General features: G+C 41.2%; 2 protein-coding genes and 1 pseudogene across 2 annotated transcripts; 2 read left to right on the forward strand and 1 right to left on the reverse strand.

Moving 5' to 3' along the window:
• Window positions 1-234: 234 nt before the first annotated feature.
• THAP6 (THAP domain containing 6) lies at window positions 235-16,107 on the reverse strand. Its single transcript, XM_056111310.1, has 5 exons — window positions 15,969-16,107; window positions 15,101-15,203; window positions 13,648-13,855; window positions 8,727-8,843; window positions 235-3,168 (listed from the first exon to the last, which is right to left on the reverse strand). The coding sequence occupies exons 2-5, from the start codon at window positions 15,178-15,180 to the stop codon at window positions 2,914-2,916; spliced, it is 660 nt and encodes a 219-aa protein (XP_055967285.1). The 5' UTR covers window positions 15,181-15,203; window positions 15,969-16,107; the 3' UTR covers window positions 235-2,913.
• Window positions 16,108-16,113: 6 nt separating this feature from the next.
• Window positions 16,114-36,024, forward strand: RCHY1 (ring finger and CHY zinc finger domain containing 1). The gene is made up of 9 exons (XM_056111309.1): window positions 16,114-16,296; window positions 23,607-23,726; window positions 23,922-24,037; window positions 25,668-25,746; window positions 27,589-27,633; window positions 27,716-27,774; window positions 27,873-27,899; window positions 28,759-28,879; window positions 31,568-36,024. Exons 1-9 carry the CDS (start codon window positions 16,222-16,224, stop codon window positions 31,694-31,696), a joined length of 771 nt encoding a protein of 256 aa, XP_055967284.1. The 5' UTR covers window positions 16,114-16,221; the 3' UTR covers window positions 31,697-36,024.
• A 10,564-nt stretch (window positions 36,025-46,588) lies between these two features.
• Window positions 46,589-46,907, forward strand: LOC130020566 (BET1 homolog; annotated as a pseudogene).
• The last annotated feature ends 25,182 nt before the right edge of the window (window positions 46,908-72,089 follow it).

Below are 72,089 nucleotides of genomic sequence, written 5' to 3' on the forward strand. Positions count from 1 at the left end.
AGCAGACCCTGTAAGTCCATAGAAGCACTGGAAGACTAGGAACACTGGTGATGGAAAATGTGCATTGGTAAAGGGATGGCTGTTGGAACATTGTATAACTGAGACTCAATCATGAACAACTTGTAACTGTGTATCTCAAGGTGATTCAATTAAAAACAGGAACAACAACAAAAGAGTAGAGTTATAGTGGAGGGAAACAATGTCAAAGAAATCAGACAAAACTACTGTATACACTCCATTTTTCTTTGCTCACTTTATTGAGTAACCGAATGTATCAAAACCACAAAAAGCACATTACTGGAAAAAGTTTTCATTGGTCAAATATATATATGAAGGATTCTTCATCTCTTATTTTTGTACTAATTTTCCTGTTTAAACTACTTTCATACATTTTAGTTCATTTCATCTTTTCTCAAATTAAAGACTAAAGTATACATCTGATTATCTTTAGCAACCAAAGTCAATTTCCAAAGATTTAAAACTGTTCTAGAGAAAACACCATGTCAAATCCTTCGTACCTAAAGAGTGCTGGGGCCCAGTATCTCAGGGACACTCAGCTTTCAGTAAAGAGAAACCTTTAGATGAGCATTAGTTGCTTGAGGGCCCTCTGTGGATGGGGGCATGATTGTTTTTTTGTGTGTGAATCTCTGGGAACAAAGGTATGAGGTAAACGCTGTGTTCAGGCAGTTGTTAGGGAGGACCTAATTTACTTCACATTTCTATTCAAAATCTTCTTAAGAATTCTTAAGAATGAAGAACAAATCTGTAGAACCAGGTTCTTGACAACACCAGTATTTTGCCTGCAATTATAGATCTTTATGTGACATCAGGTCCAATGAAAAGGACAAGAACTGAGTTCATGAAAACCAATAATAAAAGTAACTGTAGCAGTTCTGCCAGTGGCAGAAATTGAGACCTGACTCCAGGAAAGATCTCCTGGCTTTGATTTATTCTACAAAGTTAGTATTTAGATAGAATTTGGACATTCGGTGTTGAGATCCATGCTCTTATTTTTGTCCACTGCTGACTAAGTTTTATGCTCAAAAACAGAGAAAACCAGAAAACCAGGTGGTTTTCTGTTTAGAGAACCTAATATTATATCCAAATTTCCTATTCAGAGCCTCACTACGAGTTAAAAATTAAATAAGTAAAATAAATAATGCTAACTAATCAATTATTTCTTTAAGGTAATGAAAAGATATGATCGCAATGATTTCTTCTCAGTATAATGTTGTTCACTCAAATGTGGTATCCCACTTAAAAAAATGTTTGGAATATTACATGAAAATATAACATGCATAAAATAGAAAATTCTTAAATATCCAAAAAAAATTCAAGTAACCATATCCTAACTGATATTAAAACAAAATTACAATAAATATTTTAAGCACAAAATTCATTTCTAGTTAAAACACTGAAACCCAAATAATTGGTAAACAAGTTAAAACTACTATAGCATAGAAGTCTGACTGAGGTTTGTAAATGCACAGGTATTCCAAAGCAGAATTTGGCTTTGAGATAGTAATTTGGGGCAGGTGTTGGGGCACAAATCCAGGGACTCATCCATGCGATGCACGAGCACTACCACTCTGCTACACCTCTCACCTGGGCCTGTAAGTTGTATTTCAATCCACAATATTTATGAATTAATTTCAGTTGTTTTTGCTAGGAAATTATAGAAAAGCTAAATATCTGAAACTTGGAACAGTAAAAAAAATAACTCATTCTTTTATATTCAGCAAGAAGCTATGTTAAAGCTTTTTTACTTACCTATTTAAATAAAAACCCCTGTACACTCCTAATTAAAGTAACTCTTGTTTACTCCTAAAAAAGAAAGTTATAATCCTTTCTCCAATTCTGATTTCAACTGGAAGAGCTACATCATTGCTTTTTAATGGTTTCTTCTATATTTTTTATTTAAAAAAGTCATCAATATTACTTTCTGTAAAATAAAGAACAGCTTTAGTAGTATTCATCTAATACTGACATTTACATTTTAAAAACATAATAAATTAACAGTCATGAAGCAAAATTTTCAGAAGAATTGTCAGAGCAAATAACCAATTAGATATCAAATTTACGGGCAGGAGTGATAGTACAGGGGTTTGGGGTGCTTGCCTTGCATGTGGCTGACCCAGGTTCGATTCCCGGAATCCTACATGGTCCCTCAGGCAAGGAGTAATTCCCGAGTGGAGAGCTAGGAGTAACCGGAGTATTGCCGGGTGTGGCTCCCCAAACAAAGAAAAAAAAATCAAATTTATGCCCTGCAAAATGTTAATGCTATGTGGGCCTAGTGAAAAGGAAGGATGTGCGCTATCCTGGAAAATTACTACCTCATCAAGAATCTTTTCAGTCAACAGATCTGTATCATACGCTGTTCTCAGGATTGGTACTATGGCGTGCCTCATAAAAAGGCCTTTTGGTATTTTTGGTAAAAAAGCCTCCTGGCTTGGATGCAAAACAGATATGCACTACAAATGAATTCTACTTTACAGTAAAACGCAATTAAGGTACAATCCAGCATACTTACCGTGACGCCTACATAAGAAAAGGTACTCCTTAGAAGTGAAAAATATCATGCTGCAGGTTTCTAGTTCTTACTAGCAGAGCTTATGTGGCTGATTTGATACCATTTTCTTACTCCTATGGAGTTTTCTTGAGTTTTTAACACTTTAAAAGAGTGACCTGGCACTAGTTAGGTCTTAAAAAACATAATTGTTACAAGTCATACGAGAACATGATAACTAGCACAAGTATTTGTATGTTTCAGAAGTCTTTGGATAACAATCTATAATGCACAATACTGCAGAGAATCCAAAGAAGCTCTCTAAATGGTGGGTATTATTTAATAACGGTGAAGTATTTTCTAAAAAGCTGTGCCAATGTCAATTTTAAGTAGAACATGAAATTATTTCATGAAATATAGTCTCGTTCTACGCTCTCCTGACAACATTCCCAACAGAAAGCTTCCAGTCTATTTGCTGTTTCTTGGCTGATGAGACATTCATCCTTTAATTCCCTGATTGTCTTCCTCAACGATTTTTGGAAACGTTTTTCTCGGTCTAAGACATTCCGCAGACTTTGCTTGGTATCCTCTAGCTCGCTGATCACATGATCTAATTTATGCTTAAGTTTCTTTGGACTGTCCATTACACTGTAGCTATGTTCCTAAAAACATAAACATGAAGATATTAAGTGAGACAAGAAGACTCAGAAAATAGCTTATAAATAGGCCTCAGCTGTCCTTCATTTATGATGCATAGGAAAGTCCAAAAAGTTGGTAATATGGGATTTAAACAAAGAACATAGGAAACGAGGGGTTAAAAACAGTTCTCTTGTGGGACTGGAGAGATAGTAGAGCGTGTAAGGTGTTGCCTTGCACACAGCCAACCTGGGCTGCATCTCCAGCATCACATATGGTCTCTCATGCACCTCCACCAGGAGTAATTCCTTAGTGCAGAGCCAGGAGTAGCCCCTGAGCATCACTGGGTGTAGGTCCAAGAGAGAAAAGCAAAAAAAAGAACAACAGTTCTCTTGCCTAAGGCTACATAAATACTGTGAAATCCTATGACTGGGAACACTTATGGTGGGGGGGGGTAGGTTTCTATGACTGCCAGGAGCACTGTGATTACCATTCAGCTTTCCTTCCCCAAGTCTGGGCTGCTACATCTTAACTATCATGTTAAAATTTTAACTATGTTATTTTAATGTTAACAAATGTTTCCCTTTATAAGGGATGACAGGAAAAGAAGTACTGGAGGGGAAGATCAGACTGGGTGTTGATTTAGAGAGAACTCTGGCCTTGGAATTTAAGAGATAATTTAAGTTTTTTCAGTATTTCTAATGGCTCTGCTCAAGTTCTCTGGGTGGACATTTTTCATTTGAAGATAGGGGAAATAAAAGTGGCATGTAAATCTACCTTAAGATATTTTTTAAAACATCAATAATAAAATTAGTGAACAGAACTTTTGCTTCCAGTCCAGAGGAGTAAGAGACTGGATTGACTCCGATCTAAAAAACCCAAGACATGGCCAAGTGACAAAAAAAGAACTTTGAAGATAACAAATAGAAGGCAAGGGTGGCACATAAGATTAAAGTTGTTCTGTACTCATAGAACACAGGCAACGACCCCATTAGTCTGACTAAAAAACTCTAAGAATCATGAGTAAACCTGTGGGCCTTTTCTCAGTAGCTCTTGACTGAGCACTATCTAGCCCTAACTACCAAAGCAAAACCTAAGAGAATCAAGCTATTTTCAGACAAGAAAATTCCAGAACAAAGTTCCAGAACCTAAGACATAAAACTATACAGCATTAAGAAAGTATAATTTTAGGGGCTGGAGCGATAGCACAGTGGGTAGGGCGTTTGCCTTGCACGCGGCCAACCCAGGTTCGATTCCAGCATCCCATATGGTCCCCTGAGCACTGCCAGGAGTAACTCCTGAGTGCAGAGCCAGGAGTGACCCCTGTGCATCGCTGGGTGTGACCCAAAAAAGCAATAAAAAAAAAAAAGAAAGTATTCGATATGCCAGACACAGTAACAACAAAGTCTCCAATGGAGACCTTACTGGGCCCGCTCGAGCAGTAACAACAACAACAACAATTTTATTGCAAACCACAATGCCTGCAAAGTGGGGGGGTGTGGTGGAGGGAGAGGAAGAAGAAAAGCGCCTGCCATAGAGGCAAGTTGAGGGTGGGGTAGGGGCTTGATGAGAGGGAAACTGGGGGTACCGGTTCTGGGAAATGTCCACTGGTGGAGGGATGGGTTCTGGAACACTGTATGACTGAAAGCTAATCATGAACAGCTTTGTAAGTGTCTATCTCATAGAGACTCAATAAAAATAGTTTAAAAAAAGAAGTACAGTGCATGGAACATGGTGCACAAAATTTACTGCGCAAAGAAGCATGAAAGCAATCAGGAAAAAAAAGTCATGAGAGAAATCAGTGGATATCAACCTGGAACTGATGTAACTGTTAGAATTAACCTCTCCTTCCTCCCCCCCCAAAAATTAAGTTATTTAAGCTTTACTCCGTATGTGTAAGAATATAAGTAGGGACTGGAAATGTACAAAAAAGAAACAAATAGAACATCTAGAGATAAAACTAGAAAATGGGAGAGTTGGAGAGAAAACACAGCGGTTAAAGTGTTTGCCTCGTGCGCAACAGGCTGGGTTTTGATCCCTGGTATCCTGTGTGGTCACTGGAGCCTGCCTAGAGCGATTTCTGAGTGCAGAGTCAGGAATGACCCCTGGGCATGTGGCCCCAAACCAACCAACCAAACAAAACCCTGGCAAAATGGGAGGAGAAAACTAAATTTTAAGAAATAATAGGATATCGGACATTTCAAAAAGAAAAAACAGGGAAGGTGAAGACACAATAATATAAACTACTCCAACTAGACAACAAAGAGAAAAGAGAATTAAAAAAAAAAAAACCCAGATAAAACAAACGGAAAACAACAAAGTGAGGCGTGGTGGGGGAAGGGGAGATAAAGCGGCAGAGTACAATGGCAAAACTTCCGAGTAGAGAACACACGCAATTATAATCTTGAAAAAAAGAAAAGCTGAGATGGAAAAATATATTTAAAGACACCATGGCCAAATTTTTCTCAAGTCTGACAAAAAATATAAACCTACAGATGAAGCAGCTTAACAAATCCCAAGAACAAGAAACATGAAGGAAACACTAAAGGCATATCATAATTGAATGTTTACAGTAAAATAGAAATGTTGTAAATAACTCAAGAAATGGGAGTATAGGAGGTATATAAAAAGATATATAGATTAAAAATAAAAGAGGAAAAGAAATACTGATATAATACTAATTTAAAAAGAGATAAACTGGGTATACTGCAATCAAAATAGATTTCAGAGAAAACCAGGCAGGGATGTAAGCCTTTCCTTAATAATAAAATAGTTAATTTATCAAGACATAATAATCCTAAATATTTAGTAGCTTACATTGTTATAAAATGTAGCGGTGAGGAGACTGAATGATAGTACTGAGTCTAGGGTGTTTGCCTTGTACATGAACGACCCGTGTTTGAGTCCCAGAATCTCATATTGTACCCTGAGCACTACCAGGAGTAATTCTTGAGTACAGAGTGAGGACTAATCCCTGAGCATTAGAGACGTGGCCCCCAAACGAAACAAACAAAACTGTAAAACAAACAACAAAAAAAGAGTTTATACATCATGAAGAAGTAGGGTTTATTCAAGGAGTACAAGACAGCTTCACATTTAAAAATCACTATTAACATAGCTGAATAGATAGCATAAGGGTAGGGCGCTTGTCGTGCATGTAGTTGACCTAAGTTCGACTCCCCAGCATCTTATACGGACCCCCAAGTACCAGGAAAGACTGCCAGGAAAGACTCCTGAGTGCAGATGCAGGAGTAATCCCCAAGCACTGCCAGGTGAGGCCCTAAAACCAAAAGCCAACAAAAAAAATATCCTATCATCAAACTGAAAATGGACTAAAAAAGTATGCTTTCTGAGTAAGTACAAAAAATAATTTTTTTCCTTTGTTTTTGGGCCACACCTGGTGCCCAGCAGTGCTTATGACTCTTGATTCTACTCAGGGGTCACTCCTGGAGGGCTTAGGGGACCATATATAGGGCTGGGGATCGAACCTGGGTCTACCCATATGTAATGCAAGTACCCTAAACTGCTATACTATCACTACTGCCTGGTACAGAAAAGCGAACAACGGAACACTCATTTCTGATTAAAATTCTTGACAAACTAGGAACTAGGCCATCAATACAAGGACTTCATAAAAAACTTTTATGGTTAGCATCCTCTGTTGTGGTGACTCAATGCCTTTCATCTACATCAGGAATAAGGAATGGTCATCAGCTTTTATTACTTCTATTAAGTTTAGATTTAGAGATTCAAAGCAGTGCAGTAAGGGAAGAAAAAGAAACAGAAGAGAAAAGCATCAGTACTGCAAAGAATATTGTGATATGACTGCCTATGCAGAAAATGTCACTGCTTCTACAAAATTGTTTATAATATATGCATTTAGCAGTTTGCCAGATACAAGATCAAAACACAAAAATCAACTGGATTTCCAAACACTAGCAAAAAACAAAACAATACTTGAATACCTGCATCTAAACATACAGAATACTTGGGCGGAAATCTAACAAATTAAGAACAATCTGTATATTGAAAACTATAAAACCCTTATTTTTAAAATAAGTAAAAAATTTTAAAGTAAAAATCCTTAATAAAGACATATAATGAGTTCATTGTTAACAAGGACTTAAATGAGCGCCAAGCAGAGTCCCTGGCAGCCACTTGCTTCCACAATCCAAAACTGCTGCCATGCCCCTTAATGGACTTCACTGCCTTAAGGACGGACTTCACCGAGACATAATCAGCTGAAAATTCGGGTATGCAGGTTTGGTGACTGAAATCTCCAAGCTTTCTCAGGGTCAGGATGGGCTACCTCCGCCCTGTACTTTCAGAAGCTTTGGCAGTCACATCCACATTCCAAAACTGCCACCCAGTTAAAAAGCTACTCCAGCCTTACCATCCAGATAAAAATACTGAATGTCCTGAACAAACACCATGACCTCTTAGTACCTGTATTGCAAACCATAATGCACAAAAGGAGAAAGAGAAAGAACAGTGCCTGCCATAGAGGCAGGTGGCTGGGGGTTGTGTTGGGGGGGCGGCTGTTGATGGATGGTGGGAGGGAAACGGTGGACATTGGTGGTGGGAAATGTACACTGGTGGAGGGATGGGAGTTGGATCATTTATGACGGAAACCCAATCATAAATGGCTTTGTAATAGTTTATCATGGATATTCAATAAATAATGAAAAAAAAACTTAGTCTTTTTATTTCTAAATTTTGGGCCACACCCAGAAGTGCTCAAGGCTTTTCTCCTGGCTTTGCACTAAGGAATCACTTCAGGTGGGGTTGGAGGACCATTGGGGTCTCAGAGATCAAACCCAGGTCAGCTGTGTACAAGGCAAGTACTCAACCCACTGTACTATCTCTCTAGTCTATAAAGACAAAATAGTCTTAATAAATGTCAATTCTTCCCATGTGGTTCTACAGATTCAATGTAATTCCAGCTAAAATTCTAGCAGTTTTTATGTTATAAACTGATTCTCAAAAGACCTATAATACTCAAAACAACTTTGAAAAAAAAAAAGTTGAAAGACGAATGCTGTCTAATTTAATAACTATTATAAAATTTCTAATAATCAAAACATTGAAACAGATCCAGCCTCACTTTAGTATGAAAATGTGATAAATATACAAATGCAAGCTGAATATCCTATGTATGAATGTTCTTCAAGAAAACCTAAAGAGGAAGGAATTAATCACTGCATTTTTGGGGTAGAAATATCCCTGCCAAAGCATTCTTTAGCAAAATACATAAGAAATAATTAACTACCTCTATATTAAATTATTATGGACCCAGAAAAAAATGTTCAAATTAAATATAAAAGAAATAATAGGGCTGGGGACAGTACAGTGGGTAGGGTGTTTGTCTTGTGTGTGGCTGACCCGGAATCAATCCTCGGCATCCCAGGTGATCTCCCAAGCACTGCCAGGAGTAATTCCTTAGTGCAGAGGTAGGCACAAGTCCTGAGCATCACAGGGTGTGGCCCCCAAACAAAACAGAACAAAACAAAACTACCTATCAAATACTTAAGGCCCTAATTTAGTACTAAGGAAAATGACACATTCAACATAAAATTTTACTTACAAAAATGAACTGAGACTGGAATTCTTCACTACAAGTGGAAGCGACAAGCGGGTGGTTTGTCACTGGGATGGTTTTGAGGGTGAAGTTTTTTCTACAATGAAGCTTTTCTCTTTTTTCCTGTTAAAAATAGTTAATAACACTCATTACGGATCTGTTTTTCATAAATTTTTGTTCCTTCTAATCTTTGTAGGGAAATGCAATTTTTTTTTATATGGAAACTGCCTTTAAGAATCAGTAAACTTTAAATTTCACTGAGATTGAAGTTTAATGACAATGAAAACTCAATGGGCTGAGGCAGGCGGCTTTGGTTTGATGGTCTGATCATCACAGTAAGCGAGGTGTGGACCCAAACTGGGGGGAAAAAAGGAAATTTATCCCTAAATCCTTTTGGAAACATAAATTTCCCTAAAAAAGAAAAGCAATAGTGAGAGATGATATACTTGCCAACTATTAAAAATATTACACAGAAACAATAGTTGAATATGCCACTCTGATCAGACAGGAAAATCTATTAACAGATCAAGTAAAAGAACTTAGTCCTATACAAGTTCTTTTTCCTTTTTCTTTCTCTTCTACTTTCCAATAAACTTTTCTACTTTCAAAGAATACACATATCGGGACTGGGGCAATAGCACAGTGGGTAGGGCGTTTGCCTTGCACATAGCTGACCGGGGTTCGATTCCCAGCATCCCATATGGTCCCCGGAGCACCGCCAGGAGTAATTCCTGAGTGCCGAGCCAGGAGTAACCCCTGAGCATCACCGGGTGTGACCCCAAAACAAAACAAAACAAAAAAATACATATCAAGTAGAAGAAGTAGAAGAATGGTTTTGTAATTTTTTTTTTCTTTTCGGGTCACACCTGGCTCTGCACTCAGAAATTACTTCTGGCAGTGCTTAGGGAACCTTATGGGATGCTGGGAATCGAACCCAGGTCGGCAGGGTGTAAGGCAAATGCCCTACCCACGGTGCTATCACTCCAGCCCCTGGTTTTGTAATTTTTAAAAAAGCATTCTAAATAAATGAAGAAAGACTATAAATATTGCTATAGCCTTTTAGAAACACAATGGAACTCTGCATGCTAAATTTTTATTTTTAATTTGGGGGGCCTGGGGTCATAACTTTATTTTTAATTTGGGGAGTTCTTGGAGCACCTAGTGGTGCTCAGGCTTAGTTCTAGCTTTCTGCTCAGGGGGTCATATGTGGTGACGGGGATCAAATCTGGGTCACTGCATACAAATCAAGCACCTTACCCACTGCACTATCTCTTTGGTTCTGTTCTACAAATTAATAATGAATTAGGGAAAAAATAGGAATGACTAACATAAACTTAAGGGAGAGAAAGTTAACATCAATTCAGATGAAAATATAAAATTGACAACTTAAAAAAAAACCTGAATTTCCAAAGCAAAAAAAGAACCCCGACTCTCTAATTAAACTAAAAACAAAGTAATTACAACATAGATGCAGTTAAATAATTCATAGTTCAATATGAAATTATTTAAAAAATAATTTAGAAAAAATATAAAAATAGAGGATCAAATTAATAGACATGGAATATGCAGAAACTCACTAATAATCACAAATTAAAATAGAAATTAGAATTTAAGAAAATTAAGATGCAATTTTGCCTATCAGTTTTAACAAAGTTAAAAACACAATTTAGGGCCAGAGAGACTGTAAGTAATCGAATTAAGACATTTGCTTTGTAAACAGCTGACCCTGCCTCGATCCTTAGTACTGCATACAGTTTCTTGACCACTGCCTAGAGTGATCCCTGAGCACTGTTGGGTGTGGCCCCAAAGCCAAAAGCCAAAAATGGCTGATTGGCACATTTATGCTTAATGGGAGAAGAGACTGTCATGAGCTTTTTTTTTTTTGCTTTTTGGGTGACACCGGGCGATGCACAGGGGTCACTCCTGGCTCTGTACTCAGGAATTATCCCTGGCGGTGCTCAGGGGACCATATGGGTTGCTGGGAATCGAACCTGGGTCGGCCACGTGCAAGGCAAATGCCCTACCTGCCGTGCTATCACTCCAGCCCCTGTCATGAGCTTTCTGATGCGGCTTTAGCAGATCTGTATCAAAGGCAAAAGTTGAAAAGGAAATAATTTTTGTGGTGCTGGAGACTAAATCCAAGGGTGTATAATTTTGGTCCAACTATTTACAGGAATTTAAAGAAAATAAAAGATTGCATGACTAGTCCGCTAGAATGATCTTTATCACTGTGCTGTTTAAAGTAGTCGAAGAGGACAGGAAGATAGGTCAAGTGGCAGAGCACATGCTTAGCACACCAAGGGCCCGAGTTTAATCTCAGTACCTCATGGCTCCTCAAGCACCCCTGGGAGTGGCCCTGGTGACATGAAAAACCACAGGTCTGAGCTCTAACCTGTAAGATTTGTACCATTGAACTAAGAATCTCTGGGTGTGACCCGTAAGCGCCTGGCCCCAACACTACTAGGTGTGGCCCCTATAAAAATGAAAACCGATATGGTTGGTTATAAAACTGACACCATCAAATACCTGAAGGATGAGGAACCAGAGGAGCTTTTTAATACTGATGATCTGAATATATATTGGTGAAGCTGCTTTGAAAAACTATGGCACCATCTATGCAAACTGAAAAACATATCTTTAGGACCCTGCAATTTCATTTTTAACAGTGGAGATAGTTTACAGAGATGTGTACAAATGTACACCAAAAAAACATTCTGGTGAAAAAATATTCATAGTTGCACCATTCATGACGACTCCAAAGTGAAATAACTCAAATGTTCACCAACAGAAAGGAGAAATCAGATTGTACACAAGAATACTATATTGCACACACACAAAAAAAACCAAATGGACTACTATCACACTTTCGTGTCAGTGAAGCACTTAAAATGAGCTAAGAAAGCCAGACAGCATGCTGTGTAATTCCACTTAAATACGAGTGATGCCTGAAATCAGGAGAGCAGTTACCTTTCATGGTGTCGTGATGGGGAGAGCATGAAGGAGGCTGCTGGGGAACTAGAAATAATTAAAATGGGGAATTACATGAATTAAATCACTTTGAGATTATTTGTTGCTTTGTACACTTATGATGTATAATTTTTCCATATGTGTTGAACTTCAATATAAAATTTAGTTTAAAAAAATTGATGGTGATGGGGGCTGGAGCGATAGCACAGCGGGTAGGGCGTTTGCCTTGCAAGCAGCCAAACCCCGGTTCGATTCCCAGCATCCCATATGGTCCCCTGAGCACTGCCAGGAGTAACTCCTGAGTGCAGAACCAGGAGGAGGAACCCCTGTGAATCGCCGTGTGTGACCCAAAAAGAAAAAAAAAAACAGAAAAAAATTGATGGTTATGGCCAGGGATATAGCTCAAGTAAGAGCACATGCAAGGCCCTGGGTTGACTCCTCTATACCTCATGGCTGTAGTCCTGGTGAACCTTGAGCAATACTGGGTGTGGCCTTTCTGGAACTCCAGCACCACTGTTATTGCCAGTTTAGGTTAGTAGTGGTTCTTACCAAAAAAAAAAAAAAAAAAAAAAAGAATATTTTTTTAAAGTTTTTTTTTTTTTTTATAGATTTCTCTTAAAAACGTGTTCCAAACATTGTTTGGGGGGGCATTTGTAACAAAGTGCAGATTCCTTAATGCCTGCCCCAATTATGGAATGCATATGGGATCAAATTCTCTGGGAGTGGGACAGAGGACTCTGCATTTATTACTTTTTTCCCCTTCAATGTTAGGGGTTGGACTTAGGGTCTCACACATGCCAGGTGATACTCTACAGCTGAACGACATCCCTTGTGCAAGAGCCAAAATGTCCGAGTTCAAGTCTCGTCTCTGCCAACTAAAAAGTTTGGGGAAGGTATTCCAGTTCTCTGGACCTAAGTTGCCTTAAATTCTCATTAACAATGTGACTGATAAATTGTTTATTTCATATGGTTATTATGAGAACTACATGAACTGTTATTTCATGAGCTCAGAATAGTGTCTGGCACCTACTAAGACCATAGAGGTGATTTGTTTTAAGAGCAAAAAAGATACAGTATAAAAAAAAAGATACAGTATATTTTTCTAAGAATGTAACATGAACATGCTATACGGAAAACATGGATTAAAGCATTACACTACACTACTGGGCCCGCAATGGCTCGAGGGGCTGGACTCATGCTTAGCCTGCAGGAATCCAGGGCTCAATCCCTGGTACTATTTGACCCCCTAAGCACTGCGAGGTGTGGCACTAAAACAAAATGAAACAAACAACCCCCCCCCTCAAAAATAACAGAATTAAAGTGTCAACAGTATTAGCTCTGGTTACTGTTATTTCTCTTCTTTTTTTGCAGCGCCATATAATTTTGAATAATGAAAAATTTTTGTAAGAAGGACATATTAGTTTTTCAAAGTAATTTTATTGTGATTGAGTTATTATGTTCATATTTCATTGCGTCCTCAACATAATAGTCTTGCTGGTAGTGGGAGTGGGGGAGGAAACCTAATGTACATTTGTTATTGCCAGGCCAGCTTTGGTTAGTAGTGGTTGAGAACTGTGGGAGAATTGTGAGGTGGTGTCTACTTAAACTCTCAGAAGTGCACAAGGTGACCAAGACAGCATGGGACAAGTTTGCTTCTGAACTCCTCCCCTTGTTTCCAGCTATCAGGGAGGACAGAAAATTTTCAACTGAAACTCATTACTAATGCTGTGGAAAACCCCTAAGCAATCCCTGAATTTTCCATATTGGACTCCGTTAGTCTCTAGTTTGGAAACTTTGGGCCCTGCCTGGTGGTGCTCTGGGGCTATTCTGGCTCTGTGCTCAGGAATCATTCCTGGGGGCCCCATATGCAATGCTGGGGACTGAACCAGGGTCGGTAACTTTGTGCTTCAATCCCTGTATTACTTCTTCAGTCCAGGTAAACAGTACTCTATATACAGACCTGTAAGTGAGATGGGACATCAAAGACAGAAGGTACGACTCCAGGTTTTAATTTAATATTTGGAGTACTTCTGTCAAAGTCTGTCTTCTTAAAGTGCCTTGAACATAATACATCTCCTTTTTTAGGCTCCCAGATGCCTGCAGCATTCACATCAAGTCTTTTCATTGCTAATACCCATTTTCTTTTGACATTTTCATCTGTGGGGAATCTAGAAGAAGATTTTAAAAAAACACACTATATCAATATATACAAGAAAAATGCTTTGACCTTTTGGTTTATTATTATCGAAAACTGGAATATTTTGGAAACCACCATGACTCATGATGCTACAGATCTATAGTCCTCATTTCACTTATCCTTATAAAGAAGAAACGTTTCAATGGATATTTAGCAACTTAGGAGAGAAAGATTCACAATGGAGGTTTTATAAGACAATCACTTGAGCTTTTTTCTATCTGAACCGATTTCCAGAACTTTTCCCAGATGAACAGCTCCCCTTATATTTTGTTCTTCTCTTCTTTCGTTCAGCATCAAAAAACTGTTTATTATATTTAATAAACACAGATCTATAATGCTTAGCATATGAAGAAAAATGATGCTGAGTTTGGAGTTCTGGACATTAGAGTCATTCTGAAAGATAAAGATAACCACACTTGCCCTAGTTTCTAAGACGGTTCATATTTTTTCCTTGAGATGAGAGAGGGTACACATACTAGTTTTTTATTTTATCATACCTAGCTAAGTAGTTACATCTTTCTTGAGTACACAGCACAATCCTTGGCACAAAAAGCAGCAAAACAAACAGCTGGTAAACAAATAATTCTTGTCTTTTCCTTTCTATGCTTGTCAGAGGACTGGCTAAATCATTAAATAAGAGTCATCCTGCTGTATCTACAATACAGGGGAACAGAACCCTTGGCTAGAACTTGTACTTACACATTTATCTCTACAATCTAAGCTTGATCTACTTCCGAACAGAACAGAATCTATTCAGGCAACAATTCTTCCTTCACACTGTTCACTATATGTAAAGATGACTTTCTTTGGAGGTATGTTACAATTTAAAGAGATTAGCAAACATGGGTCTGATGAAATTTTTCTTAAACCAGTCTCTGATGTCTTAAAAAGGTCTCTTAAACTTTTAATTTGCTCAAGTGTCGGGTGCAAGCCAATTCAAACTAAGAAAGTTACTGAAAAAGCACTTGGGAGAGGAGCTAGCTCAGAGGGCCAAGGAGAGGCTGGTCCCCTGCTCTACCCACTGCAGTTGTTGGAGCATCCCTCAGGCCAGCCCAGCCCACTACCTGGGTGGTCCTCCACTTTGCCCCCGCCCCCTCCAAAAAAAAAAAGTACTGGGGAAAACTCTAGTCCAGACAAGGGAGGCTTAAGCCCAACTGTCTTTCTTTCACTTTTTCCATCCGAAAGTCCTAGGCTTATAACCACAGTGGAGTCTTACACGTGAAATGTCAATCCCTTTAGCTTGGAATTGGGCAAACAGCGAGAGGCACATCCAATGGCCGAGCAACATTTCACCATGATTTTAGCGCTTCATCACCGAACTGGAAAGAAAAGGGAAAAAAAAAAAAAAAGAAAGAAACCGGTCAGGGCTGAAAAGCAGGTCTGCGAGGGGAGGGAGGAGGCACAGGAGACCACCCTGGGTCTCAAGAGTTTCGGGGCGTGGGAAATGTGCGCGTCGGGGGAAGGGGAGCTAGAAGGCGGCGGCGGGACGGATCGCCTTCGGGGGTCCCCGTCGGGGCACGGCTCAGCTCTGGGGGGGGGGGAAGGGGGGCGCGGTGCAGCTAACGGCGGCAACTCCCCCTGCGTTTCTGCGCCCCGCGTCTCCCCGACGCCCCGCCCCCCACGTCCAGCCGCTCCACCAAGAAGACGCGGCGGCGACCCCCTTCGGTGACGGGCGCCGCGTGTGTGCAGGGACAGAGCAGAGAGGACCCCGGCGCCAGGCCCGGGAGAGGCGGCGAGGACGACGCGGATAGCGGCGCCGACGGCAGCGGGACCCTCCCGGCTTCGCGCCCGGCCCCCCCCCACGCCCCCACGCAGGGCCCGGAAGCCGGGAAGCTCCGCCCCCTCCTCGCGGCTCCCGACGCCCGGGAGCGAGGGAGGGAGGGGCCGCCCAGTCACCGGTGCCGAGGCGACCGCGGCGCGTCCCTCGCCTCGGGGGCCGCCGGACACCTCGGCGCCACCACTGCGATTCTCGTCGCGGCGAGGCGCACGCGCACACACACACACACACACACACACGGGCTGGGCGGGTCGGCCATGGCGGGGGGAGGTGGGGGTAAAGGAAGAGGCCACCTAAGAGTCATTACCGTTAGGAGCGAAGGGACCGACTAACATCGACGACAGATTGCGTCTCCCTGCGCTTCCGCCCCGTCGGCCCAGGAACCGGAAGTGTGGCTGCCCCGGGTCACGTGCGCGGCCGCCATCTTGGCTGTGGCGGCGGCGGCGGCTGTGGGCGAGCGAGCGAGGGAGCGAGCGTGCGGGAGCGGCGCTGCTCTTCTGGGCGTGGCTTTCCTTCCCGACGGGGCCGGGGTCCGAGGAGCCGGTGGGCCGGTGCTGGACATGGCGGCCTCGGTCGTGGCAGATGGCGCCGGGCGGCGGGGCTGCGAGCACTATGAGAGAGGATGTATCCTGAAGGTGACGACTTCGGAGGCGGCCGCTCTGGAGGCGTTTCCGCCGGGGCGCGGCGCGCGGGGCGTGGGGTTAGACTCCGCGGTGTGGTTGGAAACTGTGTCTGTCAAGGGATGTTCTCCCTCGCGGGGGCTCGCCCTGTTCTCCCGAGAGTTTTAAAGTACACGAGCATGGGCTGGCACAGTGCCACCCTTCCGCCCCCTCTTTTTTTGTGGGGGGTGGAGAGGGGGTCACGCCCGGCGATGCCCTGGGGTTACTCCTGGCTCAGTGCTCAAGGATCTCTCGGGGAGATGCTCGGGGTGGGGGTGGGGGAAACACCTTCCGCGGCGCCGGGGATCGAACCCGGGTGTCGCGCGTGCCCGGCAGGTCCAGCCCGCCCGGGATGCTGTGGCTCCGGGCCTGCGTGTCGTGTCCCCGACCTGCCCCGTGGGTTTCTGGAATGTAGCGCTCGCCAAGGGAGGTGGGGGCTGCCCTCGCCCCGACCTGGTGCATGATGAAATAATAGCCGAGGGATCCACTCGGGGAAGAGTCGTGAGCCTTGTTCAGGTTCTGCAGGAAGTCGCTCCTGCATTTACCTGCCAAGGAGAAAATACATGGAGCAGGGCAAGTGAGGCCCCGCTGGCGGCTGCCACCCAGTTGGGAACCATGCCTGGGAAAGGGTTCCTGCCTGTGCTTACGTTGTGTTTACGTGGTGATGGAAAAGAAAAAATCCTCCATCCAGGTCCATCTGGAAGTGGCATCCATCCAGTTCGAGTTGGCAGATTTTCTTTTCTTTTCTTTTTTTTTTCCCGAGCCAGAAGTTGGAAAATTGGCTAGGAAAGCTTTGAAATTTGCAGTCCCGCAGCCTTTACCTCTTTAACTTTGCCCCTTCATCAATTATTGATTTCAGGGATGCTCTGTAAGTGCCCTCTGTAGAATAGAACAGAGCGAAGTCCCACCTTGATGAAGAGGATGAGGCATACGAGGACAGCTTAAAACAGAACACACACACACACACACACACACACATCTGTTAGTGAACTTCCCACCTCTTGGATGAAGCTCTCGTCTAGAATTGTGTAGGGAATGGAACCTGTTTTTAATTATTCCATTTCCACAAAAAAGTTCTTTTAAACTTGAGGTCTAAAATTGAATTCAACATTTTGCCCCAGCCTTTGAACGTCCACTCTTTGACTTCATACCACACAAGTGCTTGCGTTGTAGAGGTGGTCACTGGTGATTTGACAAGGATTTTCAATGGAGAAATTGGGGCAAGGCCTGCTTGGGTTAGGTTCAAGATGGAATGATGGAATGGGCTTAGTGAAAGTGAAATAGCAGTTGTAGGCAATTTGGGGGACTTGTGGAAACTCTGGTTTTAAATGGGAGATAAAGGATTCTTCTCTCCCTCCCCCCCTCCTTAAGATCAGAGGTATTGCGACATGTTTGTATAATCTTGGAAATGACCCTGTAAAATGATAATATTTTATAGTTCAGGAAGGAGAGGGAAAACTGTAGGAGTACTCTTACTAAATAGATGAAGAGAAGATGGGGCTAATGACAAGTGGAGGAATTGGTCTTGGATCAAAATATAGACTGTAGACTCTAGCAGAAGGAAGACAGTATTGAGGTTCTTTCATCAATACTTTCACCAAATGTTGATCGAATTTGTGGGAGGATTGTCTCAGTTGTATTTGCAGTGAAATAAGAAACAGGGTCATCAACAGAGTATTAGGTTCCAAAAGAAGATGCAAAGTTAATCATCTAGATCCTAGGTTCTGTGCTCTTTGGAACAGTGGGTGATGTGGAACATGGTAGAAAGGTACACTCTCCATTAGTTTTTAGGACTTGGAAGTGGTACCAGTTAGTACGGTGGCTCTCTAGCTGTATTCACAATTCCTTATAAGGTTAACTAGGTGAGAAATGCTTTTAATAGAAGTTGAGATTTTGGAATGGAGAGTGTGTGGAACATCAGAGAAGAGGAGCTGGAGTTATAGTACTGTGAACAGGGTGCTTGCCGTGCATGTGGCCAACCCCATCCTAGGCACCACATGTGGTTCCCCCCCAGCACTGGCAGGAGTAAGTCCTGAGCAGTGCTTGGTTATTCCCAGAAACAAAAGAGAAGAAATGTAGGGTGTGTGTAAGGCAAGAATTGGAATGAGTGGGAAGAAGAGGTAGTGATTGAGAGTTTCATGTTTGCAATTAAGTTAGAAACAGGATTCAGTTCTTGTTCTAAGATAATGGTTTTCAAAGTGAATGGATGTCTTGGGGATTCCTGGAGGAGGCCCTTTTAGGAGCCTTTTGGAGATCAGAATGGCTTTCTAAGATACTATCAGAAAAGCAGTAAGGAAAACGGCTGGCAAACTAGGACAAAGTAGTGACGACTGAATGTATTATACAAACACGACAGTATTTAAATATTTGCTATTGCATTGTTCATGCAGTATTGTGTAAGTGGGACATTTACGTCAAGCCCTTTGTCAGACTAAAATAGGTGGTTGTCTGGGGCTGGAGAAAGTGCAGCAGATAGGGTGATCTTTGGCATCCCATATAGTCCCCTGAGCACTGCTTGACGTGATTTCTGAGTACATAGTCAGGAGTAACCCCTGAGCATTGGCAGGTATGCCCCCCACCTCCCCAAAATAAAACTTAGGTGGTTGTCCTGAGGAACAGTTTTGACAATTGGATTGCAAACTAGTTGTTACTTTCATTGTGCAACATTTTTTACTTGAAGTATAATTATTCAGACAGGTATTTAGTGAGTATCATCTTGAAAAGGAAGGAAATGAAACCATGATATGTAGGAAAAATAGTGATTAAAGATTTATGATTTTAAGTGAAAATTAGAATTTTTGAAAACTTGGCTTAAGAGTGGCTTAAAAGTTCTAGTACCTAAAGCTGCTTTCTGATGAAATGAATTATGATATTAGTGAGTGTGATTTTTCCTTACATTACATGTCCAGTGTGTGAACATTTGTAAGATCTACATGAAGTAATCTTTTCCAGTGACCATTGCATATTGATTGAAAGGTTCTGTTCAAAGTCCAGATCAGTGGAATTTTATGTAACAGGAGAATAATCTATATTGCAACTAACAACTTACCAATAAGTTGTTGAATTTTGGTATAATATGAAGAGAAGATCCTTAATTTTATGAAGAGCCAGCTCCGTATTTCTTTCAGGCTAAAGTTGTTTTATGCACTTCAACCAAAATTGATTGGTTATGGAAGCAGAAATGAGTCATTGGCTCTTTTAGGGGAAAACAGTTATTTTTCATCAAAGCATTTATTCTAACACTGGCTTTTAACTATTTTTTTTAAAGGAACTAATTAGAAAAACATAAGTTTTAGTTTAGGGTTTAGTACCAGCTTTTTTGTTTTGTACACTGGGGAAGGAAGCAGAAGTCTGGTAATGGGTGTAGTGTTTGAATAATGAATGATGAAAAGTATAATCAACAGTATTGAAATTTTTGATACCTCAATAAAAATGGTAAATGATAATCCCAATTTATAACACATATCCAATGATTTAAAAAAAAAAGAGTAAAAGGTTGTTTCTTCTCTCCTATCAATACAAGATGAGTAGTTAGGTTACATGATCAGGGGATGCATTACACCAGGACAAGATTTCTTCTTTGTATTTTTCCCCATGTTGTAGCTCCTGTAGCCTTCAGCAAATTTGTTGCCATGCTCAGTTTTTATCTGATGTAAAGGGAGCTTGGAGAAGAAGGCTTATTTTATAATCCAAGCCAAGAGTGGCCTTGATTTCTTATCATGGTTTGTTGGTATGAACTTTGGTATGATCGGTATGATCACTTGAAAACTAATAGCCAGAGTGTCTGAGGACCATGCTACATATAGATGGGTGGTCATGTGCCCAGGAAGGGGAGAATTAGTTTAGGTGGGCAACTTGCCTTTGCTAATCATGAAAACAAAGAGTGTGACTTATATTTGTTCCATCCTAAATTATCAGGTGTACTGATGAATAGTGCAAATGAGCTCAATTGTAATCTTTATTTTATTTACTATTAAGGGGATACATTGTCTGAAGATGTCTGAGAAGTTTCCTGGTTGCCAGTGAGACTGGGAATGAGTTAAGTGTGTTGTGGTGTAAGATTTTTAGTCCAAGGATTTTCTTTTAGCAAAATTTAAATTTTATTTGAGGTATTTTAGCTAATGGCTAAGTAATAACATTTTCTTTTTTAAATTTTATTGAATCACTGTGAGATAGTTACAAGCTTTCATGTTTGGGTTACAGTCACACAATGATCAAACACCCATCCCTCTAACCAGTGCACATTCCCAACCACCAGTGTACCCGGTATACCCCCCCCTTTCCCACCCTCCCCCTGCCTCCATGGCAGACATGATTCTCCATACTATCTCTCTACTTTTGTTTTTTGTTTTTTGTTTTTTTTTTAATTTATTTATTTATTTATTTATTGAATCACCATGGGAAAGGTTACAAAGCTTTCAGGTTTAGGTCTCAGTCATGCAAATATCAAGCACATTTCCCTTTACCAAAACTTATTTTTTACCATGAAGAACCCCAATAAAACCCCACCCCCCACCCCTCCCAGTCCCTGTGAGGCAGATGAATTCTAGTTAACACTCTATCTGCTTTGATTAGATTCACTGTTTCAATAAAAGATTCACCACTATTATTTAGAGTTTACCCCCCTCCCCCCCGAATCAGACATGCTGACAAAGCATTGTGAAGTGATTTGCTTTCTACAGCTGGGTTCAAGAATTATATGTTGGTTTTGGATTTCTGCTATTTTACTTATTGACCCTGGAAGTATTTCTACTGAAAGTCAGATAGTTAAGAAATTGGTTTCTGTGCTCTGGAGTCGTGGCCGTGCTGGAGAGCCGCTCGCGGGGGGCAACTGGTGGCCTTGGTAGGGCGTGAAGGGCGGACCGAAACGCCCCCCTTCCCATGAGGTTTTAGTCGCCCCCAGTCCCCCGGCTCATACCTGCTGTCCACAAGGCTCCCATGCGGCCGCCATCTTTCTTTCCAGAGAGGAGAAGGCGACTGGGGCAACACCCTTTCCCCTCCGGACAGACCTGATGGCCTGGATTAACGCATAGTCCGTTCACTTTTCTGCTCCAAGCTGCCGGGTTCTGCATTAAGTCCTTGTGCTTCTGGGGCCGTGGCCGTGCTGGAGAGCCGCTTGCGGGGGGCAACTGGTGACCTCGGTAGGGCGTGAAGGATGGACCAGAACGCCCCCCTTCCCATGAGGTTTTAGTCGCCCCCACACCCCCGGCTCATACCTGCTGTCCACAAGGCTCCCATGTGGCCGCCATCTTTCTTTCCAGAGGGAGGAGGGCGGAAGGGACCAACACCCTTTCCCCTCCGGGCAGACCTGATGGCCTGGATTAACGCATAGTCCGTTCACTTTTCTGCTCCAAGCTGCCGGGTTCTGCATTAAGTCCTTGTGCTTCTGGGGCCGTGGCCGTGCTGGAGAGCCGCTCGCGGGGGGCGACTGGTGACCTCGGTAGGGCGTGAAGGACGGACCAGAACGCCCCCCTTCCCATGAGGTTTTAGTCGCCCCCACATCCCCGGCTCATACCTGCTGTCCACAAGGCTCCCATGCAGCCGCCATCTTTCTTTCCAGAGAGGAGAAGGCGACTGGGGCAACACCCTTTCCCCTCCGGACAGACCTGATGGCCTGGATTAACGCATAGTCCATTCACTTTTCTGCTCCAAGCTGCCGGGTTCTGCATTAAGTCCTTGGTGCTTCTGGGGCCGTGGCCGTGCTGGAGAGCCACTTGCGGGGGGCAACTGGTGACCTCGGTAGGGCGTGAAGGACGGACTGGAACGCCCCCCTTCCCATGAGGTTTTAGTCGCCCCCACACCCCCGGCTCATACCTGCTGTCCACAAGGCTCCCATGTGGCCGCCATCTTTCTTTCCAGAGGGAGGAGGGCGGAAGGGACCAACACCCTTTCCCCTCCGGGCAGACATGATGGCCTGGATTAACGCATAGTCCTTTCACTTTTCTGCTCCAAGCTGCTGGGTTCTGCATTAAGTCCTTGTGCTTCTGGGGCTGTGGCCGTGCTGGAGAGCCGCTCGTGGGGGGCAACTGGTGACCTCGGTAGGGCGTGAAGGACGGACTGGAACGCCCCCCTTCCCTTGAGGTTTTAGTCGCCCCCACTCCCCCGGCTCATATCTGCTGTCCACAAGGCTCCCATGTGGCCGCCATCTTTCTTTCCAGAGAGGAGAAGGTGACTGGGGCAACACTCTTTCCCCTCCGGACAGACCTGATGGCCTGGATTAACGCATAGTCCGTTCACTTTTCTGCTCCAAGCTGTCGGGTTCTGCATTAAGTCCTTGTGCTTCTGGGGCCGTGGCCGTGCTGGAGAGCCGCTTGCGGGGGGCAACTGGTGACCTCGGTAGGGCGTGAAGGACGGACCGGAACGCCCCCCTTCCCATGAGGTTTTAGTCGCCCCCACTCCCCCAGCTCATACCTGCTGTCCACAAGGCTCCCATGCAGCCGCCATCCTTCTTTCCAGAGAAGAGAGGGCGAATGGGGCAACACCCTTTCTCCTCCGGCAGACTTGATGGCCTGGATTAACACATGGTCCGTTCACTTTTCTGCTCCAAGCTTCCGGGTTCTGCATTAAGTCCTTGTGTTTCTGGGGCTGTGGCCGTGCTCCAAACTTAACTATGATTTTGAGAGAGAAACGTTGGGTCATTTACTTCCCATGGATCACTTTGTATATAGAGAGATGTCGCGCGGCCACGTGAGCGGCCGCGCGGTTTTGAGGAAAAGTCCTAGTTCCCGCATACTCGAGCTGTGGTTGTAGAGGCTTCTGGTCACTGGGGTTCCATCTGGGGGGGAGGCGGGATGCGGTACCTACCCCATCTGGGGCTTCCCAATGATCTCGGCTCTTTTTAGAACCTGTTTTTTTTTTTTTTCCCTTCAGGATCTGTGGATCCCACCCTCCATGTTGTTCTTCTCTTCAGCTGAATCTATCTCTCTACTTTTGGACATTATGGTTTGCAATACAGACACTGAGAAGTTATCATGTTTGGTCCTTTATCTACTTTCTGCACCCATCTCCCATCCTGACCTGTTCCTAAGGATTTTCATCTATTGTAAATCTTTGTTTTTAAGAACTAGGAGGTTGCATTAAACTTCAGACATATAACAGTGCCGAAGAAAATAATTAAAACATGCCAAGAAATGGTGAGCTGTAGTCTGTTTAGGAGATGCTTAACAACTGATTCGTTGCTTCTAGTCTTTGGCCTATTCCAGGAGAGGAAGGAAAAAAATATCAATTCTTTTTGCATTTAAAATTGTCTTATTTTGATTCTTATAACTTTTTCTCCCTGGGTTTAGGCACCTTGCTGTGAAAAACTTTATACTTGCCGGTTGTGTCATGATAGCCAAGAGGATCATCAGCTAGATCGCTTTAAAGTAAAGGAAGTGCAGTGCATAAACTGTGAAAAAATTCAACATGTAAGATTTTATGATACATTTCTAATTGAGAATGTTGCAACTGTGATAACTTTTAACTTTTAGAATAAATAATATCTTTGCTTTGATTAAGAATTTATAAAAGCAGAGCTATATACTTTAAACAAATTGTGGATATTCAAATAGTAGTAATTTTTGTAAAGTTATTTCACTTCCTAATTGCATATGTCATTTTAGGCCCAACAGACTTGTGAAGAATGCAGCACGTTATTTGGAGAATATTACTGTAGTATATGCCACCTCTTTGACAAAGACAAGAAGCAGTATCATTGTGAAAAATGTGGAATTTGTAGGTACTGTATGTAAAATACCTTTTTTCCTAATGTATCAGGACAATAATGGATTTTTGAAAAATCAGTTTTATTGAAATACAATTACATGTATAAACTCAGGTCACTTGAATACTCAGGTTACCATATGGGATGCTGGGAATTGAACCCGGTGCTATACTATCTTTCTGGTCCCAATCATTCTTTCTCTTTTATTGACTCACTGTGAAACATTATCGCTTTTTGAAAAGCAAGGGCCAGAGAGATATTATTGTGGGCAAGATGTTTGCCTTGAATGCAGCTGACCAGAGTTCCATCCCTAGCACTCCATATGGTCCCCTGAGCCCCTCCTGGAGTGATCCCTTAGCATAGAGCCAAGAGTAAACCCTGAGAACTCCTGGGGGTGCCTTAATTAAAAATCCCAAACAAGCAAACAAAATCTTCACAGCAAAGTAGTCAGGTAATCAGGTATTCTGGCCTAGATTTCTCTTACTGTTGGCACTTCAAACATTCTAGCCTATATATATATATATTTTTTTTTCCCTTCTTTTGGGGAGGAGTCCTACACCTGGCAGTGCTCAGGGCTTACTCCTGGCTCTGTGCTTAGGGTTCACTTATGGTCAGGCTCAGTGTACCAAATGGGAGGCCAGGTGAGGTAGAACCTGGGTCAGGTAAGCAGGTAAGTGCCCTGCCTCCTGTAATATTGCTCTGGGTCTTATTTACTTTTTCATATTTTTAGTGAAGATATTTTATTGAAAGAAATTTACTTAGAAAGATGTGAGGGGAGAGAGAAATAAGTGTTCAAAAGAGAACATGAGGGTTTGTAGTGATTGCACAGTAGGTAGGGTGCTTGCCTCACATATGACCCACCTAGGTTCAATCCCTGACACCCCATATGGTCCCCTGAGCCTAGAGGAGTGATCCCTGAGCGTAGAGTCTGGAGTAAGCCCTGAGTACAGCTGGGTGTGGCATAAAAACCCTTCCCAAAAACCAGAACAGGAGCTTCTCCAGAGTGGAGAAATGTCTGCCACAAATATTGGCTGGGTTTGGTCTGGGAGGGAAACTGGGAACATTGGTGGTAGGAAATTTACACTGGTGAAGGATTGCTTCATACAAGGTTGGAACATTGTAAGACTGAAACCCAATTGTGAACAGCTTTGTACTATGATTAAAATATATAGGTTAAAAAATATTAAAAAATGAAAATGAAAATCTTTCACTGTATACTCGTATACTGTTTGCAGTGAGAAATCTGTATTTCTTTGTTCTTCTGTATCTTTTTCTTTTTCTTCATTTTGGACAATTGGAGTGTGGTGTTCCATGGTTTAGTTTTCTTCATGTTGCTTATGTTTTGGGATTGTTGGTTTCTTGACTCCTTGAGTTTATGCTCTCGGCTTTTTCTGTCTTCACCTTTCTGATCTCCAGTTTCATGTATAAGTTGCTCAAAGTTACCAGCTCACGTTCATTATTTAAAAATTTTTTTTAGATTTTGACCCATCTTTTCATCAATGTCTCTAGACTGCTATTGTAGTTATTTTTTCCTATAATTGATGTGAGTCTCATGTGAGTCTTTTATAGTGCATGTAAGTTTATGTATAATAAATTATTACTATGGTGCAGTCAGTCTAATTGTTGACTTTTATGTATTTTTTAGGATTGGTCCAAAGGAAGATTTTTTCCACTGTTTGAAATGTAACTTATGCCTAGCTATAAATCTTCAAGGGAAGCACAAGGTATATATTTAATTTGCATAATTTTAGAAGTTTTATAAAGTTCTTAAACCTGCTTAAATTCTGATATATTTAGAAGAATGATTTTCAGATACTGTCACATAACTCACTTATTTTTATCAGTTTTAAGTAGTAGATGCTCTAAAATACATGCCTCAGTATTCCTATAATTTCTTTTCTTCTCTATAGTATGTAAGAATATTTGTATCAGTCTTAGCATACTGTTGACAGTGTAATGTGGACAGATGTTTTTGTTTCTGTGGCCACAGCTGGTGGTACTCAGGGTGTACCTGAGTACCTGGCTTTTTCCTGGCTTCATGCTTGGGGTCACTCCTAGTGGTGTTCTGGGTACAGAACTGCTGGGGATTGAATCCAGGCCTCCTGCATGGAAAGCAAATGGTCCTAGTATTACTCAGGAATTAGTAATCTTTCATAAACAGTACTTCTGTGGTGCTTTGGGATTTTCAAACCATGTGTCGTGTCTCTGCACGCACATGCACACATGCATATTCATGCACACAACCAAAATTCATTCAGGTCACCAGATTAGTGACCCCAAGCATGGAGCCAGGGAAAAGTCAGGTACTCAGGTACACCCTGAGTACCACCAGGTGTGGCTACAGATACAAAAATATCTGTCCACATCAGTCAAATAATACCCTTAGAAGATTGTGATTCCAGAGATGATAAGATGTGTGTATAGGAACTGCATCTTAAATTTAAAAAAATATGTATGTTCTATCATGAAAAAAGAAGGCTAAAAGAAGTGATGCCTTGACTGAGTAATAGCACAGGGCTAGGGTGCTTGCCATGCATGTGTCCAACCCCACTGACCTCCTGTAAGCATATTAGCCCCCGAACTACTACCAGGTGCTTTCTGAGCAGAGCCAGGAGTAAGCCCTCAGCATAGCTGGGTGTGGCCGCAAAACAACAAAAACAATTAAAAAGTTAAAGCTTACTGAGATCTTTTTTTTTTTTTTCCTTTTTTGGCTCTGGGGCCATACTTAGTGGTCTCACAGGTGACCTCTGGCGTTGTGCTCAGTGGTATTTGGGGCACCATGCAATACTGGGATCGAACCAGAGCCTCCTGCATACAAAGCATGTGCTCAGCTGGTTGAGCTCTCTCTCCAGTTCCTTGTCCAAGATCTTAAGGGAAAGTAATTGGTGGGGCTGTGATTGTAATTTAGATTCATTTCAAGGGATTCCCTCCCTACTGCATTGTCTTTTAAACTATATATTTTTGTCTTTTGTTTTTCTGTTTTCTTTTTTGTTTTTTGGGGGCCACACCCAGTAAGCCCACACCTAAGGGCTTACTCCTGGCTTTGTACTCAAGGATCTGGTGGTACTCAGGGGACCATCTGGAATGCCAGGGGTTAAACCCAGATTGGCTGTGTGCCAAACAAGTGCTATCTCTCCAGCCCCAACTTTGAAGTTATTTTGCTTTGCTAGGCTTCAGATAACCTCATTTATGAAATGGTTTAATAATTGTATATGTATTTTGTAGAGTTGTGAGAATGAAACACCTCTATATGGAATGTCAATATTTTAAAGTAACTTAGCCATGACCTAAAACACTTACAGGGAAGGTATTCAAGCATCCATTTTCTTTGCATCTTTGGTAAATTTTGAATCACTGAATTAACTTACCTGTAAATTGGAAATGCTTTGTATGATTAAGATGTATTGAACAATTTATTGTTTCAGGTAATGTGAAAAACCTGAAGTAGTTATAGTTAGTGATTGGTCTTATTGTTTTCATTTTAAGCTTTTTATTATTAATAATATTGTTATATCTGACATTTTCAGCTGGTTACGCTTTTGGTAATTTGACTTTTTATTTAACAGTGTATTGAAAATGTCTCCCGACAGAATTGCCCAATATGTTTGGAGGTAAGCTTAAATACCCTTTATCTCTGGAAACGTGCACTTGAATTATATTGTCTTCATATAAATAGTAATGTTTTCTTGACAGGACATTCATACATCCCGTGTTGTTGCTCATGTCTTGCCATGTGGGCATCTTTTACATAGGTAAGGTAATTGATTTTTTTCTCTCAAAAATGTTTTAAAATATTGGAGTTAAGTTTTGCTGTACTAAAAATAATGTTGTGGATTTTTTTCCCCCCCAGAACATGTTATGAAGAAATGTTGAAAGAGTGAGTATTTGGATGGGATTTAAATTGTAACTGAGGATTCCAGAGCCATAATACAGCAGGTAGAATGCTTGCCTTGTCTGTAGCCTATCCGGGTGTTCAATTCTGCGCATCCCATATGGTCTCCCAAGCCTCCAGGAGTAATTACTGAGCGCTGACCCAGGAGAAAGCCCTGAGTACCGCTGTAGTCTCCCCTCCCCCCCCCAAAAAAAAAATCTACTTGTAAGATGTTTTTTTGAGGCAGGCAAATAGTGCTGCTACTGATTGAGCATTGATATATATCTTGAGTAGTCTGGCAAAGCATCTTGAGGTATGTAGGTGCTTTATCTCCAGGTTTCTGGAGCTCTGTCTCTTCCCACAACCTGAGATAGATCCTGTGTTCAGTTTTTGGTCATGTTTACAATGGAGCAGAGTTTCTGCTGAGTCATGTTACTCACACTCCTAAGTAATTATGTTTGTCTAGTATGATGATGACCTTCAGAGAAAGCTAAGGAGATTAGGTTATCTGAAGCTGAGACTTGACTTGACAGTGGTGAATCGGTGCTGAAACATTGTATGTCTGAAGCCCACTTATGAATAACTTTGTAATTTTATGGTGACTAAAAATGAATATTGAATAGTAAAGCTGAGACTTGATTGGGAGGGAAGGCTGTTAAAATGAGATAGGAATAGTTTGATTAGTCTCCACAAATGTATTGTGTCTGACCAATTGATGTGCAGGTATTCTAATGATTCAGAGTTGAAATTTTTCAGTGTTTAGAAAGAAAATAGGGTGGTTTATTTACCAGTTAGCATGCATCTTGTGCACCTCAGTTTAAGGGTTGGAAAACAACCTTTTTTTTTTCTTTTCTATCTCCTCCAGAGGCTACAGATGTCCGTTATGTATGCATTCTGCTTTAGATATGTCTAGGTACTGGAGACAGCTCGACGATGAAGTAGCACAGACTCCCATGCCTTCAGAATATCAGAACATGACTGTGGACGTGAGTATCAACACTGTTTAAAACTTTGCAGCTTTCTTTTTGATACTCTTGTTAATTTTGTCCTTTTGATGAAATCTTTCTTAAAAATACTGCCTTGGCAAAAGTGACAGTAATGATTATTTGGGAAGGTTAAAGTAATCTCTAAATTTTAGTTACAGTGAACTGAAAAAAGCCCCCCCCAAAAGGAAAGTGTTAAGAAGTATTTTTGTGCAGGTTTTCCAACACTAGGTGGCAGGCAGAAACTTTATTCTGAATTATCTTCACTTGCCAGAGCCGGTCCAATAACCAACTAGAGGTGAATTATTTGCCTGTTGTCTTACTTGACTTGTTTTGTTTAATTGTTTTGTTTCAGTTATTTAAAATGTTATGGCCAGAGAGGGCTGGCCACTTGCCTTGCCCGAGGCTGCCCTCAGCATGCCATGCGAGGGGGAATGGGCCACCGAGCTGGGGGAATTCCTAAGCGCAGAGCAGGAGTAATCCCTGAGTGTTGCCACGTATGGCCCAAAAGCCTAGAAAAAAAATTTTAACATTGAACATGCTAGTTAATTTTTTTTTTTCTTTTTGGGTTACACCTAGCGATGCACAGGAGTTCCTCCTGGTTCATGCACTCAGGAATTACTCCTGGCAGTGCTCGGGGGACCATATGGGATGCTGGGAATCGAACCTAGGTCCGCTGCGTGCAAGGCAAATGCTCTACCTGCTGTGCTATATTGCTCCAGCCCCCATGCTAGTTGATTTTTAAAGCTGAATTTTTTTGTTTTTAAGGCTTTTAATGCCCTTCTAATTCTATTGCAGATTTTTAAATTTGAAATCTTTGGATCATTACGTTGTTACTAATTAAAATATTTTAGCACAGCGGTAGGGTGTTTGCCCTGCACGCAGCCAACATGGCCGACCCGAGTTCGATTCCTCCGCCCCTCTCGGAGAGCCCGGCAAGCTACCGAGAGTATCTCGCCCGCACGGCAGAGCCTGGCAAGCTCCCCGTGACGTATTCGATGTGCCAGACACAGAAACAACAAAGTCTCCAATGGAGATGTTACTGGGCCCGCTCGAGCAAATCGATGATCAACGGGAGGGCCTTTACTTACTTACTTACCCGATAATCATTATGTCTATTTCTAGAGGTTGTATTGTGTTTATGTATATTTTGTTATTATTCACAGAGACTTTGACAATCCCCTAAATAGAACAAGTTTTGCCTATTTATACAGACAAAACATATTTTTGTTATCTTTTGGTGTAATACACTAAATTTCTGAATCCTCATGCCTCAAAATGCATGAAAGTCCAAAAGAGTAGTTCCTAAATTAGTCTACAGAGCTTACCAAGGGTGGGGTACAGGGAAGGGACCAACCCAGTAACGATGAAGGGAAGCGGACACTCTGGTGGAGGGAATGCTATTCAAGTCCTGTCTTTAACCGTATTTTAAATTATGTCGACTCAAGTTTCTGGAAAGAATTCATGAAATACAGGAAATTCAAATAAAGCCAAAGAATAAAGTAGTTCCTAAGAATGAATAAGAAACTTTAGTTTATTGCAGTGAGACGCATCTCAATAAGCTTTAGCTTATCTCAATAATGACAATAAGATTCAACAGAAGAATTACTCTCTTTCAGAGCGCTCTTAAAAATGAAAAAGGAGTAATAACTTGAAAATAGAGTAATTAATTGGTAACCATGTGAGAGAAAGCAGGTGTTAGATTGAGAATAGTCACTCTATAATAAGTAGAAAACTCCAAGTTCTGAATGAAACTTGGTAAATTCAATAAGAATATGTGCTAAACACACAAAGTAAGTTGCCTAATTAGAGCTAGGAGATTAGAAAATAACTGATGGGTATAGGGTTTCTTTAGGGGTGGTAAAAATGGTCTAAAATTGATGGTGGTAACATTTGTATAGCCCCAAGGATATACTATAAAGAACTGGACACTTTCAATGGACAAGCTATGTCACATATTATGTCTTAAGAACTTTTTAAAAACAATCTAAAATGTATGCTATTTTGAATTGTAAGTATAGTTATTGATCTATGTCTGTTAACTATTTTTGGCATAGTACTTTTTATACACTTTGGAAGCTATTGTAAAATAACTCAAATCCACATTTTCATTTTCTAAAATAAAAGCAATCTTGGGGCCAAAGTGATAGTACAGCAGGTAGGGAGCTTGCTTTGCACGCATTCGACCTGGTTCAATCCTTGGCAACCCGTATGGCCCACCAAGCCTGCTAGGAGTTGTCTCTGAGTGCAGAGCCAGGAATCAGCCCTGAGTACCACTAGCTATGACTCAAAAACAGACAAAAATAAATAAATTAAAGGTGTTTGAATGACTTCTCAAAGTCCTCAGAATCAATACATTTCTACTTGGGGACTGGCGCAATAGCACAGCAGGTATGGCATTTGCCTTGCACGCGGCTAACCCAGGTTCGATTCCCAGCATCCTATATGGTTCCCTGAGCACCGCCATGGATAATTCTTGAGTGCAGAGCCAGGAATAACCCCAGTGCATTGCCGTGTGTGACCCCAAAAAAAACAAACAAAAAAAAAATACATTTCTACTTAATGAAAATACATATATTTGCATATATGTTTTTATATATTTATGTGGTCTTAATGAGTTATTTTCAGCAGGCCATGCCATTTTGTAATTTTAATGTTTAATCTGTTTGATTTTTCTTCGTCTCTTTTCAGATTCTCTGCAATGATTGCAATGGAAGATCAACAGTTCAGTTTCATATATTAGGCATGAAGTGTAATATTTGTGAATCCTACAATACCGCTCAAACTGGAGGATGTAGAATTTCACTAGACCAGCAATGACCAGCCTATACTTACTGCACTGGAAAGCAGCATTTTTGCTCTCTTTATTACCCTGTTCTCATAATGTGTCAGAATCTATGCATTATAATTGATGTGGTTTTGTAATAGTTTCACAGCATAAAATCATATTATCAGAACTCTGTAGGATTATCATCGCTCTGTCTTGAATGATAACCTCTGCACTTGTGTTTTGATGGAAAATTCCGTGTCAGTTATTTGAAACCAATGACATTTTGTGCTGAAATTCGTATCTATAGATGTATATTATACCTTTTTTTTTTGTTTTGGGGCCATACCCAGTGGATAATATTTAGGGCCTACTCCTGTACTCAAAGATCACTCCTACTGGGAGTCCAGGGAACATAGGGGTTACCAGGAGTAAACTTGTGTTGGCCGCATGCAAGACAAGTACCTTACCCTTTGTACTATCGCTATATTATACTTTTTATGGACCCTTGCTTTAAGTGACACTATGTTCACAGAATTCATTTCTGGTTCTTCATAGAACTACGTTTGAGTCTCTCTTTTTTGGGGTTTATGGGACCATGCCTGATGGTGCTCAGTGCTTACTTCTGGCTCTGTGCTCAGGGATCATTCCTGGTGGGACATGAGACATGTGCCACAGATTGAACCCAGGTTGGCCATGTGTAAAGCAAGCACCTTACCCTCTATACAATTGCCCTGGCCCCAAATTCTTAATGTTCTTGATTTGTGCTGTAATGAAAATATGTTCTATCCTTAAAGTCTACATATGCTTTAGGTTTTCTAAGACAGTCCTTTGGATCCTATAAATGAATTTTGATCTAATAACTGCTAATAAAATTATATTGCAATAGTGTTTTATAGAACTTCCCCTCCCCCCCAAGGTTACTTAGTTTGGCCCATTAGGGACAATAGATTCGGTCTTGTGAGAAAATTCCTTTTCCTCTTGAGGTTTTCTTTTTATAAGAGTGGTTGGGAAAAATGTAAAATAATAGAGCTTTATAAGCCTTAAGTAAAACCATCAGCACTGAAAATAATTTTAAGTTGCCTAAAATTATTTCTCCAAAGACTAATTCAAGTCAGGTATTTAATGAGCTACTCTTTAAATTCTAGGTGGTGTTGTTTTAGGGCCACACCTGGCAGTGTTTGTGGGTTACTTCTGGCTCTGGGCTTGCGTTTGTTACTGGCTGTGCTCAGGGATCAACCCAGTCCCCCTGGATGCAATGCATATGCTTAGCGGTCAGTCCAGGGCCTCATTCCTGAGCCACGTTCCTCGCCCCAGACCTTTATTCTATCTGCCTGCTAATCTTCGTGCTCTGTTCCTTTCTTTCTCCCTGTGTCTGTTTCCCTGGCTTGGGCATAGCAGTGCTGCTAATCTTAGTTTGGGGAAGGAAGGTGATGTGTTGCCATTCATACCAGGTACTATATAGATAACGTATAACTAGTTGTTAAAAAAATCATAATTTCTGCTATCTTGAGAAACTCAGTCATACTCCTGCCCCTAGTTAGCCTATCTTTAGTTTTAATTTTTATGAATTTTAATTCTTTAATTTATTTGTTTTTTGAGCACACCTGGCAGTGCTCAAAGGCTGCTTCTAATTCTGCCTAGGAGTTGTTCCTGGTGGAGTCAGGGGACCCATGTGGTACCAGAGGTCAGACTCAGATGTCCAGTATGTAAAACATACTCTTGGACTGTTGAGCACACTCTGATTTTAATCAGAATCATTGCATCTTTGAATAGGAGACAGAATATATGGTAATAAAACTTTGTCTTTTGAGGGCTGTGTATTGGTGCTAGTCATTGTAATGATTCTTTGGGGTAGGTATTGTCTTTGTTTTATAAATGAAGGCATTAAGATTCAGAGGTTTGATAACAGGACCAAGTAAGTTATTCCAGTCTCAGCCTGTTGATTGTATTGTTGTTGACCAGAGATCTCTGGGCGTATTCACTTGGGCCATGGTGAGTGTACTTCCTGCCTTCTCCCCTTTCCAGATCACTGTTAAAACTGGACTAGTTCTTGTGGTTTTATTGTAATGACATGACGGTATGCTCTTCATATTGTAAAAGTGAAATAAACATGGAAAGCTTTAAAAAAGTAAAGGATCTGCAAATTACATAGCACACCCTGGGCCATAACAGTGAAATTATAGCATACACAATGCCTGACAGTTCTGTTTTACTGGGGTTGGAGGTGTGAGTGGGCTAGGGAGTCCTAGGCTCCTTTGGTGAATTCTAAACTTCAAGTAGAATTTAAAGTTTCTGAAGATGAAAAACAAGTGGTCCAAATAGTTATCAAAGAACAAAGGATTCTCATGAGGGGTGGTGACCGGCCTCTTTTATTATGACTGATGTGTACTCAAGCCTTTGAAGTGGATACCTCAGTACTCAAAAGCTTGAGTTCAGTGTTTGCATTACAAACAAGGCAAAATCTAACTTTCTGGGCTTATATACAGAATGTGCGTAAAGGTTGTAGTTGCTGATCCAAATCTAATCAATAACTCCAAACTCTGGTGGATCCTTACCTTAGTAGCCAAGTCATCTGCTGTGGAGGAGCACATGACTTGTTAGACCTTCCGTTTTTACAATTGTAAAATCTTTAAAATTAGATTATATGTTCAACTTCAAATTTGTCCAAAATAATACAGAATATATAATATATATTAATTTGCTTATAATAATTATATGCTGGAAAAGGTTTTTAGAAAATTTGAAGTTTCTTCAGGATTTCTACCCACGATTTTCAAGGGTTTCTCTACATGGCTGTCCAGTACTTAAAATTGTTCATCAGTTCTCATCCACAATAAGAAGTTTCTTCGTATTCAGTATGTGGCAGTTAAAATGGGTAGAGTGATCCCTCTTTGCCTGTGGTTCTGCTTTTTATAGTTTCAGTTACTCACAACCAACCAAAGCCCGAAACTATTAAATGAAAAAATTTCAGAATTTTCGTGTGCCATTTTGAGTAGTAAAATAAAATCTTTTGTAGCCTGTTCTATTCCATCCCATATCCAGTGAATCATCCCTCTATCCAGTGAATCCACTCTGTGTGTAGAAGGTTATATATATTGCAATACCATTGTTACTTTGTCTTCTCATGCAAACATTTCACCACATTCCAGAAGGTTGAGTACAGTAGAATAAGATTTTGAGAGACTTCGTACATAAAAATTTAGTAGTTGAATAGTTCATTTTTATTTTCCTTATTGCTCATCTTTTACTAATTTAAAATTAAACTTTTATCATATGTGTACATAGGATAAAATTGCTCATAGGGTTTAGTTCTCAGGTACGCATTATCAATTTATTGCCCATGAGCAGACACAGTGACAATGGTACTATTATGTTTGTTTAACTTTTTCTGACTTCAGAAATAACCTTTATCATTTCTGAAGATAATAGATATAAGAAAAGAAGATATAAAAACCAACCTCATCTGCCAGTGATCATTGCTGTTTACATTTTTGCAGATAATTTTATCTTTCCTATTAAGGGATTTTTTCCCTGTAAGCTTATAGGAATGTGTTTAATCTGGCCTTAGGTATGGTAGAACTGTCTTTGAATTGGGCACAACATAATTCCTCCCTAAAAGAGTCAGGTTACCCTGTGACAGAATTTTATCTAACCTATACTCATTAAAGGGCTGGGGCAATAGAACAGTGGGTAGGACATTTGCCTTGCACGAGGCCCACCTGAGTTCAATTTCTCTGCCCCTCTGGGAGAGCCCGGCAAGCTACCGAGAGAATCCCGCCCACATGGCAGAGCCTGGTAAACTCCCCATGGAGTATTCGATATGCCAAAAACAGTAACAAGAAGTCTCACAATGGAGATGTTACTGGTGTCCACTTGAGCAAATCGATGAACAATGGGATGACAGTGCTACAGTGCTATACTCGTTAAAAAAAAAAAATCAGTTCAGGGCGGGAAAGAATACAAAGGTAAGACATTTGCTTTGCCTGTGGCTCTAGCCCCGACACTATCCCTCAGCATTGCTGAAAACCAAAATAATTAGTTCAGTATGTTTATAAATTTCTTGGTGCATGGAAGCTCTTTGACTCCTTTTATTATTAAAGAAGAGTGTATACAGTTGTTTATGTTTTTCTCTTATAGTTTCTATTGTCTTAAGTTTGTGGAGCTCTGTATGATACTAGTTTTCAATTTTGAAGTGGTATGTTTATGAATCAGATTTTTAAATGCTTGCTTCCTAAAAAAATTTCAAAAATTTATATTGTGTACATGTTTATTCTATAAAACATTTGTTAATGAAGTAAATGTGATTACTAAGGAGATAAAATCCTGTTTTTAAGTGTCTGGCACTTGATAAGCATAAATAAATTAATTTGAAATGATATATGCCTTGAACTGCTATTGGCATTCCTATCTATAGTCACCTTTGCTTAAGTGCTCTTAATTTTTTTCCCGTTTGCATTATGTTCAAATGCATTTCTTTCTTACAAAAGCTCTTGATTTTATGAACTTGATTATATTCACTTTTGTGGATTCTTCTGCTGTCCAGTTAGTCCTCTGGATTATGTGTTACCGTTGAGCAGGTTTGCTTCTTTGGTCTTTATATTCTCTTAAATTCCCTTAAAAGTCTCAATTCTACTTGTCTTACATTTGATTACATTTTGTTTCTCCTCACTTCTCATCCTGCTAGATTTTTTTTCCCTCAAATTTAGACTTGATGCAATTTTGACTTAATGAGTGTACAGGTTGGACGGGATGTTGCTCAGATGTAGAGCACTTGTCTTTTAGTATCTGAGACCTGCTTCAGTCCCCAGCACCGCCGAAAAAGAGTGCTAGTTCCCTATTGTGTGTTTGATTAAGTGCAGATTAATCTGCACTTGGAAGTTTTACAGTATTGTGCTCATTTTTTCAAATTTAAATTTTTTTCGGGCCAGTCCTGTGGCTTGGGAGACCTTATGGGCTGCTGAGGATTGAACCCGGGTCCACTGCGTGCCAGGCAAGCATCCTGCCCACTGTACTATCACTGTGGCCCTCTTCCGAGTTTTTGATTCTTGCTTTTGCATACATTGTTTTTTCATGGATCCAGTCATTTCCTAGAGAAGTAAATTGCACATTTTCTTTATAGTTCAACTCAAAGTTTACCTCCGCCTTGAATATAAAATTTATTATAAGTGCAAAGTTAATCACGATCATGATCACGATCGTCCTGTTGTTCGAGGACTGCCTCGAGCAGGCACCAGTAATGTCTCCTTCGTCTTAGCCCTGAGATTTTTAAAAGTGCCATATTCAAGGCTCTTTCAAGGTTAGGAGAATGAGACCCATCATTGTTACTGGTGTTGGGCATATTGGGTACACCACGGGGAGTTTGCCAGACTCTGCCGTGTGGGCAGGTTACATTCGGTAGCCTGCCAGGTTGTCCAAAGAACGAGATAATAAGATGTCGCGCTTCCGGAAGCTGGGTTTTATAGTCTCTGGGTCTTGGCTGTTGATGAGATTACCTGGCACCAGGGGCAGTTGGTGGATGTGACTCCTGCCTACTGGAATTTGAAGGATCTGGGTGGAGGATGCTCAGCCCTGATCCGAGCAGGCTTGGAGATCTCAGCCCCGGGACCCGCATGCCTGTGTTCCTCTGCCAGTTCCTTCATGCATGTGGAGAGTGTTCTTAGCATGATTGTGATTGGTTCTTGAGGTCTTCGCTGCCCGGGGGCTCTGTTCGCGGCGGGGAGGGAAATTCAACCCCCCCCCCCAAAGGGGCCCCGGGTGAGGACAGCCAGGCGCGGGGGGAGAGGGGAGGGGGGAGGGGGAGGAGTCGCTGCAAAGTTAATACAAAAGTATTTTTTGAAACTTCTAAATAACATTTCATGTTACTTTTTTTTGAAGTAAGATTTTATTTGGAGGTTTTTGAAGGTGAGCAAGGGAAAGAGAGAGTAAAGCACTAAAGATAGAAAGCGGGCTTCTTCAAGGGTGGAGAGAGCACCTGCACACCTAACATTAGATGGGAAACTGCACATCTCAAAAAGGGAGATGCGGGCGCCCCATGTGCTCAGCCACGTGGGCATTGGGCAGCATTTGTGCTTTATGCTACTCTCCGGGGCTGAACATTTCTTTTATTAAGGGTTTGTGTTTCACCACTGTACTGAAAGAATGTATGAAACAATATATGGAAGCAGTGTAAAGTCTGAGTGGAGAAACGGGTGGTGATGGTGGAATACAACCAAAGCTGAAAGCCCGCTAGCAGCTGACTTGAGGAAGACATGGAGTTGGTAACTGTGACTGCAGGTAATGTAGCACGCACTCCAACCTTTTGAGCTATCTCTTTGGCCCTCAAAGTGTTTCTGAAAGACTGGCCCACATCCAAAAGAACAAAAGCAACCGCTGCTGGCACTGATGTGGTGAGAAAGGGACCCTCCACTGCTGGTGGGAATGCCGACTGATTCAACCCTTCTGGAAAACAGTATGGATGATTCTCAAAAAACTAGAATTGAGCTCCCATTTGACCCAGCAATTCTACTCCTGGGAATATACACCGGAGAGGTAAAAAAGTATAGTTGAAGTGACATCTACAGTTGTCTGTTCATTGTAGCACTGTTTACAATAGCTAGAATCTGGAAAAAACCTGAGTGCCCGAGAACAGATGACTGGTTAAAGAAACTTTGGTACATCTACACAGTGGAATACTATGTAGCTATCAGAAAGGATGAAGTCATGAAATTTACATACAAGTGGTACTACATGGAAAGTATGCTAAGTGAAATGAGTCAGAAAGAGAGGGATAGACACAGAAAGATTGCATTCATCTGGGGAACATAAAGTAACAAAAATAGGAGACTAACACCCAAGAATAGCCGAGATAAATACCAGGAGGTTTATTCCATGGCTTGGAGGCCAGCTTCACACTCTAGCGGTAAAGGCAGCCCAGATGTAGAAGGGAGCACCAAATGGGGGGTATTGGAAGGATCCCCCCAGGATGGGAAAAGCATGCTGAGACTATACTCTAGACCAAACATGTTGCCACTCGATGCCTCTTTTGCAGGTCACAGCACCCAAAAGGAGAGAGAGAACAAAAGGGAGTGCCATGCCACAGGCAGGGTGGGATGGGGGGATAAGTGGGTGGGAGGGGTACTGGGATCAGTGGTGGTGGAGAATGGGCACTGGTGGAGGGATGGGTACTCGATCATTGTACAACAAAAACCCAAGCACAAAAATTTATGTCTACAACTGTACCTCATGGTGTTTCACTAATAAAAAAAATTTTTTTAAAGTGTTTCTGAAAATTTTCATGTAAATTTTAAGTGTATGTAGAGTTTCTTCATGTGAAAAATTTTTTGAGCATTCTTGGGCCCCCTCTGAATAACTGACCCAAATCATGCCACATAAATAACACATAAGACCTAGAAGAGCAGTAACATCTTTAATAAACACACAGCTTGTATAGAGAAGTTCCTTGAGAGGGAGTGTGATGGGGCCACTTTTTGCAGCTCAAATTGTGAAGTGCTGCTATTACGGCTGCTTCGAATCATCCGTTGAGTGCTGTTTGCGCCTCTCACCTTTTACTGGAAGAGCCGAAGTCTCCAGATTTATTTCCCTTAGTGGAAAAAATATACTAATGTAGGTCTTTCATAAAAGCAAAATAATTTGAACTTTTGACAAGTGGGAAATAACTTTCCTGGTCATCAATTTTCTTTTAGGTAAGAGCAGTAATGTTTAACAGTACTTCTCAAGTAATGCTCCCCTCTCCTCATGAACAGATTTACTTATTGGACAGCAAAGCAGAATGGTAAAAAGGATAGAGGCTGGAGTGATACCACAGCAGGTAGGGCATTTGCCTTGAATGTGGCTGACCCAGGTTCGATTCCCAGCATCCCATATGGTCCCCCGAGCACCGCCAGGAGTAATTCTTGAGTGCTTGAGCCAGGAGTAACTCCTGTGCATCTCCGGGTGTGACCCCCCCCCCAAAAAAAAAAGGATAGAGGCTCTGGAGACAAGTGACTGGCATTTGTGGCTCTGCTCTGCCTTTTACTTGCTGTGTGACCATGACCAACTTGCTACAGCATTCATTCTGTTTCAGAGGTTGTTTTTCAGGAACTTAAAATTAGCTTCTTAAATGAATTAGTTTCTTGAAAGTATACAATGATAGCCGTATAAAGTTGTCTCTAATGCCTGGTCTTGAGATACGCTGCCTTTTCGCTTACTACCCATTAGCTGAATGCACTTAAGATTTTCATTATCTTTGTTTGCTTGCCTCAACTAAGTTCTGTAACTTTCCTCCCCTCTTTGGTCTTTTGCTTTTACATCTGGATAAGATGATTGGCAGCCCATGTACAAAATTGCTGAAAAATTATGCAGGGAAAAATAAACCCCTGGACACCTCTTGGCTCCCTGACAGCAGAGGGTGCTGCAATGTTGTCGGTGACAGGAATCTAATCGAAGAATCTTCTTCCTTCCTGGTATACTTGAAAGGAAGAGCTTTTGCAAATTCCTGACGCCCAGGGCTTTGATTCCCCGTTCTGTAATGTGTAATGACACAGACCTGGGGCTGGAGAGAGCACAACTCGTAGGGTGCTTGCCTTGCATGTACCTACTTGAATTGGATTTCTCTCACCAGTTGTCCACACACTGCCAGGAGTGATGCCTGAGCACAGAACTAGGAGTAAGCCCTGTGTACCTTGGTGTGCTTCAACCTCTCACCCCCCTGCCCCCAAAGATTAATGATGACACTAACATCAAGAGTGCATAGTTGTTCAGTAGCTTTAAAATGCTGTTCAGCTTGCCTATTGCCACCATACTTCTTTGGTTGGTTTTAAAGATCGAGTGCTTTCAGCTTGCTAGTAGTTTGATCATACACATTTGGAAATAGACAAGAAAGATTAAAGGTAGAAGTAGAAATCAAGCAGCACTTAGCTCTGGTGTTAAGTTATGTAAATTTTGGTGCCCTGGGGACTGTGCAAGCTGAACAAAACCAGACGGAAGATTGTTCTATGCAGGAAAGAGCTTTTCAGCCTCCTAAATTAGAAACTAGTCAGAACCAGAGAAACAAAAGTGCCTACCCCTACCATGGGATTTCAAGTTTGGCAGATTGAATTTTTCAAGGTGGCAATGAGAGGTCTATTTTATATACTCATTTCCAAAGTGATCGTCAGAGTCTTCCTGTGAAGAGGTGGTGCTTCCTTTATGCCCCTTTAAGTGTGGGAGAGACTGAAGTGATGTTTCATAGACTGCATGAAGGTGATAGACTTGCTACCAGGGATATCACTAAAATGGCAGATCTTAGAACCTTGATACCATGCAGAGAGAAAGCCCAGTTTGCATGGAGAGCCTACATATAGTGTCTTGGCACAGCCTTGTTTTTATTTTTAACGAGATACTGTGATTCACAGTATTGTTAATGATGGCTTCCTATTGTTAGGACGCAGATCGTGATCTCCCTTTAATGACAAAGAGACTCCAGAGACTGCAAACAGCAAGCAAGGTTTATTGTAAGACTGGCTAGCCAGGGTGGAGCCGTCTACACAGACACGCAGGTCTGATAGGTTAGGCAAGACCCCGAACTTCTTCAAAAGAGAGCATATATAGGCCTTCACTGGCTGTTACAGCAAAGCCCGCAATTTCATAACTAATAGATTTGTAACAACATATACTTTCTTAACCAATCCATTTAAAAGTACATCCTCCTTAGCCTATAGATTCAAAGATCAGCATTTGTGTACATGGGCTTTGTGGCTAGCGGGCGTCTCATAACTCAGACATCTGGTTATCTTCTATGTCTACCCTGCTGTCTGTGATTTACAGCTCATGGCACCTGCATTCCGGTGGAGACAGATAAGGGAAAAGTCACTAGTGGAGGGGCAGAAAAAGAAGATTTAACAATGAAGACAGAATTTACATCCCAATTAGAAAGAGTCAACAGTGGATTTACAGCTAAGGCCTCTACTAGGGAGGGGGCAGGATTTACATCTCAAGGTTTTACCAGGGAGGGGGCAGGTAAGGAAGAGTCACTAATTAGCAGAGTTTAGCGCTGGAATTTCCCTCAGGGGTCCCATGGGACCTTACACTGTGTACATAATTCTAGTACTACACCCATCACCAGTGTACCCATCTCCCCTGCAGATCCCAATGCCCTCCTTTTCAAGCCCCCCCAACCCTCCCCCCCAATTTGTGAATTTTCTCTTTGTGCTGCCTTTGACCCTTTGTTGCTCTCTTGCTGTATATTTTTAAGTCCGAAAATATGAGAGACGTTATTCCATATCTATCCCTTTCCTTGTGACTGACTCCACTCAACATGAAATCCTCCAAGTTCCATCCATGTCACAGCAAATTGCAAGACTCCATTATAAGGATTTTACAGCAAGGGACTCAATTTGGGCAACATCAGTGTGGCGTTGGAGCTAGGCTATTTCCAATTTAAACTTATTTAATTTCATATTTCTTATCTCTTGTCCTGTAGAGAAGGTGTTAGCTGCTGCCTGTGGATTGGTGACCTCTGAAATAAAAGATGTAGGAGTGTGGGGACAGGGCAATCTCAAAGCCTTTTGGTTGAGCACACATTGTTGATCATAGGTGATATGATTTCTTCTCCCTCCCCAAACCAAAGAATTTTATTTCCTCTCAATTTTAAATCAAGAATATACTTTTCTTAAACGTTCCCCTTACTGGCTACTCATCTGCAGGAAGATAAGTGTTGTCGAAAAACCCAGAGGAAAATGCTGTTCAGTTGCTAATGTGGGCCAGTAGTTTGAACACCTCACCTGCAGTTCCTATTCACTTACCATCTTTTGTCGGATGCTCTGGGCTTGCATGTCCATAGAATAGGTTGGAATAGGGTGGTTCCCTCTAATCTTTGTTAGTTTCCACCTTGTGCAGTCACCCTGGCAGCCACCCTCCGGCTGGCGGTGGAGTGTGAGGAGAGGAAAAAATCAGGCTTCACACTGTTATTCAGGGTTTTCTGTTCTGGGGCTTGACCCTGCTCTCTGCCCAGGAAGCATGCGGTAGATCCAGATCTAGGGCCAGGGTAGATTTCATGTCCTGATTTTTTTTGCATACATTTGGGGTCTCAAATCCATCTCCCCAAGAAGGATTTGTTTCACATGACTGAAGGATGATTCTGGCTCTGACTCTGGTCCGGTATAGATGGTGTCTGATCTCTGTGGAAATGTTCTTCACTTTGTAGGACACATCAGCTTATCTTTACGGCTCATATTCATGTCTTCCCCACATTCAACCTTATCCTCCTAGACATTCATGCCTTTATCTGTTCAGTGAGCATTCATTAATTGCCCACTGCTTGGGAATTATATTTTAATTTCCTAGAAATGCTATACTCAAGGCTTTGAGGACTCCACATAAGGAAGGAGATTTCCATCTTTTCTGAAAAACAATTACCCCTAGTAGGCAGACTAACATGTATATGTAAAATTCCCATAGCAAATGAATAGTGTTCTTGAACACATTTGGTGACGGTGGTGGTAGGAACACACCTAGTAGTGCTAAGGTGTGGGTTTACGCCTGACTCTGTGCTCTTGGATCACTCCTGATGGGCAGTGCTTAAGGGCCTGGTAGTATATGAAGGACCACACGCAGCACCAGGGGTTGAACAAGATAGGGCCACAGGCAAGGGGAACACATTAATTGAACACATATTTTTGCTTAACATCTTCTATCTTGCATTGTAAATTTCCACATGCAATAGAAACCTCCTAAGTCCCTTATTCTAATTCTTTTTATGAGATCCTGTATGCATTTGTGTAGGGGGTAAGTAGCTATGCTCCCAAAGGCATGTTCTTTTTTTTTTCTTTTTTTGGGGTCACACCTGGCTGTGCTTGAGCTTACTCCTGGTTCTGTGCTCAGGAATCACTCCTGGTAAGGCTTGAGAACAATATGGAGTACTGGGGATTGAACCTGTGTCAGTCACTTGCAAGGCACTGTACTATCTCTCTGGCCCAAGGTTTGCTCTTTATTTTGTTGCTCTTCACTCACTCTGACTTCTGTCTTACTATGTGGCAAATGCACCTTTCTTTCCTCTTTTCTTCCTTAGTTTATTCTGTCTTCCTTTTTCCCTTTCTTTTCTTTATGCTAAAAATTTTCTGTAAGCATTAAGATGCTTAGAGCTAATCTTGGTTTATTTAAACCAGCACTAACTCACACTCACTCCTGCTTATATCATGGCAGGGACTAGAAAGGCACATGGTGAACCTGAGGAGCTGAGCCAGCCCAGATAATACAGCATTTCACTGGCATGGTATAAAGTTTGGATTTTAATCAGAAAGTCACAGGTAATTAGTCACACATATTTGTAGATTATTTACTGTTGATGAGGCAGTGTTCTAGGCATTAAAAAATATGATACAGTGGGATCTCTACATTTAATGCGTTTATATACAAGTTGTAGGAGACATTAAAATGCAGGTAGTGATAAGTGATATAAGGAAAATGAAATAGGCGCTGGAGATAGCACAGTACACTATTATTATTTAGTGCTAATGTGAAGACAGCAGATAAGGTACTTGCCTTGCATGCAGCTAATGGATTCGATCCCTGGCATTCTACATGGTCCCCTGCAAATGACCAGTTTCCAAATCTCATTACGTGTCCAGCCCATCTGATTTTCAACTTCTTGGCAAATGACAGAGATTTGGAAATGACCGCTGGACTAGAGTCGTTACCAACTGGATTCCACGGGACGTCAAAAGACTGCATGGCCACCCATCAATGAAATGGTCAGACTTCTTTGTCAAGACCCCAAACAATTGGTTTGAGGCTCTTCGTGTTCCTAGAACGAGCAGACACCATTGGGCAACACTAGCACACGACAGGGATGAATGAGACATTACTGGCACCCACTTGAGCAAATTGATGAGTAACAGGATGTCAAGTGATCAAGTGAATTCCTGAGTGCTGAGCCAGAAGTAACCCCCAAGCATCACCGGTTGTAGGCCCCAAACAAACAAAAAGATGAAATACTGTCAAAGCAAGCAGCTGGATTGGGGACAATTGATCTAACTAGAGTGGTTAATCATTAAAGAATAAGATCTGATGCTCCAAATAAAGGGTGCACCAAATAAAGGATGTTGGGAGGATCCTCCCAGGATGTGAGAAGCATGCTGAAAGTCGACTATAGACCAAACATAATTGCCACTCAATGCCTCTCTTGCAAACCACAGCACCCAAAAGGAGAGAGAGAACAAAGGGGAATGCCCTGCCACAGAGGCAGGGTGGGATGGAGGGATAGGGGGTGGGAGGGATACTGGGACTTGTGGTGGTGAAAAATGGGCACCGGTGGAGGGATGGGTATTTGATCATTGTATAATTGAAACCCAAGCACAAAATTTGTAAGTCTACAACTGTACCTCATTGTGTTTCACTAATAAAATAAATAAATAAATAAATTTTTTAAAAAAGGAATAAGATCTGAGATACAACATTTCAGGTGAGACCTGCAAACAAGAAGCAGGAAACACAACATATACACAAGAAAGAGTAGATGCGAAGTGCCTCAAATAGAACCATGTCTGGTGTCTTCAGGGAGTTTTCAGGCGCAGAGTGCTTGGAGCATGGGGGTCAGGGGACAAGTGGAGTGGGGTGAATTGGAGTGTTTCAAAGAGAACCAGTTCATGTAGAGCTTCGAATGCTGTGGAAAGCTTCAGAAATTACAAATTAGATAGTTTGCCCAATTTATTCTTTTAAAGAATAATCTCCTCCATGCCTGCAGAATAGATTGTTGTTAAGCAGAAAATAGGGAAGTTCATTAGCAGGCTGCTGCAGACCAGGGATGGTATTTGAGTGGCTCAGACCAGCATTGTAGTAGAGGCTGATGTGGCCAGTATGTGGTAGATAGAAACTCACTAATGTCTGACCCATTCCCCTATGGCCCTGCAGGCTCTCAGACCAATTCTTGGAGAAACAAGGAGAAAAACTACTGGGTTTCTTTCTTTTTTTTTTCCTTTAAAATTTATTTGAAGTTAATAAATTAAAAAGCAAAGCACAACCAGATTGTAAATCTTCATCATCTGCACATCAAACTGCCCAAGAAAACAATTCGATTTCATTACAAACAATTGCATTCTAATGCACTTAAGACATAACAGTCTATCAAAAAATACTTTAAACATACTAATAAAGTAAACAATGTTTATTTGTCCATAAAAAAAACAATTCAAAGAGTGCTGTGGCAATCTTTAAAACAACCAAAAGTCAAGTTCAAAACTGCTCAGATGTTTTATGTCCAAATATTCTACCGTTTATTTTGTTTTTGAAGAGTTTTTAGAAATCTATTATCATTTGCACAGAGCAAATCAATAGGTAACAGGCACTAGCCTAAGTTACACTTGTCGAATAAGCTACTCAAACTTGGACAAAATAAACACACACCACAACAGTGGCACTTCACACTATCAACAATGAAGCTTATCCTCAACAATCAGGATATTACAGGTTCTGATAAGAAAAAGTAAGTTTTGTGGTTGATGGTAAGGAAGATAAAAATGACATCGGAAATTTCAAAAGATTGTGTAAGGTGCCAGTCACCATATTTAGGCTCTAAGAGTCAAAAATTAAATAAAGCTGCTGGGTTTCTGAGTGTGACTCTCATTTCACTATTTAATTCCGAATCATGCAACTTCATTACAAGAAATTTGAAAAATTAGTAATGTTCACTTCTTAGAAAAATATAATAGAAATAATTAAAAATGAACAAAGAAATGAAAACTACTATTGATGAGAATGTAAAGATAAGTGAACAAGTACTGTCAAAACACAGGAATAGATTGCTTCAGAGTCATTACCTAACGGTTAAAGAACGAATAAAGACCTTTAAAGAATGAGAGAGTACTGATGTCGTGGCGCTTTAAGGGAAAATCTTGGTGTTTCGCTGAGACAGGTACTGAAGACGCTGTTGGGGTGGTCCACCTTCCTACTTACCCTCCGCCGGCCTTCTTCCTCCCTCTTCTGGCAGGATGAGGCGCGCAGGCCTGCGTGAAGGTATGCCTCCTGGCAACTATGGAAACTACTGGCTATGCCAACAGTGTGTACAGTGCCTGTGAAGAAGAAAATGACAGACTCACTGAAAGTCTGAGAAACAAAGTCACTGCTATAAAATCCCTTTCCATTGAAATAGGCCATGAAGTTAAAAGTCAAAATAAATTACTAGCTGATAAGGATTCACAATTTGATTCTACTACTGGATTTCTAGGGGTATTGAGATGGCCTGAAGATAGTCTGACCCTAACAATTTTCTATTGTTTTCCAACTGTCCAAACAATAAAAGAGCAGTAAATATTCTGTTCTTAGATACAATAAAGATTGTATATGTTTCATGTCAGGACAGTTGGGAGAGTATCAGCCTGCCTGCAGACCCTAATGCTGAACTGATGTTTTATACAAATTTTGATGGAATGTGGTAAATATATTCTGAATTGTTGTCAACTGTGAGACCAGTTGTAGTTACTGGTTTTGGCATATTGAATACACAACGGATAGCTTGCCAGGCTCTTCCGTGCAGGCGGAATACTCTCGGTAGCTTGCCAGTCTTTCCGAGAGGGATAGAGGCTTTTGGGGCGACCTCTAATCACCCTTGTAGGTGTTACCATATTTGAACCCTATCAAATACGGTACAACACTTCCGGAAGATGGGTATTTAGTGTTTTATGACACCCGCGGCCGCGTGGGTCCAGAAAGCGTCCTGAAGTGTGGCGACGGCTGGGTAGTGGAAGTAGCTATGCTTGGAATATCACGTTTCACTCAAATGAGAGAAAGAATCCGGAGTTCTGACATCCGTCGACGATCAAGAATCAGGGACGCTGTCTCATTTGCCAAGGTGTCGAAAATCAGATGGGCTGGTCACGTAATGAGATTTAAAGACGACCGCTGGACTAGAGCTGTTACCGACTGGATTCCACGGGATGTCAAAAGACCGCGTGGCCGCCCACCTACCAGATGGTCAGACTTCTTCGTCAAGATCATGAACGATCGGTTCGAGGCCCTTCATGTTCCCGGAGCGAACAGATGCCATTGGGCTACACTAGCACGCGACAGGGACAAATGGAGATGTTACTGGCGCCTGCTCGAGCAAATCGATGACTAACGGGAAGTTAAGTGATAAGTGATTAAGTGATAAGTTGTCAACTGTAACTGGTTAAAGTCATAGGTCAATTTCATTTTACCTTAATATTTTCTTACCGTATTTTGATGTGACTCCTCTCTCCCTAATGATGTGATTCTTTAATAAAGCTTGTTTTTTGACTTATTTCTAGTAAAAAAAAAAGCCCAATATAAATGTGTACTAGAATAACTTAATTTTATATTAGCTTTACACATGTTACTTACTTGGCTTATGATGGTTTCATAATTGTAATTGATAGGTGGCCATTTGTGACAAAATGATGTGAAGCTAGAGGAATTGCTGAGCTTTGGGGGTAAAATAAAGTATTTAAGAATATTAATTGCCTCTGCTTTATGATGTGCTTAAAAACATTGAAAATACTCATGCATTGATCTTGGAGTTGAGTGCTCTTGTTTTGATTTAGAATGTTTAGAATGTTTATAGAAAGCAAACTCAAAGATGGACAGTTGAGTAGAAATAAATATTAAAATGTGGTTACATCTCTGTTATTGCTCCTTTTGGGGAATATACCCATTTATCAGTGCCAAAAAATAAAAATTTTTAATGAAAAAAAGATCTTTAAAGAATGAATGATGAATGAGTTTCAAGTGATTCCATATCATGTAAAAACATAGATATATCCAAATAGTTCTATGAAGTAATAATTCTAAACTGAAAACTTAAAAAAGTAGGGGAAAGTATAGAACAATCTCATTTGTGAATATCAATGTGAAAATTACAAGTATCAGTAATGACCTGACAATAAACTTAAAGAATATATATTTTAATCAAGTGTCTTTATTAAAAGATTTAAAGATAACCTAAAGCAATAAATCTATCAAAATGCTTTTATATTAGCAAATCATAATGATTACTTCAGTGAGCATTATTTGGAATAATTCATTTTAGTTGACAATCATTATTTGCCCAGTTTTCAAAGATTAAGCTTTTAACTTAATGGCAAAATATAATATGTTGCCAGCTAATTATATATATTTCCAGAGAACTAGTTAGCCAGGAATTCTTTTTAAGTTTACAATGGATTCCCTTATGTTAAAAATGCTCATGACATTTCCTTTATTTAAGTAATCTGAGATAGTATAAGACTGCGTTGTTTTTCTGAACATTGTGAAGACTGAAGGTCAAGGCCACAAATGCAGTTTAATCTCATTGTAGTCCTATGTCTTCATTTATACACTGGTGACCAGTGTGAAAGGTTTTTCGCAGTTGTAATACAGGATTAAAGACTATGCACCAAAACTGGATAATAAATATTATTATTCTAAAATCAGATAATTCAATCTATTTTTATCAAAATGTGAACTAATCAGAACTGTTCACTAACACTATTATTTAATGCTATTGTGAAGACATGGGTCATTTAGTGAGACAAAATATAGTAATTGATGTAAATTTTGGAAAAGTGAACCATCACTTTTTCCTGATCATTACTTTATATTTAGAAAATCCAGTATATAAAAGTAAAAAATGAGAATCAAGAAAATTTTGTTAGGGGCCGGAGCAATAATACAGTGGGTAAGGCATTTGCCTTGCACGCAGTAGACCCGGGTTCAATCCTTGTCATCCCATATGTGTTCCTTTAAGCACTTCTAGGAGCAATTTCTAAGTGCAGAGCCAGGAGTAACCCCTGAGCATCACTGGGGGTGAACCAAAACAAAAAAGAAAGAAAGAAAGATAGAAAAGAAAGAAAGAAAGAAAGAAAATTATGTTAGATGTATGATACAATATTCTTAAACAAAAATGGTAATTTTCTCTGTATTACTTATGCATACCAAGGAAAGACAATAGAAACTATAAAGTACTTAGGAATGATATTTAAAAGAAAATCATAAAAAACATAAAGTAATCTGAAATCTCATAGTAGAATGTAAAACAAGCTTTGAACAAAGAGCAAGACAATATTTAAATAATGTGAGATAATGCAAAAGTCAGTTTCCCCTAAACCGGTCATCATTAAGCAACATCTTTGGGATTAGGTAAAAGTATTTTAACGTTTAAAATTAAGAATAGATGTTTATAGGGCTGGAGAGATAGCACACAGGTAAAGCCCTTGCCTTGCACACTGGCATCTCCTGTGTAACATACGATCCCCTGAACCCTGCCAGTAGTAAGACCTGAATACCCCTAGGTCTGTCCCTATCAGCCTCTCCGCTCCCCCAAAAGAATAGGTGCTTATTAATAATCAAGAAAAACATGAAAACACATAGGAACACAAGGAACTTTTCCATCTCAGAGTCTTTCCAGGAAACACAATATGGGAGTGGCTTAGAAATAGATAGGGTCAAGGTTGTGACTCAGTGGTAGAGCACTTACCTTACATGAGTGAAGTTCTGGGTTCTGGGTTCAATACCCAGCACCACATGCTTCCTCCAACTATCACCAGCTGTGACCTCTGACACTAAGCTGGGAGTAGCCCTTGAGCACTGCTAGGTGTGACCTCCCCGCCCCCTCCAAAGAGAAATAGATATAGGTAAATGGGTCAAAATAAAAAATATAAAAGTAGATACTAGCATACAAAATCATTAAAAATTAAAAATTGGTAATTTACTATGCTGGGGGGAGTTACATATTAAATCTAGAAGAAAAATAGGGAAAATATTTGACTCCTACTATAACAAATATCATTTTAAGTTTATTCATAATTTTAATGGCGCAAAGCAACAATAAAAATTCTGCAAGAGAATTGCTGGAAGTGATCTATAATTTAGGGACTCTATTTTCACTTAAGTAGAATCAGAAATCTAGAGATTGCATAGTATATGTAGGTATGTGCATTTTTTCCCCCTAAATGTCAATAATTCTATAAAGGTTGTTTTTGCTTACAAGAATCCAGGAAAAACAAATTAAAGTATTAGTGACATAACTTAACATCTATCATACTAGAAAAAAAGATAAAGTCAATCAATGCAAGAGTTGACAGCGTACTATTCACAGAATACTATTCACAGTGTACTATTCACAGAAATAGTACTTTTATACAACATTTTAAATAACTTTTATTTCAATAAACATGAAAATTCTCCTAGATACGCACAATCCACAATCACCCAATTAATGTAAATGCCTTTAACATATTATTACCATTCAATTCACAGACTCCAGCTTTTATAAATTACCTAGTAATATAATCATGTGCTGTATTTAATTGTCAACTTGTCACACTCTTCAATCTACAAAAGGTTTTTAGTTTTCCTTTGAGCTTCAAATCTTTGGCACTACTTTTTTTTTTCTTTTTCTGTTTTTGACCACAACTGCACACAAGTCTGTGTTCAGACCTTACTCCCGGCTCTGTGCTCAGGGGTCACTCCTGGTAGTGCTTAGGGGACAATATGGGGTGCTGGGGATTGAACCTGGGTCAGAGTGTGCAAAGTAAGTGTCCTACCCTGGCACTAAATCTTTTAATGAAAAAACAATCCTTGTGTTTTCTAAAAGTATATGTTCTAATAATATTTTTTCCCATACTAGGAACTCAACGTAGGGCCAGACTCATCACTCTGAGCACTTTTTACTTTCTCATACAAGTGTATGATTTAAGTTTATCTTTATGCTTGTCTTGTGCAGACATTTCTTCTAGAAATCCTACCTCCTTTGAGTGGAAATGTATGGTATATCGATGCTAGCTTCGCCCATTGATTTGGGGGTAACATTGACTCCAATCTCATTAGTGGACAATGTTAAGGAATATACTTGTTCCTCTGCTCCATCTCTCTCTTCCTTCTCTCTCTTCACTTTCCTATTCTTTTCTCCCTTCCTGTCTCTGTATTCCTTCCCCATCTCTCTCCGTTCTACCTCCCCATATGTCTCTCCCCTTCTCCATTTTTCTCTCCCTTCCCTTATCCCTCTCTTAACCTACATACATCTATTAATTTATAAATTGAAAAATCTTGATTTTTCCATCAATATTTTTATAGGCGATGCAATCTGATAGGCATATTCTAAGTTTTTTCATTTGGGCTATATTTTAAATTTAAATTATTTATATTTCTTTTATACTTGTTTATTTTAAAGACACTGTTGTGTTTAAACATTTTATTTCAAACAAATTTGAATAACACATTAAAATGTTCATCCTATTTCAGTCAACACTTACTGCCTTCCGAGGCCAATATAAAAATTCTAACATCAATAAATCTAACTGTGGAAGAAATCTACATACACAAACAACCAAATTAATTTTGTATAACACTAGGATTTAAGGTTCTAGTATTATTTTCTTCCAAACCTTAAATTACATGAAGGCTTTTGGGACAGTCTTTATTTTCCTTTTAGATTAATTTTTCTGTATATGACTAATTTCTCATCCAGAATGCTCCCCTCCTCTTGGGGTATCCTGATGTATCCACTTTTCCTTCCTCCCTGCCAGATTGCCCATGGCTTGGCTCCAACTTCCTGTGCCTTCCTGTGGTGGTCAACTCCTTCAGGTGGACCTCCTTCCTACCCTCATCAGATGTCAATTGTGTGCTGGGCTTCTCTGACTTATCCCACCACTATGGTATGATGTGGTGCCTCTCTCTGTTGCTCTCTAATGTATTGGTCTGAATTGTTTAGAAAAAGAAAGGCAGGCAAAAGATTGGGAAGAAGGAAAGAGAAGAAGAGAAATAGTTAATTAAGTGCGGGGGTGACAGCTCTAGGATGAGATGAGTGTATTATGGTGGTACCCAGCACTGCTGGGCTGGACCATTGATGCCAGAAGTAGCCCTTGGGCCCTCTTAAAGTATGAAATAGTAGCACTATAGCACTGTCCTCCCATTGTTCATTGATTTGCTTGAGCGGGCACCAGTAGCGTCTCCATTGTGAGGCTTATTACTGTTTTTGGCATATCGAATACGCCATGGGGAGCTTGACAGGCTCTGCCCTGCAGGCAGGATACTCTCGATAGCTTGCCAGGCTCTCTGAGAGGGGTGGAGGAATCAAAATGGGGTCGGCCAAGTGAAAGGCAAAGGTCCTACCTGCTGTGCTATCGCTTCAACCCATGAAATAGTAAAATTTTGAAAATCTTCCTTTAATATATTCAAAGATATAAATACACTCAATGTACTATTAAGGTGCATCTCACAGATTTTAATATATTGTACTTCGTGTTCAGTATCAGTAGCTTGTAATTTATCTCCATGATGTTCTGTTTAACTGCAGCATTATTCATGTATTTAAATAAGATGAAACTTTCAATCAAGCTCTGTGTAAAATGGTAATCTAAAAGTCATTTTGCTTGGTTTCTCTAGGCATGTTAAGTATCACTGATCTCTTTCTGCCTTAACAAAGAAAGTCAATAAGTATTTATATCTTTAAAATGCCATTTCAAGTATTGTCACCAACATAGCACATTATAAAACAACCAACCAGAATTATAAACCTCTTGGAGATGACAAACTAGTTCCTGAGATTATAAAGGCAGTTTCTGAGATCTAAATGTCGTACTAATTTTGTTAGAATTAAGGTTGTCAGGTCAGTTTTGTAATCCAGAATATTCTGTGTGTTTCTGACAGCTTTGGGGCAAAGTGGAAATAGGTGCCCCTATTCTTGGAAAGATTTTTCAGTAGAACTAGAAGAGGCGTTAGTTTTACAAGGCTAAGTAGTAAAATATGCAAAAAGAAAAAGTGGCACCTCTGAGAAATTAAAAATTCAAGATTGAAATGGGTTTCATAAATTTTAGTTCTTTATTTAGTAGCATTTTGGGGGAGAGTAAAGTTTTGTTTGAGAATTAAGTATTTTACATTTTTGCTTGAGCGGGCCCAGTACTGTCTCCATTGTGAGACTTCTTGTTACTGTGTTTGGCATGCTGAATACTCTCGGTAGCTTGCCAGGCTCTCTGAGAGGGGCGGAGGAATTGAACCTGGCTCGGCCAGGCTGCCTGCATGCAAGGCAAACACCCTGCCGATGTGCTGTCACTCCAGCCACATTTTACATTTTTACTATTTTTTTTCCTATTAGGCTATTAGTTTTTGAAAGTGGTGACTTAAGAAATCTCCAAATGGGGCTGGAGAGATAGTACAGTGGGTATGGCATTGGCCTTGCATATGGCCACATGTGGTCTTCCCAAGTTGGATCCTGGCACCCCATATGGTCCCTCCTCATGCTCCCTATCACAGCCAGGAGTAAGGCCTGAGTGCAGATCCAGGAGTACTCCTTAACATCATCAGTTGTGTTCCAAAAACAAAAGAAGAAAAAAAATAATCTGAGTAGTAATAAAATAATGAAACAATCTATTTCATTATTTTTCTAGTAATTATGTATTTTTTTCTGAAAACAAAACAAAACAAACCAAAAACAACAACAAAAAAATGCACTATCCGCTATAGCACAGCGGGTAGGGCATTTGTCTTGCATGCAGCCGACCCGGGTTTGATTCCTCCATCCCTCTCGGAGAGCGCAGCAAGCGCCTGCACAGGAGAGCCTGGAGAGCTCCCCGTGGCATATTAGATACGCCAAAAACAATAACAACAAGTCTTACAATGGAGGCATTACTGGTGCTGGCTCGAGCAAATTGATGAGCAACAGGATAACAGTGATACAGTGATATAGTGATGTATTTTTTTCATGTTTTTGGGTAAAACCTGGCAATTCTCAGTCTGTGTGCAAGGCAAGTGCCTATGGATTAGTTTTTCATATTAAATCAGCCTTGCATAACTTTCAATAAAATGTACTCAATCATAATATATAATAATTTTACATACTGCTTGATTCTACACACCAACATTTTGTTAAAGATTTTCATGTCTATATTCATGAGCAAAAGTGGTGTTTAGTACATTTTCCTTGTACTTTGTCTGGTTTTGATATTTCCTAAAATGACTTGGGAAATTTTCTTCCCATTGTTCAAGGAGAGATTTGCATATAATTGTCAGTTTTTCTTTAAGCATTTTGTAGAATTCTCTAGTAAATGTATGCATGCTTTTTAAATATTTTATTTTCCAGAACAACTATAAACTTATAAGTATTGTGCAGAATATTGTCTGCTCTCACACAGCTTCCCCCATCGTCAACATCTTTCACCAGAGAGGCACATTTGCTATAACTGATGAACCTACATTGCTCCTTCACTTCCCAGAAACCATAGTTTATGAGTCAAGATTCACGTTCTATGGATTTGAAAACTCTTTATGATGATCCCCAGAACCCCATGGGTCCTTCACACTCAAGCACCACTAGGAGTGACCCCTTTGCTCAGAGCCAAGAACAAACCTTATCACCTCTTGATGTGGCCAAACTCCCCTTCCCCCGCAATACATATGTGCCTATCAGTAATTTCCAGGGGCAGAGGGGAAGGTTGGGGTTAACAGATAAAGTGGGTGATTTTAGGTGATAAAACTATATGGTATTATATTGGTGTGTGCATATCATATCTGTGGTTACATATAATAATATTTTTACTGTCTATTTTATTTTATCAAGAATTTCTTATAGTTAGACTCATCCACTGTAATTTCAGATAGGGTTTATTTCATTTAGCAATAAGAATTTAAATTTCTATCAAGTATTTTCATGACCTGACGACTCATTATTTTTATTTTATTTTATTTTTTAATGTATGAGTATTGCTATTTATTCAGCCATTGATTAGGCTGATTGAATTGGGCGTGAACTCTGCCTTACTTTTTTTTTTTCCTTTTTATAAATTTATTTATTGAATCACCAAGAGAGCAGTTACAAAGCTTTTGGATCTAAGTCTCGGCCATACGATGATAAAACACCCATCCCTTCACCAGTGCCCATTTTCCACCACCAAAAAACCCCCAGTATACCCCCATCACACACTCTCCCCCTACCTGTGGGGCAGATGATTTTCACATTACTCTCTCTCTACTTTGATTACATTCAATTTTTTTTCATTCAATGTTTTGACACCAGACCCACCATTGTTATTATTTGGGATTTTACCCCAACACTCAGATCTGCCAAAAAGGCAACCATTGACAATTTGTTTTCTATTGCTGATTATGAATAACATATGATGTCACATGGCTTCAGTAGTGGCCACATGATTTTGGAATTCTGAAATTTTAGCAATTAAATCTGGAGGGATTTCTGCCAAAACCTACTGGGTTCTGAGATTTGTTCCCGAGTCTCTGGGATTATGGCCATTAAGCCGCTTGATCAGGAGCCAGAGAGGCTGTTCATGGGTGGTGACCTGGGGTCTTGTTAGGGCGGGAAGGAAAGGGCCGGTTCCACCCCCAACCGGTGAGGCCCCATGTGTCTTGTCACTGTGGGACAAAGCCTGACTGTCCATTGGCCTCTGGAGGATGATCGTCACCAAGCTGCCAGGGGGAACAGGCCAAGGCACGAAATCTATTCCCACCTGGGGTGGCCCAGCGCCGGTAACTACTGTGGGGACTGGACACAATTCTGCCAAAAGTTGCTGGGTTCCAAGATTTGTTTCTAAGTCTCTGGGATCATGGACATGACTCATTATTTTTAACATGGATAATTTTCTATAAATCTTTGTATCACACTATATTTATTCATTCAATTACTAGGAGTGTCTCAGATGAATAACTGTGAAAGAGGTGTGTTTTCTGTCTATGGTGAGGGTATGTTTAGTTTTGTAAGAAATCTCAAGTCATTTTTCCAAATTGGTGATATTTCTTTTTAAAGAATTTTTAAATTATAAATTCAATTTTATAATTAAAAAACCCATAAAATAAAATTTAAAATAATAAAATATTTTTTATAATTTTAATATAATTTTATAACTAGCCCTTAATAGTTATAGGACTGTTAAATTTTTAATAGAATGTGTGTTTTGGTATCTTATTTCTTAGTACTCTCCATTCTGCTGTGAACCATCATTTGAGCTTTTTTTAAAATTAATTTAAAATTAATTTATTAATTTATTGAATCACTGTGGGAAAAGTTACAAAGCTTTCAGGTTTAAGTCTTGGTGACACAATCATCAAACACATTTTCCTTCACCAGTACTTATTTTTCACCAAGAAGAACCCCAATATACCCCCCTCCCAATCAATGTCTGTGAGGCAGATGAATTCTAGTTAACACTCTACTTTGATTAGATTCATTGTTTCGACAAAAGATGCACTATTATTATTTTTTTCTTTTTTTAAAATATTTTATTTATTTATTTATTGAATCACTGTGGGAAAAGTTACAAAGCTTTCAGGTTTAGGTCTCAGTTGCAAATATCAAACACATTTCCCTTTACCAATACTTATTTTTTACCACGAACCCCAATAATACCCCACCTCCCACCCCTCCCAATTCCTGAAGATGCACTATTATTATGTAGAGCTTACACCCCCAAATCAGACCTGTTGAAAAGACATTCTCAAATAATTTGTTTCTATAGCTGGTTACAAGAATCAAATAATGATGCACGGCCATTATTGTGGCCACGCGATCTTGGATTTCTGATAATTTACTTATTAAGCCTGGAAGTATTTTTGCCTAGAGTCAGATAATTATGAGACTAGTTTCTGTGGGCTGGAACCATGGCTGTGCCAGAGAGCTGCTCGTGGAGGGCAACTTGTGACCTCGGTAGGGCATGAAGGACGAGCCCGGAATGCCCCCCTTCCCATGAGGTTTCAGTCACCCCCGTCATGACCGGCTCATACCTGGCTTTCCAAAAAGCTTCGAGGCGGCCGCCATCTTACTGTCCAGAGGGAAAAAGGCAGAAGGGAGCAACATCCTTTTCACTCCGGGCAGGCATGGTGGTGTGCCTAACGCATAGTCCATTCACTTTACTGCCGCAAGTTGCCGGGTTCTGCATTAAGTCCTTGTGCTTCTGGAGCCATGGCCATGCCGCTCGTGGGGGGCAATTCGTGACCTCGGTAGGGCGTGGAAGGATGAGCCCGGAACGCCCCTCTTCCCATGAGGTTTCAGTCGCCCCCGGCTCATACCTGGTTTTCCAAAAAGTTCCGAGGCCATCATTTGTACTTTTTATTTATGTGTTTTTGTATTTTATAATTCTAAAGTTTCCACTTTTTTCTTCATACTTTCTAATATTTTTTAAAAACATAATATTGCTTTAAGAATGTTAGTGACTACTTGTTGAAATCTTTTTGAGATGACACTTTAAAATTGAAGTTTTATGGATTCTTCCATTTTGCTGTGAGTCCCTTTATTAAATTTTTAAATGTAGCTACTATGTTCCTTAGTTTTGTGATTTATTAGGATTTTTCTCATATTTTATCTCATGATTTGTTTCATTGAAGCTCTTTTCCATCCATCTTCTTCTTCTTTTTTTATTAATGAGACACCATGAGGTACAGTTATAGACTTACAAATTTTTGTGCTTGGGTTTCAGTTATACAATGATCAAGTACCCATCCCTCCACCAGAGCACATCCTCCACCACCACGGATCCCAGCATCCCTCCCACCCCGCATCCTCCCCATCCCACCTTGCCTCTGTGGCAGGGCATTCCCTTTTGTTCTCTCTCTCTCTCCTTTTGGATCCTGTGGTTTGCAAGAGAGGCATTGAGTGGCAATCATGTTTGGTCTATAGTCTACTTTCAGCATGCTTCTCCCATCCTGGATGGATCCTCCCAACACCCTTTATTTGGTGCTCCCTTCTCTATCTCTATCTATCTGAGCTTCCTTTTCCCCTACCATGTGTGGCTGGCCTCCAAGTCATGGAGCAAAATTCCTGGTACTAATCTTGGCCACTCCTGGGTGTTAGTCTCCGATTTTGTTACTTTATGTTCCCCAGATGAATGCAATCTTTCTGTGTCTATCCTGCTCTTTCTGACTCATTTCGCTTGACATGATACTTTCCATGTAGTAGCACTTGTATGTAAATTTCATGACTTCATCTTTTCTAACAGCGACATAGTACTCCATTGTGTAAATGTACCAAAGTTTCTTTAACCAGTCATCTGTTCTCGGGCACTCAGGAGGTTTTTTCCAGATTCTAACTATTGTAAAGAGTGCTGCAATGAACAAACAAGTGCAGATGTCACTTCGACTATACTTTTTTGCCTCTCTGGGATATATTCCCAGGAGTGGTATTGCTGGGTCAAATGGGAGCTCAAATTCTAATTTTTCGTCCATACTGTTTTCCAAAAGGGTTGGACCAGTCGGCATTCCCACCAGCAGTGAAGGAGGGTCCCTTTCTCACCACATCCACGTCAGCACTGGTTGCTTTTGTTCTTTTGTCCATCCATCTTCTTATTGAACTGAGCAGTATTAGAACTGTTCCTTTGAAGTCTTCTTCAGCTAGTTTGCCTAACTCTGTCATACTAAGAGTTCTTTATCATTGGCATGTGAATTCCCCTCTCCCTCTGTTAAGTCTGGTGCTCCATGAGAACCTAGATGGACGCTAAGGGACCTGTGTTCAAGGATGCCTGGACAGTGAACGGGGGTTCAAGTTTAGGTGAGCCCTGGGGTACCTGTCAGTCAAATTTGAATTAGTCTGAACAACAATCCTGGGCATATGGTTGCCAGTGGCCCACAGTCTCTTGGCTGCCTCTGTTACATGGCAGCATTTGGTGAACTTGTGCTGGATGGGACCTCAGTGCCAACCAGGGACAGACAGAGTGCTTATCCCGGGTCTAGCAATAGCAGAGTCTGCCAGACAGCAAGCATGCATGGGAGCAAAGGAGATAGGAACAGGGGACGGAGTGGGGATGTGGGTGCCAGGTAGCATCTTCAGGCTAATTGACTATTCAGACGCTTTCTGTCTCTAATGTTGTGGCTTGCATACTCAAAGGTGGATGTGGGCTGATTAGAACTTATCCATTCATCTGCTAGACTCAGAACTCATGATAATTGTCTTGGTGTCCCCGTGATCTAACTCTTTGTTAGGGCTGGTTGGTTTTCTTCTCAAGGAGTTTCCCTCCGGGCCTGTGATGATGAAGAATAAGATTCAGATTCTGCTCTGTCAGCTCAGCAGACAGAAGTCATCAAGGTCACACCTGCCAGTGACCTTTCCCTGCTTATGTCCTACAGATACTGGTTTCCTGTTCCAGTTCTAAGTATAGAATCCTAGTTTTAAAGCCAGGTGTTTTGTGCAACCCTTTTTCTTCCTGGGGTAATTTAATATATTTTGGGTAATATATTTTAGAGATCTCAAATGTAGCTTATTGTCCCAAACAGGATTTTGAGGGCATCTTTTTGTCTCCTGTCCACCTGGGTTCTCAATTGTCCTTTATTATAAGATTTTATTTCCTGGGATTTCACGTTGATTTCTGTGCCAATTCATTCAAGTTCGTGTATTAATTGACTGTGATTTGAACAGGAGGAGGTAAACACACGTTTGCGCTCAGCCATTTTGCTGTCTTCATTGTTGATTTATTATAAAAACTTATTACATGATTTATTTATTTATTACATACACTGGCTCAGCTCTTCACACACTACCTGTTTGAATGCAAGGTTCTGTCCCAATGGAAAACCAGCAGGACCATTCTGTTGTACAAGAAGGAAGACATCCACGACATTGGCAACTATTGGCAACTATCTCCTGATCTGCCTGTTGTCCATCATCTACAAGTTGTTCACTCGAGTCATCTTGAATAGAATAGGCAGAACACTAGATGAAGGACAACTATGCGAGCAAGCTGGGTTCCGAAAAAGATTCAGCACCATTGACCATATCCACATGATAACCAAGCTCATTGAGGTTTCTCGGGAGTTCAAGATGCCGCTCTATCTAACGTTCATCGATTTAAAGAAGGCCTTTGATTCTGTTGAGATGAAAGTGGTCATTGAAGCCCTAGCCAATCAGGGCGTACAAACTCAATACATCAGGATCCTCTGCGAGCTGTATTACAGATTCACCACCAGGATCTCACCATTCTGCAAGGAAGTGATCATCGATGTAAAGAGTGGGGTTCGGCAGGGTGATACCATTTCACCGAAACTCTTCAGTGCCACCCTCGAGAATGTCATGCGACGACTGGAATGGGAAGGAATGGAAGTGAAGATAGATGGTAGGCAACTACACCACCTCCGCTTTGCTGATGACATCATTCTAATAACACGAAACATTAGCCAAGTGGCACAAATGCTGGCTGACTTCGACCGTGAGTGTGGAAATGTCGGACTGCAGCTGAATCTCACGAAGACAATGATCATGAAAAACGAACTTGTTCCTGACGTTCCATTTGCTCTCAACAGAATGAACATCTCTGAATGCAGTAGTTATGTGTACCTAGGTCGAGAACTCAACATGAAGGATGATTTGGCGCCAGAGCTGCGCAGGAGGAAGAGAGTGGCTTGGAACACTGTCAAGAAGTGGTTAAGAGGACAAAGAACCTACGGCTCTGGGCACATCTTTTCAACTCCACTGTTCTTCTTGCACTAACATACGCCTCAGAGACCTGGGCCCTACGAAAACAGGATGAGAACGCTATTCGGGTCTCCCAAAGAGGAATAGAAAGAGCTATGCTTGGAATATCACACTTCACTCAAGTGAGAGAAAGAATCTGGAGTTCTGACCTCTGTCGAAGATCAAGAATCAGGGATGCTCTCTCGTTTGCCAAGGTGTCAAAAATCAGATGGACTGGACATATAATGCGATTTAGAGACGACGGCTGGACTAGAGCTGTTACTGACTGGATTCCACGTGACGTCAAAAGGACGTGTTGCTGCTCACCTATAAGATGGTCAGACTTCTTCGTCAAAACCCTGAACAAACGGTTTGAGGCTCTTCGTGTTCCTGGAGCGAGCAGATGCCATTGCGTTACACTAGCACGCGACAGGGACGAATGGAGATGTTACTGCCGTCCGTTCGAGCAAATTGATGATTAGCAGGATGACAAGAGATACAAGTGATTACATGATTTAGGAATGGTCAGATGGAAAAGATGTATAGAGTAAGGTCCAGGGGGTGGAGGGGGGAGAGCAAGGAGCTTCCAGTGCTCTTCAGAAGTGCATTCTCTTAGACTTTCCGGGTATCTGAACTCTTGGAGCCAACCCAGAAACCCTCAAAACTCTGGAACATGTTTTCTTTTCTTTGTCTCGTTTTTAGGGCCACACTTGATGGTGTTCAAAGGCCTCATACCCAGGCATTCCTGAGTTGCCTCCCCCATGGGACCAAGCTGTGTGCTGGTGAACTCAGGCTTCCTGCAGACAAAGCAAATGCTCCGGCCCTTTGACTGCTCTCCTCAAGGCCTCCTTTGGGTTTTTGAGTAAATCTTTGACCATTGCTAGTTTATTCAATCACTAGTCTCCTTTGTTTCCTTGGAGGTCAGAGGGTAGGGTGAGACTGAAAGTTGCAACCCTCAGTTCTCCAGAATGGCCTTCCAGGCATCAACCCCACCTTTAGGTGAGTTTCTAAAGTAATTTCATTAACATAACACCAGAATTTGATCGTTTCTACAATTCAGGAAATCCTGAATAGTAAATCAAGAGTTTTAGGAGCTCTTAGGCCAGAAATGGGAACCAATACCAAACATATATGTATTTCTGACAAGTCCCAGTATTTGACGGACGAAAAAGTAAATTAGTGGAATTTATCACTGTGCCGTTTGTGAATTTGGAGATAATAAGCCAAGGTGCAGGGTCACTAGCACCAGAGCACCAATGAATGGAGGTAACAGGGTCTCGTGGGCACAGTCAGAAGAAACTCTAGAGGAAAAGAGAACAGGGCTGGTTTTCTAAGAGCGGTGGCTTGCAGATCACTAGGAATCAGAGCGACCCTTAAATGCCCTGAAGGGTGGTCCCTCAGGCACACTCCACCCACCTGCAAGTTAAAGGGATTTCTTTTTTTTTTTCTTTTTGGGTCACACCTGGCAATGCACAGGGGTTACTCCTGGCTTTGCACTCAGGTATTTTCCCTGGCGGTGCTCAGGGGACCATAGGGGATGATGGGAATCGAACCCGGGTTGCCCGCTTGCAAGGCAAAGGCCCTACCAGTTGTGCTATCACTCCAGCCCCTAAAGAGATTTCTGAGTAAGCCTTCGACCTGCCCTTAGGCTTTGGGGATAGTAAGGACAATAGACCACTCCTGAAGAACAGGCTACTTGTGACAATTTTCTTAAAAAATTTAATTAATTAATTAATTTTATTAGTGAAACGCCATGAGGTACAGTTATAGACTTACACATTTTTGTGCTTGGGTTTCAGTTATACAATGATCAAGTACCCATCCCTTCAGTGCCTATCCTCCACCACCAGGGGTCCCAGCATCCCTCCCGCCCCCCACCCCTCCCCTCCCTCCCCTCTCCCCCCATCCCACCCTGCATCTGTGGCAGGGCATTCCCTTTTGTTTTCTCTCTCTCTCTCTCTCTCTCTCTCTCTCTCTCTCTCTCTCTCTCTCTCTCTCTCTCCTTTTGGGTCCTGTGGTTTGCAAGAGAGGCATTGAGTGGCAATCATGTTTGGAACTTGTGACAATTTTTAAATTCAACTCTCAACTCCTTTCGCAACCGTTTCCAAGCTCTCTAGCTGGTTGCCTCCTCCTCTCCACCTTTCAGAGTTGTCTTATATTAGCTTCATAGCTGATGTTCAATATTCTTAGTCGGAGTGTGTGGGAGGATGAGGGGAAACTAAGTCGGCTCTCTTACTAAAGTGGAGGTGCAAGGTAAGTATTAACGTTTACGTTTTGCAGAAGGAAAAAAATGAATCTGGTATTAAAAGTTTGAAGGAAGGGCCGGGGCGGGTAGGAGCGGGTAGGGCGTTTGCCCTGCACCCTGCAGACTAGGGCTATCCTGGGCGCCGCCTAAGGCCCTCCAGGTCGGCGGGAAGTGATGCCCGAGCGCGGAGCCAGGGGTGAGCCCCCAGCTTAAGGCGGGGCCCAAACACCCCCCAAACGGGCGGTTCCGGAAGGCCCCGGGCTGGTGGGCTCCGCCGCTTTGTCTGCGGAACCGGCCCTGGGGGTACCGAGCGCGCTGGGGCATCCGCAGCGACCTGCACGCGCTGGAGGAAGGTGGCCCCGACCGAGCGGTCCCCGGACGCAGGTGAGTTTCCCCGTAGGTGCAGAAGATCAGCCGCGCTAGTGCCGCCGCCCTCCGCCCAGCACACAGGCAGAGTCAGGCCCGCGTTGTGTTTACTGCCTGTTTACTTGGGAATAAATGAAATATTCTGGAGGTGACTGCTCTCTTGAGTTTAGGAATTGCACAAGTAATAGCTCTCAACTGCAAAAACAACCCTCTCCCCAAATCAATCCTCGCAACAAAAGCAAACCCCCGCAAAAATTCAAAAACAAAAACAGTCCCTCCCCCAAAGTAAAGATGAAGAAACGTTGCAACTGAAAAACAATAACCCAGAAACTGTTGTCAGCCACATCACCTCCAGTAAAATCAAAACAATAAAAATTAAGTCTTATTACCCTAAAAAAAGAAAGTAAAGTTAATGATATTTTCTGGGGTTCCCCAAAATGTAAGGGATAGTGCAGGATCAGAGAGCGAAGTTGTGAAGTCCCAAATGTCAGTTGAGAGGCAAAAATTTCCAGTATCTTTTTGGATAACTCGAATCGTGTCTCTGATCACCCTACCAAGAGTCTCATTATTGGAGCCATGTAAGAAAAGTTGTGTGAATGATAATTTCCTGTTTCTTGCACGAATTTGGGGTCCCTTACTGGGCACAGCAAAGCCTGGCAAGCTACCCGTGCCGTATTCAACGTGCCAAACACAGTAACAAGTCTCAAGATGGAGACGTCACTGGGCCCACTCAAGCAAATTGATGAACAACAGGAGGACAGTGCAGTGCAGTGCTATTGGAAATAAATCTCATCTTCTTATATAGCATGCTATGTCATTGTTTGCTTTTTCCACAATTTCCGCTCCTGTATGGAGCAGGTTTGTTGATGATTTAGGACTGCCAGTTGACACTGGTGTTTCAACCCCATCCTGGATGATTCTAGGTGAACAGAGCCCAAAATGCATGAAAAAGAAGATGCTGCCAACACTACCTTTTCCTTCCAGCCATCTGTCCACAGTTCCCCAATACAGGAACCTAATCAGAACCTCACTGGGTACCATTTTACTCTTTTTGTACCACCTGTTTCCCCCTGTGCTTTCCAAAGTCAACATTTGCACTTTTCCTCTGGACTCTAATTCCTGAGTTTTAGCTTTCCCCAAATACAGAAAGCTCAAGGTCTCCGGGAATGACATTCCCTTGGGCCGGTCCTTGGTTACTGATGTGGGATCTGGCCACTCTGTGGTATGCGATTTATTCTAGGTTTCTCCCATGGGAGCACGTTGAAGCTGCGTTTTGCAAGCCTGTTCCTGGAGCGACACTGTTGTCACCTTTCTCCTTTTCTCAGCTCCCTCTCCTTTCCTTCCTTGTTTCCCTCGCGACCACTTCTTTCATAAATCACTTTCACATAAATTTTCATACTGGGGTTTACATCTGGGGGCCCTGAGTAAGGCTTCCATCCCAAGGAACCCAGAGATGGAGACTTGTGTATCTGAAAGTTACATGGCGGTGTATAGCACAGGTCCTGTCGTCATTGGTGAAGATTAAGGGGGAGGAATCAAGGCCAAAGTATTGTGATCCTGTTGTCATGGAGACAGACAAGCTGAGCCCCGTCATAAGGCATATTTCCTCCAGGTATGATGTTGCTGTGGCAACGGAGCTAAAGCTCAAAGAACACTGTTCTAATCCCTGCTGCGTTATCCATCTGCTTAATGTCTCATTAGCAGAAGATGACTAGCAATGCATGAGGCTATTACCACATCTCTGTTGAACCTACTTCTCCAGAGAAGGAACCCACTCCTGGACCTTTGTCTGGATGAGAGGGAATTTTGAGGGTATTTTTAAGTAAGGTTCACTAAATTAGAAACAAAATCTTCCTGTGCTTTGACATTTTTGCAGTGATTGCTGAAAATCACACACACCACATATTGACTTCATCCTAAGATCAAGTGGCTCTGTCTTAGACTCAGCCTTATTTTTGCATACAGACACTCAGACACTCTCTCTTTCTAGAAAAGGAAATATCATGCTGATGTAGTTTAATGTCTCCTGTGGTCAGGAAAACAAGATTTTATTTTACTTTAAAAAATTTTCACATCTGGTAATGCTCAGGGGTTACGTAGGGGTGCTCAGGGAACTGTATGGAATCCCAGGGATCAAATTTGGGTCAGCCATGTGTAAGGCAAAAACCTTACCCTCTGTACTATCTCTCTGGTCCTGGGAGCAAGATTTTAGGTAGAGTAATTATGGGATATGGTATCCCTCCATGGAGAGGGCACTGTAGAACAGTGTAGCCACGTCTGTCTCTGCAGTGAATGTTAGAGGTTATCAGTTCAATGTGACAGGACAGTTTCATGGGTTACAAGATGCCCTTTGGTGTTAGATGTCTCAGTGCAGGAAGTTCTAACAGAATACAATAGATGAGGTGGTCTAAGTAATAAACCTTTATTTCTCATAGTTCTCGAGATTGCACAGTCTGAGATCAAGGTGCTAGCAGATTCATTATCTGGCTTGTGTGACTGTTGTCTCACATGATGGAGAGGTAGAGGGCGTTAGTCTCTTATGGAACTGATCTTACCATAAGAGCTCTGCTCTTATGACCTCATCTGAGCTAATTACCTCCTCAGGCTTCATTTCCACGTACCATGATATTGGGGACAGAGCTATGAATTAATGGGGTGGGAGAACAGTCATGCAAAGCAGTCTCTTTTGTTCTGTGAGTTATTTACTTTGTCATTTAGTAATGGCTGTGACTTCTGCTCTTCGTTGTTGCTACTGTTGAAATGAATTGGTGCCAGTAAATTGAAGTTGATTGGGTTAATTCCTCATGTTTTGCTTCCAGCATCTCTTGGAGACATCATCTAGATTTGGGAGCCAGAATAATTTTCAGAGGAAAACAAGATTGTCAATCAAGTTGCAGTTAGGAAAACAAAAATTTTTTGAGTTCTTTCAAGCAGAGCAAGATTTGTTTATGTATTTGGGGGACACACTGGGAGGTGCTCAGGGCTTACTCCTGACTCTGTGCTCAGAGATCACTCCTGACAGGGCCCAGGGGGAATCTTATGAGGTCCTGGGGATTGAATCTGGTCACCTGTGCCCTATTTGACTGACAAGGAAACAAAAAATAACTCTAAATCTTGCATGAGTGTATCTAATTAATGTACACTGAACTATAGCCATTACCCTGTTGACCACTGAATTATGTTTAGTTGTCAGCCTTCCAGCCTTTATAGCATAGAGAAGGGGGTGGAAGAGAGCGTAGGGTCAACAAATGATATCTGGTCATTATTCCAGTTATTATGTTTAGATTCTAACTCTGTTTCTCAGAACTTGTAATTGTGAATTAAATTGTGGCATTTATAAATTGGATGCTTTTTATCTAGTCCATTGTAATGATACTTTTGCCCTTCAGTGTCTCTAAATACCAGCTAGAGAAAATTCATGATTTTATGCACAGTAGATTAATTTTGGGTCAGTTGAAAGTAATTATCTATTTAGTGATATATAAACTTACTCCACTCAGCCACCACAAACTCCCTCTTCAGAGACCCAGTGATTAGAACGCCATTAGCTATCTGAAATAGTAGCTGTGGTCATAGTGGTGATGATTGATAGCGATGATACGATTAATGGAGATGATAGCGGTAGCTCTGGCTTATTTCTACTTATTTATTCACTACTGGGCTGGAGCGATAGCACAGCGGTAGAGCGTTTGCCTTGCACGAGCCAATATGGCAGACCCAAGTTCGATTCCTCCGCCCCTTTCGGAGAGCCCGGCAAGCTACCGAGAGTATCTCGCTCGCACAGCAGAGCCTGGCAGGCTACCCGTGACATATTCGATTTGCCAAACACAGTAACAACAAGTCTCATAATGGAGACGTTACTGAGCCCGCTCGAGCAAATCGATGAACAACCGGAGGACCGTGACCGTGATTATTCACTACTGTCCTAAATGCTGTACATAGACTAACTCATTTGATTCTCTCAACTATTTGCAGGAGATACCGTTACTATTTCCATTTTGTTGATCAAGGCACTGAAATATCAAGTAGTTATACAAATTCTCCATTTTTTTAATTTTATGTTTTTGGTTTCTGGGCCACACTCAAAGGTTACTCCTGTTTCTGAACTCAGTAGTTACTCCTGGCGGTGCTGGGGGCACCATATGGGATGCTGGGGATTGAACCCTGGTTGGCTGAGTGCAAGGCAAGCACCCTACCTGCTCTACTAGCATTCTTGGCCTCAATTTTACAGAGTTGTAAGAAGTAGGATCAGAGTTTAGATCTCACATAGCTCTTAAACCCAATACACACTTCTATATAACTTCTAATGGCCACAATAGGGTTTTTTTAAAATTTGTTACTTTTTCTGGATATATTGAGTGCCACGAAAAAATGGTTTCCTTGATTTTTTTTCCTTTCTGTAGACCATGTTTTGTGATAAAAATAGTGGTCAATATTTACTGAGAGCTTTCTATGTGCCAGGTATTAAGCTAAAGAATTTGTAGGTAATATATTATTTCAAACTTAAAACATAAATATTATAATTTATGAGACCTGGAGAGGCTAAGTAATGTGTTCTGTGTCATGCAATAAAGAAAAGATTAGATTAGAACTTTGAAATTGCACTGGCCAACATGGTGACTATTAGCCAGTGGTCACAGTGAGAACTTGAAACATGATAGTCCTAATAACTGTAACACTGTAGCATTGTCCTCTCATTGTTCATCGATTTTCTCAATCGGGCACCAGTAACGTCTCCATCGTGAGCTTTGTTGTTACTGTTTTTGGCATATCAAATACGTCACGGGTAACTTGCCAGATTTTGCCATGCGGGCAGGATACTCTTGGTAGCTTGCCGGGCTCTCCGAGAGGGGCAGAGGAAATCAAACCTGGGTTGGCCGTGTGCAAGGCAAACGCCTTACCACTATGCTATCGCTCCGACCTGTCCTAATACTAATGTACTGTAAATATAAAATGTATGTTGGATTCCAGAGACATTTCATCTGAGAGATGGTCTAGTCTGAAGTAGGACTAAAGCTAATTTCTAGCCTCAATCTCTTTTTGGAATTTCATCTAAAAGTTCCTTGAGGTATGCTGGTGATAGAGTGGGAGTAAGTGTTTAGAATTGGAGGTGGGGTAAGCGTAGGGGTTGGAACACTGAAAGATCAAAGTCCTTCTTTGATGTGCCAAAGGCATTTTGGAGGCAGTGAGCAGACTGGTCTCCTTGGGATGTGTTGTTAGTGGGAGATTATTATGAATAACTCACTGTAGCTTACACAAAAAAATAGGCTTCAATGGAGGCACTGGAACCAGGGCTTTGGAACCTGCCAGGAGCAAATCAAGCCCCCCTGCCCCCCTCCTGGAATTATATATCTAGCAACTCAATTTCTTTCTGTTCTATACTGTCCTCTCTCTGTGTTGACTGGCTTGTTTAACCTCTCCAGACAAATGGTGGGCTGATACTTGATTGACTGAAATTTCTTGGTGCCTATTCAAAATTATTTGTGGGAGAAAGTGATGAATGGCTGGATTTTGCCCAAGTATTCTCTCCTAATCCAACTAATGGATGCAGAATATGAAAACTAATTAATGTGGCAGCAACAAACCTTTAAAGTAAAACCCTACTTTTCTATCATTCATGGGTAAGGTCTTCTCACATTTCAGAATAATTAAAAGATTATTTTATTGCTCTGTAATCATACCATAGCTCTTAACCTAATAAAGTAATGTAGTTTTACTTAAGGGTGTTTCTAATTCAGTTGTTCTGAGATGTTCTTTTGGGTTTAGCCAATGTATGTAGCTTTTATTGTTCCTATCTTTTATGTATAAAGTGAAAATTAAGTAGACTATAGACCAAACATGATTGCCACTCAATGTCTCTTTTGCAAACCACAACACCCAGCAGGAGAGAACAAAGGGGAATGCCCTGCCACAGAGACAGGGTGAGATGGGGGGATAGGGGGTGGGAGGGATACTGGGATCTGTGGTGGTGGGAAATGGGCACTGGTGGAGGAATGGGTATTTGACCATTGTATAATCGAAATCCAAGCACGAAAAATTTTTAAGTCTACAACTGTACCTCATGGTGTCTCACTAATAAAATTTTTTTTCTTTTTGGGTCACACCCGGCAATGCACAGGGGTTCCTCCTGGCTCTGCGCTCAGGAATTACCCCTGGCGGTGCTCAGGGGACCATATGGGATGCTGGGAATTGAACCCGGGTTGGCCGCGTGCAAGGCAAACGCCCTACCCACTGTGCTATTGCTCCAGCCCCTCTAATAAAAATTAAAAACAAAAAAAGTGAAAATTAGATGCAGTAGTGTTGTACTCTTCTCCTCTCTAAAATAATCTCAGTTCTGCTGATATATAGAGTTTTATAATATTTTGTTTTTCAGTTTGTCTTTACATACAGTGAAATAGAAAGTACTGGATGGCAAGAACAGAGTTTTACATGCCATTATGTTCGTAATACTGGTGTATAATATATTATCCATAAGCATATGCCCTTTTTTATATAAAAAGAAAGTTCTGCATTTTTGTACTTCCCTCTTCATGATTTGTTCTATGGTACTTTCTGGCATTTCTTTTTAAATAATTTATGCTTTTGACTGTCCTAGATTGGGGTAATGTTCACTTACGATGATTTTCAAATATCCAAATCTTACATAAGTGACAAGATTTGGCAGTTGAATTGCACATTCTCTCTGGAAGGGCTCTTCTCAGTAGGGATCCCCCATGTGGAAATGCTTTCCAATGGCTTCTCTGAAGGGAGCCTCTAAACTGGAGAATATTGATTCAGTGCCCCGTAGGTTCCTGTCTTGTGAAAGGTTTCTGAGTGGAATTATACAATCATCTCCTATCGTCCATTCTGTCTACTCTAAATGCCTTCTCAGTTATGCTCCTGGACATGATTGCTGCCTAGAAAATTTCAAGGTGAAATGTGTCATTCAAAGGCTGCCGCCATGATTTGGTTGCAGAAGTGGATGTTTTGGGCCTATTTAACTATCTGTAAGATTAGATTCTCCAAACAGGGGCCAAATTCCCACTCCACATTATGCTATGGGACTAAAATTCAAGAGTCAACTAGTACTCTGCCAATTTTTGAGTTTTGAATCTTGTCAGTAATTATTAAAAGTTGTTAACAGATAAAATCAGGACTCAAATGTAATTTTCCCATATTGCTCTGTTACTAAAGAATGAGTCTAACTAATTCACATATGTAAATTCACCAGGTTGCATTTGCTCTATTATTAGTGTCATAAGTTGGAATTTTTAAAATTAAAGGGTTTTAAAAATTTATTTATTTATTTATTTTTATTGAGGAACTGTATTTTACAAAGTTATTCATAGTTTCGGGCATACAATGTTACAATGCCAATCCTGTCACCAGTATCAGCTTCTTTCTGCCAGTGATCCCAGTTTCCCTGCATTGTCCACTCTGCTCCTGTGACAGGTCCAGTTTATTTTATTTATTTTTTAAAGTGGAGCAATAGCACAGTGGATAGGGCATTTACCTTGCATGCGGCCGACGGGGCTGACCCAACCCAAGTTCAATTCCCCTGCCCCTCTCGGAGAGCCCGGCAAGCTGCTGAGTGTATCTCGTCCACATGACAAAGACTGGCAAGCTACCCGTGATGTATTCAATATGCCAAACACAGTAACAACAAGTCTCACAATGGAGATGTTACTGGGCCCGCTCGAGCAAATCGATGAACAATGGGAACACAGTGCTACAGTGCTATATTTATTTTTTAAAACTTTTTTTATTGAACCACTGTGGGATAGACCATTACAAAGCTGTTCATGATTAGACTTCAGTCATACAGTATCGGCAACATCCATCCCTCCACCAGTGTACACTTCCCAGCACCAGTGTTCCTAGGTTCCCTCCCATCACCTCCACCCCCCAGCCCCTGCCTGTCTTTATGGCAGGTGCTTATGTCTCTCTCTCTCTCTCTCTCTCTCTCTCTCTCTCTCTCTCTCTCTCTCTCTCCTTTTGGGCATTGTGGTTTGCAATATCAAGAATATCCCTTACCTACTTTTAACCCTCAGATCTTATTCAATGTTATCATTCATTCCCAGCTATTATTGTCATAGCAGTCTCTTCTTTATCTTACCTACCCTTAGACCCCCTCCCCACAGTTGTGATTAGTTCAACCATTAGCGAGTCCTCCTAACCCCTGTTTACCCTGGGACAGGCCCATTTTAAAGTTTGAATGTTATCGTCTGAATCTCATGCTTTCACTCTTGTTGGATCTGTGGTTAGATATAGATTTACCACAACTCTTCACGCCAATGTGTCCGACACCCCTTCCTCCTGCCTTGGTTACCTCCCATCTTCCTCTTCTCTTCTCCCCCCTCCCCTCCACACGTTTCTTTCCTCAAAATAAAAAGAAATTATCCCTAAAATAAAAAAGTCCCACCTAGATTATAAATTTAATTATTTTTCTGGTTGGTAACATACAATATGGGTAATTTCCAGTACTTGATTTTATGTTGAAAGACATGACTCAAAATTGTTTGCA

Source organism: Sorex fumeus, unplaced genomic scaffold, assembly GCF_029834395.1.
Source record: "Sorex fumeus unplaced genomic scaffold, SorFum_2.1 ptg000013l, whole genome shotgun sequence".
NCBI classification, from domain to species: domain Eukaryota; kingdom Metazoa; phylum Chordata; class Mammalia; order Eulipotyphla; family Soricidae; genus Sorex; species Sorex fumeus.

Bases quoted from the DNA above. Each gene is read 5' to 3' on its own strand.
- THAP6 (XM_056111310.1), bottom strand. From the start codon at position 15,180: ATGGTGAAATGTTGCTCGGCCATTGGATGTGCCTCTCGCTGTTTGCCC. The intron at 8,844-13,647 runs GTCTGTATATAG...TATTTTTAACAG, and splicing joins ATGTCCCATCTCACTTACAG to GAAAAAAGAGAAAAGCTTCA. The intron at 3,169-8,726 runs GTAAGTAAAATT...TTATGTTTTTAG, and splicing joins TCCAGTCTCAGTTCATTTTT to GAACATAGCTACAGTGTAAT.
- RCHY1 (XM_056111309.1), top strand. From the start codon at position 16,222: ATGGCGGCCTCGGTCGTGGCAGATGGCGCCGGGCGGCGGGGCTGCGAG. The intron at 16,297-23,606 runs GTGACGACTTCG...CCCTGGGTTTAG, and splicing joins AGAGAGGATGTATCCTGAAG to GCACCTTGCTGTGAAAAACT. The intron at 28,880-31,567 runs GTGAGTATCAAC...GTCTCTTTTCAG, and splicing joins ATCAGAACATGACTGTGGAC to ATTCTCTGCAATGATTGCAA.